The sequence below is a fragment of the Petaurus breviceps genome, unplaced genomic scaffold (assembly GCF_028583685.1).
Source record: "Petaurus breviceps papuanus isolate PSGF00001 unplaced genomic scaffold, PetGlider_PUasm1.0 178, whole genome shotgun sequence".
Classification (NCBI taxonomy): domain Eukaryota; kingdom Metazoa; phylum Chordata; class Mammalia; order Diprotodontia; family Petauridae; genus Petaurus; species Petaurus breviceps.
Genome location: NW_027185777.1, coordinates 658514 through 730602, shown reverse-complemented (window position 1 = coordinate 730602; position 72089 = coordinate 658514). Strand labels below are relative to the sequence as shown.

Genomic DNA, 72089 nt, shown 5'->3' with positions numbered 1-72089 from the left:
TCTCATAGCCTTGGTATAGGACCCATATTAAGCTTTATCTTTCATTTATACCTAAACTCCCTCCCTCCACCTGCTGAAAGTGATCTTTTTTTCCCACCCTGGATTTCCCTAGCGCACTTTGGCCCTCTCCCTTGCAAGTCCACTTGTAGTGTTACTGCTACTTGCAGGTGCTGTCAAGGTGTAAGACCAATAGCATCAGGAGGGCTGCTAGCACAGATTTTTTTATCTGCTTTTCCAAAGGAAAGACAACTTTAAAGGGGTCAACAATCTTACTTTAATTACAGATAAGTAGAAAGAAGTCTAGAAAATACAAACAGATAAATTAGCACAGAGATTCAACACACAGGGCTATCTGAACAAAATAATACAACCACCTACATATACCACTAGACTAGGAGAGCACCAGCTTTTGAGTAGTCAGGGGGCTCCTAACAAATGGCTACTCAGAGTCCTATCCAGGGAATCAAAAGGTCCTTCTCATGAGTGAACCCCCAAAGCAAAATACCAACCTCAGAATATATATACACTTCCGGCTACTAGGCTCCAGCCAGAAGGCACCACAACCCTCCTGACTCAGTGCCTAATTAGCTTAGTACCAAAAGGTGTGAAAGCCTTCCTACATGCAAGCCTCCCCATTAGGCAAGTTCCTCCCGAGATGGGCTCTTTGTGACTCAGGATGCATCACAGCTGTGATTGAAATATCTGTGTACCTTTAGACCTGGGAACATGGCTCCTGTTCCAAGGGGAAAGTGGACACATGTGGTCCCATAGGTCTATTAATGGACAGGAAAGATTTTCCTATTCCATTAGCATTACACCACTTTGCTCATTTATTTGTGAACATTTCATAGGATCATAGATTTTAAACCATAAGGTCCTTAAAGGTTATCTAGTAATTTTACAGCTAAGGAAACAGAGACCCAAGAAGGTAAAAAACACTGTGACCTGGGTCCATGCACTGCCTCTAAGACATGCCGTCTCTGTGATTCTGGACAAGTCATGTAAGCTCTGAGGATCCAAGACTAAGTTTCTGAGAAGATGCTGACATACATTGGTAAGAGAAAGTTTCCTCATCTGTGAGTTCTCTCTCAAGATGCAATGACAGGGTCAATCCCTATCTCCAGTCAGTAGTCTTGGCAGTATTCATTCTTCATCCATTTCTTTTGTGAGTGTTTGGGTCCGTCTCTCTGGCCCACCTCTCAGCAGCAAAAACCAAACCCCAAAATAATCAGCCCGAGTTTATGTGCTGCATTCCATCCAGTGAAAACCCTGACTTCCTCCCTAGGTACCTTTCCAGTCTTGTTTTGCATTAAATCCCTCTATGCACTGTATGATCCAACCAGACTGAACACTCCTGGAATTTGGCACTTCATCCCCACCTCCATCACATTCGCACAAGCTGTTCCTCATGCTTAGAGTGCATCCCCTCCCCATTTCTACATCTCAGAATCCTTGTGTTGCTTTGAGACTAAGCTCAGATGTCAATTCCATGAAAACTTGTTCCCTTCTGGAATCACATATATTTGCTTCTCCATGTTTTATATTGGCAACAGAACGTAAGCTCATAGAAGGCAGGGACTCATCTCATGTTTTTAGCCCTAGTACTCAGCACAGTGCCTTCCTTACACGTAGCAGGCCACATTTGTTGGAGAAATGAATCAATAAATGTTTCTCAGGAATAATCTAGATATGTGTATAAAAATTTGCCATAGAGATTTAATAAAGATGAATCTCCCCAGTACCTGACAGATAGACATTATGTTGTTTTTCAGTCATCTCCCACTCTTTGAGACCCCATTGGAGGTTTTCTTGGCAAAGATACTGGAGTGGTTTGCCATTTCCTTCTCCAGTTCATTTTACAGATGGGGAAACTGGAGCAAACAGGGTTGAGTGACTTACTCAGGGTTGCACAGTTGCTAAGTGTCTGGAGCTGGATTTGAACTCAGGTCATCTTGTCTCCAGGCCTGGTGCTCTATCCAATGGACCACCTAGCTCCCCCTCCTTACACATAGCAGGTAATGAATGAATAAATAAATGAAGCAACAAACGTTTCTCCAGGAATAGTCTTGACACGTGTTGTAAATATTTTATAAAAATGAATATCCCTGGTGCCTGGTATAGGAGTAGCTGGTGCAGAATAGGCACTTGATGTGAATGCTGATAAGAAAGTAGTCACTATATATGGGTTGACTGTACAGATGGGCCCCATGAGTTACTATAGCCCATCAATTGACATGACTATGAGAGGCATTACAGACAGAAAATGAACTGGGACCAAAATGAAACAAACAAACCACACCTGAATTTGGGAAAGGACACAGTGTCCTCAACAATCCCCACCTGCTCCCTGACAGAAAAGTTCATATTTTAACACCAACTTTTCTTGGGGACACTGGAAATGTCTTATTATGGACCTTGAGTGACTCGTTATTAACCTTGAAGAACCAAAATTGTAGGTGTCCCAAGGGGATAGGAGACCTGCATGATGGGTGTGAGGAGAGTATATTATATTAGCAACAAGAAAGGGTTGAAAAAAGACATTATCAAGGAAACATGACTGGGGAAGGAGGTAAGCTAGTCATGTATGAAGTACAAAGGAAGATAAATGGTGGTGGAATAACTGGTGATACTAGAACCAGGGCAAACTCATATGTGGGAGACCAAGGGAAAGACCTTGACCTTGGGACACAAGGCTTTGTGATAGGAGAGACTCCAGCTCCTGACCCGTGCAGGGAATCCATTGGATATCATGAAGTTCTCTCTGGGGGAGAATGAGCCAGGTAGGAGCTCACCTGGGATATGGCTTTCAGTGCTAATCATTTTTGCTCACTAGATGCTAAGCTCAATTATTTCTACCTGATGAAGTATAAGTAGTATCTGTGCCCTGTGAATTTTAGCCCCTTAGGACAAAGTCCTGACCACCCACCCTAGTTAAAGCTCTGAAAACCGGCAGCTTTTGCACCCATGAAATGTTATAAGGTTGCAGTGAGTTTGGTGGATTCTTTTTGCAAAATACAAGCAGATAAGAATCACACAGGTATATAGATGGGTGGTGCTTGGTACTATTGCATGAATGAACCATGTTGCTGGGGTCATAGATACTTTGAAATACTGAAGTATTGGGAAATCTACAGAACTAAGGAATATACAAATGTTGGAGGACTTTAACAAAATCCCTTTGACTGACAATGAAATTAGTAAAGAAATGGAGTTATTAAATTTTTTACATTGGGTCAATTAACAAGTCAATTAACAGTACTATGATTCAACTAGTACAAATTTTAGGCATTTTAATAAGTGTAGAATTTTACAAAAAAAATCCCTCTGTCATCTTTATTCTGGCAATAAACTGTAATCATATGTGTTTCTGGTTAAGAATCTGAGAATTTTTTTATAATTTATAGTCAAATTTAGATTGAGAGAAAAATCCCCTAATAAGGTATACCTGATACCCTGCTCATGGAGTAGAGGCAGGAGTGTGCTGAGGCCAGCCTGTACTGGTTTGTGAAAGCTTATTGTTAAATTTTCAGTGTTAGCATTTACACCTTGGAAATCAACAAACACTGTGAATCAGAGTTTGATTTATTTTATTGCTTGTCTAGGTTTAAGTAACAGACGAAATGTTAATAATGGAGATTAAATGTAAAATTGTGTCTGGCATAAATTTATTATTTTTTTTTTAGAGAGCCAATTATTAAGCATTTAGCAGCACACCCAATGTGCAGTCTCTAGGTCTTTCCATGGAGTGGATGCTCTGACAGGATCTTCCAGACTGGAAAGATTTTGAAAGCAGACCTCTCAAAGGAAGTCTGTTTTCCAAACCTGGTCTGGCTAAATTTGGAAGTCTTTATCTCCAGGTTGGTTGTAGAATAATTTGACTATGGTAACTCTTGAATGCTAGCTAATAAGTCTTAGAGTGATGGCAATCTGTGTCAGTGGAGGGAGCTTGTAAATGAAGGAAATCACCTGAGCCCTAACTTTCAAAGACTGGTAATAATAAAGTTGTTGTTGTGGTGACCAGGATTAAATGAGTTGTCCAGGATCACACAGCTAGTAAGTGTCTGAGATCGGATTTGATCTCAGGTCCTCCTGATTCCAGGGCTGGTACTCCATCCACTGCACCATCTAGCTGCCCCCAACTAGGAAATATTTTTAAACCATATTCTTCCAGTGCTTGAATGCCCCCCCCCAGCTTCTTCAGGATGTCACATAGTAATCTGAAACAAATACTACTCTGAAAGAATTAATGCCATTTCAAAAAGAGTTTAATCTATTTCCAGGTAGTGTATTGGCAACTGTGAGAAATCTACTTCATTGTGAATAATGAAAACTGTCTTTCTTTTATGAAATGGAGGAGGACGTTCAATTCCCATGTTTGGCAAGCTCAACTATGTATTGTGGGCTACGTTATGTTTAGGTCAACAGCAAATTGAAAGGTTGGAATTGGGTTAGACCATTAGAGTAGAGCGCTATAATTCCAACTGGAAAATGGTCTCAGATTTAAAAGAGGCTACTAAATTTTTTTTGTGCGTGTCTCAGATCTATATAATTTTTGGCAGTTATATAATAACCCCCTTCCCTCAAAGTCCTACTCTAGTACTTCTTTATGGTGTGGAGGTGATCCTAGGTTTTTTGTTTGTTTCCGAGGCAATGAGGATTAAGTGACTTGCCAGGGTTGCACAGCTAGTAAATGTCTGAGGTCAAATTTGAACTTGGATCCCCCTGACTCCAAGGATAGTGTTCTATCCAATGTGCCACCTAGCTGCCCCTTTTAAGAGTTTTTTTTATTTTTTTGTTGACTCAAGGTTCCTGAGGGAGAGCATGAACTCCAACAGTGCTAAGTACAGTACCTGGCACATAGTAGGTGCTTCATAAATATTTATTGACTGATTGATTGACAGGTCTTTCCAAACAGGCAGTGTTTTGAGTTCAAGTTCAATGATAATCTGCTATCTGATGACCAGTCTAGCTAAGGTGGGAAAGGGTTTAGTTAGTAGAAGGCTGACCACAGAGTGATGGATTTTTTTTTCCCTGCTACATGAAGACTGTTTGCTAAGATGAAGAAATATTGTAACTTGCATCAGTGGTAAGTAAATATTCCAATAATTACTAGCATTTTGTATATAGCATTTAAGGATTGCAAAATACTTTACAAATATTGTCTCCTTTTATCCTAACAATAACCTGGGAAATAGGTACTATTATTATCTTCATTTTATACTTGAGGAAACTGAGGCAAACAGCAGTTAAGTGACTTGCCCAGGATCACATAGCTAGTAAGTGTCTTTGGTCAGATTTGAACTCGAGTCTTCCTTATCCCAGGTTCAGCACTTTAGCCACTGTACCACGTAATTGCCTTAACCTGGGGTATCTGAACTTTTTTTCTTTTAATATCTTATTAACAATATTTTGATATAATTAGTTCCCTTTGTAATTCCTTGTATTTTGTTTTATACGTTTAAGAACATTATCCAGAAAAGGGGTCCATAGGCTTCTCCAGACTGCCAGAGGGGTACATGATCCCAAAATGGTTTATAATCCCTGATCTATTCTGATGAAATCATGAGTCCTTGATGTCTTGGAAAATTCATAAGCCCTTGCATTTAGGACTTTCCCCCTATTCTTCTTTCTCCTCTTATTTTTTCTCCTCCCTCCCTCTCTCCCCTCCTTCCTTCCCTCCTTCCTTCCTCCTTTCCTTCCTCCCTCTCTTCTTCTCTCCCTCCCTCCCTCCCTTCCTTCTTCCTTCCTTCCTTTCTTTTTCTTTCTCTTTTTCTTGCTTTTTTCTTTCTCTCTTCCTCTTCTTCTCCTCTTCCTCCTTATTTTCCTTCTGCTTCTTTTTCTTCTTTTCTTCCTCTTCCTCTTCTTCTTTTGTTGTGCCTATGATTTCACAGTATCTACAGTCACAGATAAGAACTCTGAGATAAAAGAGAAAGGGAAGGGAATGGGGAGGGCAGGATAAGGGGCGATTATATTGTCATAGATTTAGAACCAGATGGTACCCTAGACATCATCTAAGTCAACTCCCATTTTTTTTTTACCAATGAGGAAAAGGAGGGTCAAAGGGAGAAAGGACTGTCCCAAGGTCACACAAGTAATTGGCAGAACTAGTATTTGAACCCAGGGCCGCTAACTCCAAATCCAGCATCCTTATATATGTCCCATGCCGCATCACCTGTATGGATGACTCCTGGTGTGAAAACTCTGTCCTCTCCTGCATATTAGCAATTCCTTCATAGCTTTCAGTATTAACTTGCTCCTGTGTTCAATGTTTTTATCAAAGACTCGGATAGAGTCTCATGATGTTTGCAGATGACATGAAGCTGAAAGGGATGATTGACAGACTCAGTATCCAAAGAGGATCTTGGCAGACTAAAATATTGGGCTGACTCTAATGAAATGAAACTCCATCATTGGGATAAATGTAAACTCTTATACTTGGGCATAAAAACTTCACACTTCTAAGATGAGGAGGCATAACTGGACAGCCTTGGCCCTGAAAAAGATCCAGGGGTTTAAGTGGGCTGCAAGCTCAATATGAGTTAGCAATGTGCTGTAGCAGGCAAAAATTCTAATGAGATCTTGGGCTGCATTAAGAGAGTCAGAGATTTCCAGGAAGAGGGTGGAAATAGTCCCAATGTACTCTGCCCACATGAGAACTCCCTCGGAGTACTGTGTTCACCTTCAGGCCCGGTAGTTTAAGAAGGATATTGACAAACTGACAAGTTTAGCCTGATAAAAGAAGCCTGGGGTGGGGGGACATCCTAGCTCTTCTCAAGGATCTGAAAGGCCATCACATAAAGGAGGAACCTGCTTGTTCTGGTGGTTCCAGAAGCAAAGGATACAAAATGTCAAGAGGCTAGATTTAGACTTAAATTTAGGCTAGATGTCGGGGAAAACTTCCTAATAATTAGAACTGTCCAAAAGTTGAGTGATCAGGCTCTAAAGGTGGTGGGTTACCCTTCCTGGGAGACTCATCATTCAAGTATGTTACAGTGGGGAGTCCTTTAGTGGATGAGCTGGACTTGATGGCTGCTCGGGTCTCGTCTAACCCTCACATTCTGTGTCCACAAAGCGTTCTTGTTTCTCTTTTGAAGGATGCACCATTATTTTCATTTTCTTGCTGTAATATTTTTAAAAAAAAGGAAAAGGGAATTGCTATGGCTGCTATAGTTTCACCCTCATAACTAGTGGTCACATCGGGACCATTTTCAATCCTTTTTTGATCTAAGGACTCGATCCCATGGATCAACTATTTAATTCATCTGAATTGACACCACAAACATCTCCTCTCCCATCCCCCATCAAAGTCAGCAGAATTCTTTGTATAAATCGTGCTACTTTAGATTAGATACCAGGAAACGAGGTGATGACTAATTTAAAAGAATTAAATATCTAACATGGGGAATCAGAGGAGTTCCCCTGATTTTCTAGACTGAGGCTACTTCAAAGGAGCTTGGCACTTGAGCACTTGATCCATGAGGAAAATCATGTTGTCAGGTTCTGCACTGAAGGAGTTAAAACTTTGGGATGACAGTTGTACCTTATTGGTGCCTTGGACTGTGGGATGGTGTCCTTGAAGTTGGAGACTAAGCCAGAAAGAACCACCCCCTCAGTAGGTGATAAGAACTGAGGAAAAGCAACTTCCTCTCTCTTAGAACACGTATTACTTGGGACTTAGGCAATCTACCCATTAAATATCCACAAAGGGAAAGAAAGGATTTCTCTCTTCCCCATCCTCTAGCAGGTATCGTAGTTACATGCACAAGGAAGGGAGATCGTGTACTGCCAAGATGAGCTTGAGACTGGACCTCAAATCCCTGGCCATCTCTGATTTTTTTGTTTTGCTTTACCCTAAGCATAGAGGTGTTCAAACAGCTATATAGGTAGGGTTGATGGATTTACTCAGTTAAGTCATTCCACCCTACCACCAGGTGGTACAGTGCATAGAACACTGGGTTTGGAATCAGGAAGACTAATTTTCCTGAGTTCAAATCTGACCTCAGACACTTTCTATCTATGTGATCCTGGGCAAGTCACTTAACCCTGTTTGCCTCAGTTTCCTCAATTGTAAAATGATCTGGAGACGGAAATGGCAAACCACTCCAGTATCTTTGCTAAGAAAATCCCAAATGGGGTCAGGAAGAGTCACACATGACTGAAATGATTGAACAATAACAAATCCTTTATGGATAGCCTCTTCAATGACTTAACCAGATGAAATAAATCAATCAAACAATATCAAGTTTAGTATTTAGTTTCAATTAATCACAGACTTTAGACTAAATGTAAAAAGCTCTTGAACTTAAAGGACACAGAAATCTTGTTCAACTAGACTGAGGAAATTTGGTCATGTCCTAGGGGTTATCTATAAATTATCAACCAGGTCATCTGTAAATTATCAACCAGTGTAATTTGAGAGGTTGTGTATCAAATGTATCATTCCTATAAATCCCTTCAGAGGGAACCATCATGGAGGGGGTGGTAGAGCAGAAGGAGAGCACTTGGTTTCAGCCTTGGTCTAGCTCTTCTCTCTTCACCCCTATCCTTGACCAGAGGAGGACCTTATAATCTTCAAAGAGTCCAAAAGATGTTGAATTTCCCATCTTTTCATCAGCATCCAGGCAGCAAGCAGTTCAGGTCACCTAATGGCAATATCTGCATTGGAAGCCTGAACATTGCCATCAGATGATCTAGATTGCTTTAACTATAGAGGTCAGGAATTTAGGAGTAGGAGCTTCCTACAACAATACCAATTGTCAGAAGAGAAAATGAACAGTCAAAAAGCCAAAGCCCAAGTCATGCCCTGGCTTTCCAGGAGATCTGGATTTATATGTTGTATAGGCAGTACATGTCAGAGGTGAAAGTTGTTTGTCAGTTTCACAAAATGTAAGTATTTGATAATATGTACTTTTTAGTCTTTTGTGTTTTGATCATTTCTTTTGTGTTAGAGGAAATAAATAGCTGTCCCATACCTGGTATCTACTGTTTTGTATAGTGAATAATTTTCTAGAAGAGTTTCTATCCATACCTTTTGGACAGAACCTAGACCTGAACTAAGCTATATTGTTTGAATGTAGAGCTAGAGTCCTTTATGGAAAAGGACTCTTATGGGCTGTAGATGACATCTCACAAGTAAATCACTACTTTATGCTAATAACATAAATAATAGATTTAAAGCTGGGAAAGATGAAAAAGCTCATTAAGTCCAACCACTTCGTTGTATTAGCCAGTGTTGTTACACAGTGTTATTACAAGGTTAGACTTGAGTCAGGAAGTTCCAAATTGCCATCCTACCTCAGACACTCACTGAGACAGATACATGACCCTGAAAGTCACCTCAATTTACTTGGCCTCGGCGTCTTCAACTGCAAAATGGAATGAATAGTAGCACCTATGTCATGGGATTATCGTGAGGCCCAGTGTAAAGCACTTTGTCACTGTCCTTGGCTTTACTGTTGTTATCATTATGGATGAGAAAAGGAAATTAACTTGTCCAGGATCACCAGTGAAAGAGAACCCAAGCCTCTTAACTCTCGGTCATATTACAAGGAAAAAACCATGAAGACTAAAGGAAGCCCAGCCCGTGGGGTCATCTGAAAGATCCACACCACGTCTCCAAGGACAGCTTGGGTTTTTTTCACTCCCCCTCAAGGACTGCTGACCACAGAATTACAGGGAAAGACGAGAAAAGGCAAAAACACGGAGCCCAACTTCAGATTCTTGTGTGGATGCAAATTCCCTCCATCTGCCACGCCTTCCTTAGGAATTAAAACCAAGAGAATGCCTGCCTGCCAGCTGGCTGACTCTAGGGTATTTCATCTAAGCTCACTGATTATGGCATCATGGGCAGGTATTTGCTAATGCAACTATGAAATTTCATATTATTTGCCTTTCAAAAGGGATCTGTTAGCCATTCTTTCCTCTTTCCCAGGACTACAAAAGTATAGATTCCATTTTAAAGACATAATGCATACACACGTACACACTTGTACACACAGTGCCATAATGCGTGGAATATTCTGTTATTCTGAATGTACCCAAGTCCTATGCATTCAACTCCTCACTAGGCAAATAGAAGTGGGGGGGGGTGCTCTGCTAGAGCTGGTCTACAAAGGGGCTCAGTGTCTGCATCCTATGAGGAGTCGGTGCAGGAAAACAGTTCCTGGAATGGTGAAATAATTCATCTGTAAACGGATCCCACATCACTTCCACAGCGGCCACAGCAGCAGAATCTGGAGCCAGACAAGAGGCCAGGGAAGAGACTTCCCTAGAAGCTAGCCAGGAAGCCCAGCCACAGGCAGAGACGTTGGGACAGAAGACACATTCCAGTGGTTGGCATCTGGGCCGAGCAGCTGCCAAGCACACCCAGTGTGTGGCCATGGGTGTTGGCTCCTCTGTGAGAACAGGCTGAGGAGGCAGCCAAGCAACCAACGACCGGAGGAGGAGCTGGCGCCGGGTCGATGCAGAAACGGTACTTATGTGCCAGTTGGCTTTACAGGCAAAGCCCTCTTTACAAAGGGGCAAAATTTTCATGGAGAAAGTCCTGCTTGGTGTGCACATGCTCACATGTGGCAGCTTGTAGGCATGGTACGGCATCTCTGGGGGTGTGGGGTGGCTTGGCATCTATGGGTGCCACTCCTGGGGTAATAAAAAAGAAGCATTTTGTGTTTATGGACCAGAGCCCTTCATGTTTGTGGGCCAGGTGAAAGGGAAACCCCAGCATCGCCACAAAGCTATTCCAAACCTGACATGGACTTGCCCTACAAGGAATTTTTTTTTCCTCTTGGAAAAAGCTTCAATTGAACATTTCAGTGTTCGGGAGTCTATGCTCCTCTGAAAAGGAATCCTTCTGGGGACTACCATCTTTGCGACGTGACAATGCCCATTAGAATTTCAAAGCCTGATTTTTCCCATGGGGAAGCTTCAGAAATCAGAAAACTTTGAAGTTTGCTGAGGACGAGTTCTGTCAGGCATTTACTATTGATTCAGCTTTAAATTTTGCTTCATTCGAAGGCTAGTCTGGTGAAGTTAACAAAAAAAAGTCCCTGATTCTTCTAGGCCTACTTGACATCATCATATGAGTCCCTGCTGGAAGCACCATTAGAGTGGCAGCTCCCACTGAGAAAGAGACAATAGCCCTGTTAACTGAATGGGGATGCAGAAACAGTGATAGACTCTCAGAACTGCCTTTTTTTTTTTTAATCCATTAAAAAAAAAACCTTACCTCTGTATCGACTGTGAGGGAATATTTATTTAGCTTTCTACACTGTGGGAAACAGGAGCTCTCCCATATAAGGAGACCTAGCCCGCCTTTCACAGAAGGGAGAAATGTGAAGCTGTAACACAGCCCAGCAAATTCATCCTTACAGCTAAGTGGAAGGAATGCCTCAGTCGTGAATATCTTAATTGGGATGTGGCTGAGATGGCTTCTTAAATCCCACCTCCTGCAGGAAGCTTTTCCAGACTGAGTGGGTGGGGTAAGAAGACGTAATTTTTGCTCAAAATTCTCTGTGGCAATCAACCTTGCCCACGATCCTGACTTCATGTTTATTAAACCCAAATACATAGAGAGAAATACACGCACATGCCAACACGACAGGAGTGTTTACTTTGATAACCAACTTTGCACTCTCTGGGGTGTGAGGATGTTTCACAGGGGTCTTGTCCATTTGTAGAGTTTCTCAGGTGACATTTCTCCATGTGGAGAGGTGGAGAACTCTCAATGCCATTGAAGGGAGGTGCCTCAGAGAGACAGCTGGGGGTGCACAGACATTCTGTAACTGGCTCTAGTTGGCTAACCCCGTGAATAAGAAGAGCCCGTTTTGATTGGCTTGGATGGCTTCTCTCCACTGGAGAAGGGCCTTCTGAGGTACCCTGAGTATTTGCCAGACCCCCATGATGCATATAGTTGGAGTGGGTTTCGCAAGTGTTCATATACGACATATGAGCTACACTGTGTCAGATTGCTGTAGAATATACATATATACTCTTAATTTCCCTTTTCAAAACATTCCATATAGTTTGTTAATGCTACTCTTGAACTGTTCTTGATCAATATAGTGGATGACTAGATGGTGCCATAGTGCATAAAACTCCAGTCCTGGAGTCAGGAGGACCTGAGTTCAAATATGACCTCAGACACTTCCTAGCTGTGTGACCCTGGGCAAGTCACTTAACCCTGTTTGCCTCTGTTTCCTCATCTGTAAAATGAGCTGGAGAAAGAAATGGCAAACCACTCCAGGATCTTTGCCAAGAAAACCCCAAATGGGGGTCACAAAGAGTGTGAAACGGCTGAACAACAACTAGATCTGGAAGGCATATTAGAGGCTATGTAGCTGAACTCTCTCATTTTACAGGTAAGGAAACTGAGATCTAGAGAAACAAAGTCACTTACCCAATAAACTTCAAAGGTAAGATTTGAACCCAGGTCCTCTAATCCCCAAGCCAATGTTTTATCCATTGTGCCAGTGTCTTCCATGGTCTAGTATCCAAAATCCTTTGGGTCTAGACATAATAGCCATAACAAAAAGCTAATTCTTACATAGTGCCTACTCTGTGCCAGGCCCTGTGCTAAGTGCATTACAAAATATTATCTCATTTGACCCTCACAAGAACCCTGTGAGATAAGTGCTATTACATTTCCCATTTTATAGTTGAGGAAACAGAGACAAAGAGGGTTAAGTGACTTGCCCAGGGTCACACAGCTAGTAAGTTTCTGAGGCTGGATTTGAACTCAGGTCTTCTGACACCAGGCCTAGTGTTCTATCCACTGAATCACCCAGCTACTACCAGCTATGAGTCTGCTTAACTGTATTAAAATCTGAACCTCATTTTCATAAAGCTTTTATAAAGACTTTTGAAAATGCTCTGTTGAAATTCAGATATAATGTGTCTTCAACCTTCCCCTGACCTATTCTCTAAGCAATTGTATCGAGAAAAGAAATGAGATTCCTTTGGCACCCTTTTTCTTTGGCTGATTTTTGAATGATTCCTCTTTCTCTTTCTTCATGTTCACAGATAGATATTAATGGAGGGAAATAGTGGAATGAATCAAACAAAGTACCTGATTGTTCCATAAGTCACTGGAATTCGACTTTGAAATGCAGCATATGGCTTTTTCCGCTCAGTGATTTGCCTTTGTAATTATGTTTAAATTAGCCTAGTTTCAAAAAAGTTTGGAGTCTTGGGCTCATCGATACAGAGGAAAATGTCTCTCAGGGGCCATAGAGACTAACCACTCATTTTACATTCGCAGAAGCTGAGTCCAAGGGAGGTCAAGTGATTTGCCCAAAGTCATACAGATAATAAGTATCAGAGATAGATTTGAATCTAGATACTCAGACTCTAGTTACTACTCAGTCGTTTTGTTGGATCTGACTCTGTGACCCCATTTGGGGCTTTCTTTGCAAAGGTACCAGAGTGGTTGGTCATTTCCTTCTCCAGCTCATTTTACAGATGAGGAAACTGAGACTAATACGGTTAAGTGACTTGCCCAAGGTCACATAGCTAGTAAATGTCTGAGACCAGATTTGAACTTATGAAGATGAATCTTCCTGATTCCAGGCCTAGTGCTCTATGCACTATGGCACCACCTACCTTCCCTAGAGTTAAGGGTTAGTGCCACTTCCATTCTCCCTCCTTGTTCTTAGGGAATAAATGGGGAAAACAACCTGTTGGGTACCAGTAAGAAGTCAACATGGGAATTGGCTATCTCTGTAGAGTGTAACTACGCCATCTCTATCTGCATCATGCATGGGTCAGGACAGGGAGTTGAGGAAGTCCTTGCTGACATTCCCAAGGCATGAGAATGAAATACTTTCCTGGCTTCCATTGGTGCTTCTCACCCTGACTCTTGAACCCTTCCAGAAGGGAGAGGGAAAGTTGCTACTGCTTAGATCTGGTGGATCCAGAATGAGCTGCATCATGTGGGACACTCCTGCTACCCATTCCCCTTACCATGAAGGTAGTGGGATGACAATCGCCAAGCTCATAGAGGCAGTTAGGTGGGGAAGTGGATGGAGGATTAGCCCTGGAGTTGGGAAGAGCTGAGCTTAAATCTGGCCTTAGACATTTACTAGCTGTATGACTCTGGGCAAGTCACAAGTATGACTGGGCAAGTCACAAACAATTAACCTGCTTACCCCACTTTCCTCAACTGTGAAATAGGGATAATGGCAGCATGAGGATCCAATAAGAGAATAATTATAGCTCCTGGTACACAGTAGACACTTAATAAATGCTTGTTTCTTTCCCTACCTTGAATTATGTGTTGCTATAGATATATGTGTATGCATTTTAGAGAGGCATGTGCAGAGTTATAAAGGAAGGGGAAATCCCTATCCCAATGAGACATCACAGAAGGCCCAAGCAGTTCCATTGAATCGACCAATTACCAATGTAAGCCAGGTGTGAAAAAGCCTTCAATTTAAGAGGAACAAAGTGCTCTGAGGGCAGCAAGGTGCAGCAACTAATGGAGCCCCAGGCCCGGAGTTAGGAAGATCTGAGTTCAAATTCAATCTCAGACACAAGCTGTGTGACCTTGAATGAGTCACTTAACCCTGTTTGCCTTAGTTTCCTCAGCTATAAAATGAGCTGGAAAAGGAAGTAGCAAACCACCTCAGTATATTTGTCAAGACCCTAAATGGGGTCATGGAAAATCAGACACGACTGAACAACAGCAAAAAGTGCTTTGATCATTGGATGAATTCAGATGATGCTGCACAGAAAAAAAATTTATGATGTAAAGCGGGGAAAAGGCTGGATTTGGGATCAGGAGGACATGGGTTCCAACCACAGCTCTTCTATGTACTATCTGTGTAACTTCAGGCAAAGTAGTTACCCTTTCTGGGCCTCAGTTTCCCCATCTGTAAGATGAGGTCAGACTAGTGTCCCTTCTAGCTCTTAAGTTTATCTATGAGCCTGCCAGGGGCTGTGAAGATGAATTCCAGCACCCATGTTGGGCAGGCAAGGGACCCAGCAGTAATTTGTTTATTATGAGTGAGGGGCAACATTCCAAGATGTCTAGCGTTGCCAGAAACCAGCCCATCAAAATCAGGCATCTGCTGGAAGCTGAAGAATGAGCCCCTTGGCCATCAAGGGAAATGATGATACCGGTGTCCTCTGTGCCTATTTCCTCTTCCATTGTCTGCCTCTCGGTCAGGCCGGTCAGTCAAAGGCCGTGAGTGGACACTTAGGTCGATGACCCAGCAGAAAGGGCAGACGTGGTCTGGTCCTTGCTGAGCATTACAGCGCTCCCTCGCCTTTGTTTGTTGGCCTCCTGGCCTTCTGGCAGAGTCAGAGAGGAGTTGTATCTCCCATGTGACCATGTCATTTCTAAACTGGAAACTTCTCAGCCCCAGGGACATTTGCAACCAGGAATCCCTAACTAGCAGCTTGTTAAAGAAACACAATCAGAGCCCTCGCTTATCAGATTCTTTTCTCAGACTTTCCTCTTCTCAAAGTGTACAAATAGGAAAGAATGTTGATTTGATTCATTTTGCTATTTGCCAGCTGAGATTGTGAGTCGTCATGGGAGAGTGCTCATGGAGCTATTCGTAAGGCTGGTAATAATAGCAATAGCTGGCATTCATACAGCTCTTTAAAGCTTGCAAATGCTTTACATACGCCATTTAACACTCACAACAACTTTGTGAAGTAGGTATTATTGTTCCCATTCTCCGGGTAAGGTAGCTGAGGCAGACAGAAGTGAAATGATTTGCCCATGGTCACGCAGCTAGTAAGCTTGAATGCAGTTTTTCTTAACTCTAGGCCCAGCACTCTGTCCACTGTATTACATAGCTCTTTTTTAGGTTCATAAACATTTCCCAGTTTTACCTGGAGGGAATTTCCCAACTTTTTAATTGTCCTCATTCCCTCACAAAAGGTGGACACATCCAAAAGGTGAAGAGCTCCTGGGCTGGGCTGTGGTGGAAATCCCTTCCAATTCTTTCAATCTTGTGATTCTGTGAAAGAATAACAGACAAATCTTAGGGGGTTACCTCTTTCCTTCCATTTCCCAGTTTCTAGCAAGACCATACTTTTAACCAGCCCAGACAGAAGAGATTATATCCTATTTTGAAAGATGGAGAAATACATTCCAAATTTCCCTCAGTAACTATTGTGATGTGTAATGACTCTCCCTGTTAGGAAATACTTCCTTCTAGCTAGGCTGAATACCTCATGCTGCAGCATAAACCCCTTAACCTCTTATTCAGTCCTCAGCTAAGATTTTTGATGGATGGATCAGAATTTTCCAAATCTAAATGAAATATTCCATGTGGTTGAAAGGGAACAGTGTTGTGGGTTGCTATTGGACCCCATGTGGGGTTTGCTTGGAAAAGATACTGGAGTGGTTTGCCATTTTCTTCTCCAACTCATTTTACAAATGAGGAAAGTGAAGCAACTAAGGTTAAGTGACTTGCCCAAGGTCACATAGCTAGGAAATATCTAAGGCCAGATTTGAACTCAGAAGAGGAGTCTTTCTGACTCCAGACCCAGCCCTCTATCCATTGTACCACCTCATTGACCCATTGTGGATAATCCAGCCCAATCCAAATCTCTTCCATTTGGCTTTGGAAGCATCAAATGTTGGAGCTGAAACAGGTCTTAGAAGTCACATCTAGTCTAATTCTCTCAGTTCCCCAGAATGCTTATGAAGCTAAGAGAATCCTTATTCTTCCAGAGGAGAAAACTCAGGCCCAAGAGAATATGAATTCCTTGAGGACAAGGACTGTTATGTTTTGTGACTGGATACCCTGTACCTGCCACCTACTTAATATGTGTTCCCTGAATGATATAGTCTGTTTAATATCCCCCAGGGAGTAAGGTGCAGGATCAGGATTTGAAACTTTGCCCTCTGACTTCAAATCCAGTATTCCTTGTACTGAACTAGGCTCCCGGAGGCCTCAAGACAATAGGTCCAAGATCCTCCCTAATAGTAGGAGACCTGGGTCTAGAACTTGGCTCTCTCGATTCCCCGTCCAAAGATATTTCCAACACATGAAGATTTATCTTGAAGTTACCTTCATGATTATGGGTTGTCTTTTTTTAAGGTTAGTATAAATTTACCAGTTTGACCTAGAGGGCATCTCCCAACTTTGCAACTGGACTACTCTCCCTCCTAGGACAGCTAGGTGGTGCCATCATGCATGGAGCCCTGGAGTCAGGAAGACTCATCTTCTTTAGTTCAAACCTGGCATTAGACACTTACTGGCTGTGGGACCGTGGGCAAGTCACTTAATTTTATTTGCCTCAGTTTCCTTATCTGTGAAAATGAGCTGGAGAAGGAAATGGCAAACGATTCCAGTATCTCTGCCAAGAAAACCCCAAATGCGGTCACGAAGAATTGGACATGACTGAAATGATTGAACATCAACATCAACAACACTCTCCCTCCATCGAGGAAGGGAACCTGTGATACAGCCTTCAAGAGAGTCTGTAAGACCCTGGAAAGATAGCATCCTTATAGTAGGGGGCACACCACAGAGTTTTTTAAGTAATAATGATTTTATATATGATGACTGCTGCTATGTGAAAGCTTAATCTTTGGGAAACAGTGAGAAGCTGCTATTCTTCCTCTCCAAAGAAGTCTGAACTGGGGGAAATGAGATTAAGCCGTACCAGGAAGGATTTTGGTTAGCTCTGAGGAAGGACTGCCTGGCTGGGTAGCCATGCAATAGTGAGGCAGACCACCCTAAGCAGGTTGTAGAATGTCCTTCCTTGGGGTCTTTAAAAGCAGGGTAGATCTCCACCTGTTTGCTTCTGTTATTATCTCCCTTCCAGGCAGGGAGATCGATTAGAGTCCTTTGAGTGAATCAAAACTTCACAGAACAAATTTTTTCTGTGAAGTTTGGATTCAGTCAAAGGGCTGCCCTTGAGGACCTAGAGGGCCACATGTGGCCTTGAGACTGCACGTTCCTCACCCCTGGATTAGATGATTTGCCAAGGCTCCTTCCAATCCCAGATTTCAATGATTTGATACAGAAACATGCAGTAGATTGGGGATGGGAATTGAAGATTTAGGGTGGGGGTGGGTAGCCCAGGCAATAGGAGACACCTCCTTTTCGCCTTCACAACAAACACAGCAACCACCACCACATCCACAAAAACAACAGCAACAATAACAGTGTTGTGTGTATACATTGGGGAGGGGAGGGGGGGTGCAGGTGTCTGCTCATGACTCATTGTCACATAAAATGTTCAGTGAACCTTCCTGGAGTTCGGTAGCAAAGATGGAACTGAGGGGTTAATGCATATGGAAGACTAAGATAAAAAACGTTGAGATACTGACACCTAGTGGAGAAGGATTGCTTCTTCATGTCAAGTTAACAAACATTTATTTGGACGAGGCCATCGTGCAGGGTAATCCCACGGCCCCTACCCTCAAGGGCTTTACGGTTTATTGGGATGATACACCATGTGTAATCTAAAACCATATAAGGTGTGATGAAAGGTAAGATTATGGCAAAATACTCTAGGAAAATTTAAATAGGGAGAGATTTTCAGCTGGGGTGTAAGGGATGGCCTCCCAGAGGAAGTAACCCTCAGTCTTCCTGTAAGAAGACAGGGATTCTGCAAGGAAGTGGTAAGAGATACTGAAAGTTAAGAGGCTGGGGCCCACAGGACATTGGATGTTCTCATCAAAATAATAGCAATAACAATGAAAGTCAGCATTTGTGTAGGTGGTTAACATTTGCAGGATGCTTTACAAATATCTCATTTAACATTTGGAGGATATACTCTATACCAGGAGTGGGGAACCTGCTGCCTCAAGGCCACATGTGACCTCGAGGTCCTCAAGGGCAGCTCTTAGACGGAATCCAAATTTCACAGAACAAATCCCCTTAATAAAAGGATTTTTTTCCATAAAACTTGGACTCAGGGGGCAGCTAGGTGGCACAGTGAATAGAGCACTGGCCCTGGAGTCAGAATTACCTGAGTTCAAATCTGGCCTCAGACACTTAAAACAAAACTATCCATGTGACCTTGGGCAAGTCACTTAACTCCAATTGCCCTGCCTTCCCCCCTTCAAAAAGAAGAAAACAAAAACAAAAAACTTGGACTCAGTCTTTTGACTGCACTTAAGGACCTAAAGGGCCACATGTGGCTTCAAGGTCGCAGTTCCCCACTCTGTCTATACTGTATTTGGAGGATATATTTAATCAAGTGTCACGCAGAACATGAGATTGAAGATTCAGTGAAATGTCGAAATCTCACTTAATCACTTCTAGCTCCCAAGCCAGTGTGAATGATGTTGTACATAGGACCACTATTTGTCTTCCCATCACCTTTTGGGCCACCTGCAATTTTGATTCTTTAGCAACTATTTATTATCTGTTCTGTGATTTATATAGTGTTATTGGTGATGAAAAGATGAGTTTTTGGTGTCAGAAAGAGCTTGGGGTTGTTGAAAGTGTGACATGGTTTCCCAAGTACAATTCAGTCTGCCCTCTTCCTCCTTTTCAGTTCTGGTTTTCATTTGTCAGCAATTTTTTTTTTTTAATTTCTGCCCAAGATGCATTCATTGGTGTTCTAACTCCATAAAGTGCCCATCCAGATGCATATCATAGTATAGCAGTCTAGAGGACAGAGTGAAGTGTGCAGAAAATCGGAATTTGTCATTTATTTAGTTTCCTGTATAACTTATTAGACCAATTGTGATTGAGTGTTAGTGGATCTCATCAAGAATGCCCTGAAGTCTCCTGCAATAATCACATTGCCATCCACAAACCAGAGAGGATGTGGAAGACCTTATCATCTATTGGGTGTCTCTCTTCCATTTAGACTCCACAAGAACAGTGAATACCTTTGGTGAGTGTGTGCATACATACATGTGTATATGTATGTATACATGTGTGTATAAGTATGTGTAAGTATATATGTGTGTTTTATATCTTCCTTGATAGAAAATTATAATCCACTGATTATCACTGACAAAGTTATCTCTGAGATTACACCAATTGAGGAATTTTGTGGGATCTTGACAAATGCATAGGATACATCATATTAGAGGAAAACCTGTAAGCCTGTATATTGCTCTATCAAGTCAAATGCCTTCCTTAAACAATACAGTGGGACCTCATATTTTCCTGTACCTTTCTCCCAATTGTCTAAAGATGTTTCTTGTAAGAAAAAAATCTGTGATAACCTGGATTTCTCCCCTCTCCCCTTTTCACCAATATAGTTTCTCTTCTCCAAAGGATTTTATGGAGATAGTTAAGCAGGCATATGGGTTAGTGGTTATTTATGTCCTCTGGATTTCCTTTTTTGGATTTCAGTCATTTGGTGTCTTCTATCCTTTGAGATATCTTGAAAACAGATCTGTTGGTGGTTTCAAAATTGTATTACCCTCAGCACAGATTTCTTCCATGTGTCTTCAATTTTCCCCAGTTGGTTTTCCTGACATCATTTTATTAAACGTCATTTCCACTTCCTTGCATGTGTAACCTGGGCTGTTGCCCTGTCACTCCTGAGCTTGGGGTGAAGTGATAAGAAAGAGACAGAGACAGAGAAAGACACATAGAGAGATACAGATAGAGACAAAAATATAGAAAGAGACACAGACACCGAGAAAGACAGAGACAGAGACAGACTTGTGGAGCAATTTCTCACGATCTTGGCAACTGAGAGGATAATTGTCCCTCTCCTCCTCATAGAGAGGAATGAATCTACTTTGTAATGGGGAAGAAGTCACCTGATAGGAGAAATAAGGATATGAATCTGGTACCATTCATCCTGGGTTGGCTTCCTCTCTTCCTTACAGCCCTTGACATTGTACTTACTCCCTGATTGCTGTGAAAATGATGGGAGTAAGCTATAGGTGCCAGGACTGCATGAAAAAAAACTCTGAGACCATGACTAGTGTTTCTGTGAAGGCAGGCACCTAGAAAATGAAATCACCATCTATTTTGAGTTGTGCTAGATTGGTGAGCTGGCGGTAACTGATTTTCTTCACTGTCTTCCTTCCTTTCCTTTGTTTCTAGTCCATGATCCTGAAAGGAGGTGTAGACAATTCCTCTGTTTTCTCATGAGCACAAGCATGAGAACATGGGAATAGTCTTTTCTATGTTAGCATGTGGTTAGGATGCCTTCTCTCGCCACACTCCTGAAAATCTGGGAGGGTAGCCCAGGACTGGCAAAGAAATGGGTCCAATCTATTTCCTTTCCATTTTATTGTCTATATAATAGACTATGTGATTATAGTCCATAAGTCAACCAACATTTATTAAGTGCTCACTATATGCCAAGAGCTGTGCAAAATGCTAGGGTTAGAAAAAAAGCAAAAGATTGTTCCTGCTCTCAAGGAGCTCACAGTCTAATGGGGGAAAGTACATGCCAACAACTATGTACTAGCAAGATACAGACAGGATAAATTTTTGGTAATGTCAGAAAAGAATATTAAGATTAAGAAGAACTGGGAAGGAAATCTTGCAAAAGATGAAACTAGCTGAGAATTTATTTTTTTTAATTAAGTTGATTTATTTACTTTTAGTCTACAATATTCAGTTCCACAGTCCCTTGAGTTTCAAATTTTCTCTCCATTCCTTCTCCTCCCCACTCCCCCATCATGGTGGCATGCACTCAAATATAGGATCTACAAATATCTTCACATTAATCATTAGCCAGGTTGTAAAGAAGGATTATAACTGATGGAATGATCAGTGGGAAAGAGGAAACAATACAAAATGAGAAAAAGAAACGACAGAAAGTAGTTTGTTTCAATCTGCATTCAGACTCCTCAGCTCTTTCTCTGGATGTGGTATCTCTTTTGATCATGAGTCTTTTGGAGTTGTCTTATAACCTTAAGTTGCTGAGAGAAGCCCAGTCTGTTGGGGTAAGTTGTCACACATACATTGTGTCTGTGATTGTGTACAGATTTCTCCTGGTTCTGCTCTTCTCACTCAGTATCAGTTTATATAAGTCTCTCCATGTTATTATGAAGTCCATCTGCTCCTCATTTCTTATAGCATAATAGTATTCCATCACATTCATATACCACAACTTTTTCAGTCATTCCCTAATTTATGGCCATCCCCTGGATTTCCAATTCTTTGCCACCACAAAAAGAGCCGCTATAAATATTTTTGTACATATGGCTCCTCCTACTTCTCTGATCTCTTTGGGATATAACCCTAGAAGTGGTATTGCTGGGTCAAAGGGTATGCACTTATTTACAGCCTTTTGGGCATAGTTCCAGATTGCTCTCCAGAATGGCTGGATCAGTTCACAACTCCACCAACAATGCATCAGTGTTCCAATTTTTCCACATCCTCTCCAGCATTTATCATTTTCCTGTTTTGTCATTCTTAGCCAATCTGGCCAGTGAGATGTAGTACCTCAGAGTTGTTTTGATTTGCATTTCTCTAGTCACTAGCAATTTAGAACATTTTTTCATATGCTTATAGATATCTTTAATTTCATCTGAGAATTGCCTCTTTATATCTTTTGACCATTTATCGATTGGGGAGTGGCTTGTATTCTTATAGATTTGACTCAATTCTCTGTATATTTTAGAAATGAGGCCTTTATCAGAGACATTGGCTGTAAAAATTCTTTCCCAATTTTCTACTTCCCTCTTAATCTTGGTAACATTGGCTTTATTTGTACAGAAGATTTTCAATTTAATGTAATCAAAATTATCCATTTTGCATTTTATAATGCTCTCTAACTCTTGTTTCATCATGAAGTCTTTCCCTCTACATAGATCTGACAGTTAAACTATTCCTTGTTCTCCCAGATTGCTTTACAATATCAGCCTTTATACCTAGATCATGTATCCATTTCAACTTTATTTTGGTCTATGGTGTTAGATATTGGTCCATGCCCAATTTCTGCCATACTATGTTCCAGTTTTCCCAGCAGTTTTTGTCAAATAGTGCATTCTTATCCCCAAAACTGGGGTCTTTGGATTTATCAAACAGTAGGTTACTATAGTCATTGACTGCTGAGTCTCCTGTACCCAGTCTATTCCATTGTTCCACTACTCTATTCCTCAGCCAGTACCAAGTCGTTTTGATGACTGCTGCTTTATAATACAGATTAAAATCTAGTATGGCTAGGCCACCTTCCCTAGCATTTCTTTTCATTAATTGCCTTGATATTCTGGACCTTTTGTTCTTTCAAATGAATTTTGCTACTATTTTTTCTAGCTCTACAAAGTAATTTTTTGGTAGATTGATTGGTATGGCACTAAATATGTAATTTAATTTAGGTAAAATTGTCATTTTTATTATATTATCTCAACCCAGCCACGAGCAATTGATGTTTTTCCAATTAGTTAGATCTGACTTTATTTGTGTGAAAAGTGTTTTGTAATTGTGCTCATATAAGTCCTAGGTTTGTTTTGGCAGGTAGATTTTAAAATATGTGGAATGTCTATAGTAACTTTAAATAGGATTTCTCTTTCTATCTCTTGCTGTTGAATTTCATTAGAAATATACAGGAATGCCGAGGATTTATGTGGGTTTATTTTATATCCTGCAACTTTGCCAAATTTGTTTATTATCTCAAGTAGATTTTTACTTGATTTTCTAGGATTCTCTAAGTATATCATCATATCATCTGCAAAGAGTGGCAGCTTAATTTCTTCTTTGCCTAATTTTATTCCTTCAATTTCTTTTTCTTCTCTTATTGCTATGACTAACATTTCTAGTACCAAATTGAATAAGAGGGGTAATAGTGGACATCCATGTTTCACCCCTGATCTTATTGGAAATGCTTCTAGCTTCTCCCCATTACATATACTACTTGCTGATGGTTTTGGATAGATGCTACTTATTATTTTAAGGAAGACTACATTTATTCCTATACTTTCTAGTGTTTTTAATAAGAATGGGTGTTGTATTTTGTCAAAAGCCTTTTCTGCATCTGTTGAGATAATCATACGGTTTCTGCTAGTTTTGTTGTTGATGTGATCAATTATACTGATAGTTTTCCTTATATTGAACCACCCTTGCATTCCTGGAATAAATCTTACCTGATCAAAGTGTATTATTCTTGTGCTGAGTCGCTGTAATCTTTTTGTTAATATTTTATTTAGAATTTTTGCATCTATATTAATAAGGGAAATTGGTCTGTAATTTTCTTTCTCTGTTTTGTCTCTTCCTGATTCAGGTATCAGTACTATATTTGTGTCATAAAAAGAATTTGGTAGGACTTCTCCAATTTTCCTGAATAGTTTATAAAGTATTGGAGTCAATTGATCTTTAAATGTTTGGTAGAATTTACTAGTAAAGCCATCTGGCCCTGGAGATTTTTTTCCTAGGGAGTTCATTGATGGCTTGTTCAATTTCTTTTTCTGAGATGGGATTATTTAAGTTTACTTCCTCTTCAGTTAGTCTGAGCAACTTATATTTTTGTAGTATGTTATTTCTTCCTCAAACCAAGATTGATGAGAATAGATCTCATGCAATGCTCCTCTCCCTCCCCTCTTTCCCTCTATTGTGATAAGTTTTATGTCTCTTCTCAGTAGAGTCCTATACTTAACTGATTATGTTATTCCCTCCTTGCCCCAGAATCAATGAGGGAAAAGCTCATATAATGCTCATCTCCTCCCTTATTTCCCTCTACTATAATGTTGTTATACCTCTTTGTGTGGTATAATTTACCCTTTTCTGCTTCATTCTTTCCTCTTCTTCCATTGCAGTCCCTTTGCAGCCCTTAATAAGGTTATCATCATTTTGTGTAATTTATACCCACACCTTCTGTTTATCTATATCACTTTTAGATGTAACCATAGGTATAGAATTCTCAGTATTAACAGGTATCAGCTTCCCATATAGGCATGTAAACAGTTTGCTCTTATTAAATAACAAGTTGTGTGTATGTGTGTGTGTGTGTGTGTGTGTGTGTTTTGCCTATTTACCTTTCTATGTCTCTCTTGAGTCTTATAATTGGAGGTTGAATTTTCCATTGAGCTCTGGCTTTTTCATCAGGAAGGTCTGTAAGTCCATTGTATCATTGAAAGACCATGTCCTTGTCTGGAAGATTATGCTCAGTTTTGCTGGATAGGTGATCTTTGGTTGTAACCCAAGCTCTTTTGTCTTTTGAAAAATCATGTTCCTCGGGGTGGCCAGGTAGCACAGCGAGTAAGAACACCGGCTCCAGTGTTGAGAACACCTGGAGATCGAATCCCGGGCTCAGACACTTAGCACCCACCCAGAAACACCTGGCCGTGTAACCTTGAGCAAGTTACTTAACCCCAATTGCTTAAGGGCGGCCAGGTGGCTCAGCGAGTAAGAGCATCGGCTCCAGTGTCGGGATGACCTGGATCAAATCCGGGCTCAGATACTCAGCACCACACCCAGAAATAATAACTGGCCATGTAACCTTGAGCAAGTTACTTAACCCTAATTGCTTTAAAAAAAAAACAGAAAAGAAAAGTCATGTTCCAGTTCCTCCGATCTTTCAATGTAGAAACTGCCAGATCCTGTGAGATCCTCCCTGTGGTTCTGTGATATTTTAATAGTTTCTTTCTGGCTGCTTGTAGTATTTTCTTCTTTACCAGATAGTTCTGAAATTTGGTCACAAGATTTCACAGACTTTTCAATTTGGGATCTCTTTCAGGAGGTGTCCTGTGGATTCTCTCGATTTCTATTTTGCCCTCTGGTTCTAGGATCTCAGGGCAGTTTTCCTTGATGAACTCTTGGAAGATGTTGTCCAGGATCATTTTTTCATCATGATTTTCTGGTATACCAATAATTTTCTGATCATCTCTCCTGGATCTGTTTTCCAGGTCAGTTATTTTTCCATTGAGATATTTTACCTCTTTTTCTAATTTTTCATTCTTGATGTTTTGTTTGACTGATCCTTGGTGCCTCATAGAATCATTAGCTTCAATTTGGTTGTTTCTAACTTTTAGTGAATTATTTTCCTTGGTTAGTTTTTGAAGCTCCTTTTCCATATGTTCAGATTTCATTTTTAGTTCACACATTTTTCTTTTTAAGGAGTTGTTTTCTTCATAGTAATGATTTCTAATTTCACAATTTTGATTTTAAAAGAATTATTTGTTTTATCTTCTACCTCTCTAATTTGGCTTTCAAAGTTCTTTTTGAGCTCATCTAGGAATGCTTTCTGTGCTTGAGACCAGTTCATATTCCCTGTTGAGGCTTCAGCTGTGGGTATGGAGTCAATACTGTCTTCTGAATTTGGTTCCTCCTTCTCACAGTAATAGGATTGTAGAGTCTTTGTCTTTGCAGTCTGTTTTTTATCCATTTTGAGGCAGGGCCTTAGCCACGCTCTTCCTCTAGGGTTCCCAAGCCTTTACTGTTTAAAATTTTGCTCTGGGGCAATAATTACTGTGTTTTCAGGTGGGGGGGGGCGGGGATTGGAGCAGTCAGAGTTCACTCTGCCATCCTGATCTCTGGATGTTCAGGTAGGGGCTTTTTAAATTTTTAGGCTGTGAGTTGGTAGTCCCAGGAATAGCTACTGCCACTGCCGTGGGCCCTGCATTTGTCTCTTACCCAGCTCCATCAGATCCCAGGCCTGCAGTGATAGGCCTGGGAATAGCTTTTGTGGTTGATGGATCAACTTGCTGCCACATTGACCAGGTCTTGTCCAGGCCTCTGCACACCATGTCATCCAGGCTTCACTAGCTGAGAATTTAAAGAAGCCAGGACATGGTGATGAGAGAAAGAATTCCATGTATAAAGGAGACAAAATGTTCAGACTAAGGATATGGAGTGTCTTGTGTATGGGTCAGCAAAGAGACCAGTACTGGATCATAGAGTATGAAGAGGGGAATAATATTTAAGAAGACTGAAAATATAGGATGGGTCCCAGTTACAAAGGACATTAAAAGCCAAGCAAAAGTTCTTGGGGACCACTGTATTAGCTAGCACTTAGCATAGTATCTGGTATAGTGGGAACTTAATAAATGCTTATTGACTGACTGAACACTGGAGTCCTGAGTTTTAGGAAGATCGACTTGACAGCTGAGTGGAGGATGGATTGGAGTGGGAGAGATTTTAGGTAGCATATTAAGTAGGCTTGATCACAGCATGTTAAGTAGATCAGTCCTGTGGGTTCAGAAAGTTTGGAATATAGAGGCTGCCCTATCTGGGCTTGGGTCTCCTAAGCTAAATATAGACAGTAGATATCATATTTTAATATGTTAAGCAATATTCCATTTTATCACTTAGATTGACTTTAGATCCAGTTTGTGGTGGGGGAAGCCTATAGATGTTGGCAGGTTACGTGCCATATATGGTAGCTAGGAGCTTCCTCTTGGGAAAGTCATCCTATTCATAATTAGAGAGATGTGACAAGGACATGAAGTTGGTGAATCAGTAATAGAGTCACCTGGTGGACAACTTAGGTATTGCGCACCTCACTGGATAATGAGTACAGTAATATATATTGTCTTTCTGTAGACATAAGGAAATCAGCATTGATATCTTGCAGTCTAAAGGCCTCCAGCTGAAAATCAGGGAATCACAAAACTAATAAACTGGACACTAAGGTGTTAGAGTCCAAAAGTTATGGTTTGAATAGATCAGTATAGAAATATGTACAAATGTGTTACATTTTCCTATTTGTCATTGTCCTTCTGGTTTCTTTTATTGTGAGACCTGAGAGGCACTGGCACAGGACCACTCTGCATGGTGTGCCTGCATCAAAGAAGGTTCTATGCCCTATGAGCAAAGCAAAATTGCAGTAGATCAAAAGAAACATGAGATGTACAAATTTAGAAACATCTCTACTCCAAATGTTCATATGGACTATTTGTGCCCAACCTGTGGTAGAATCTTCTGAGCTCATATTAGTCTGATCAGCTACAGTTGGACACACTGTTCCTTGACCCTGACATAGTGATGTCATTTTGGTCTTCTTTAAGCATGAAGGAAGACAACAACCAGATGAACCTGTCTTTCAGAAGTGTTTCGATAGCTATATTTCGACATAATTGGTTTCTGTTGTCATTTGATGTATTTTATTTTATGCATTTCACAACATTATTCTCAGAAGGGGTCTGTAGACTTCACCAGAGGGAACCATGTCCAGAAAGAAGTGGTTAAGAGACCCTATTCTGAAGCATTATTGCTTGTGGCTCCTGGAACTTAGCAAGGAAATACAGTTTTTATTGGTCGAGGTTGCTTCTGGGTCCTTTGTTTCTCTGTTGTGCTAATCACTTACATCAGTTAAACTTCAATAAGAAATGTTGGCATATGACTGTAATCCCCAATACTGGGGAAGTCTGAGGATGGTGGATTACTTGAGCCCAGGATTACTGAACTGCTGTGGGGCTAAAGCACTAAATCCAACACCCAGGATGGTGATTCATCAGGAGTAGGGAGACCATCCAGTTTTCTAAGGAAGGGCAAACTGGCCCAGGTTGGGAACAGAGTAGGTCATAGCTCCTGGACCAATCAGTGGCGTGATAGGGGCCCATAAATTATCACTACACTTCTTGTCTGAGCAAAATAAGGAGACCCAGCTTCAAAAAGGGAAGAAAAGGGGAAGACAGGGGAAGGGAGATGAAGGAAGAAATTGTGATAATGCTTTTACCTTTTATCATTTTTCCTTTTTTTTTTAATTTTTTGGGGGGAAGGTAGGGCAATTGGGGTAAAGTGACTTACCCAAGGTCACATGACTAGTAAGTGTCAAGTGTCTGAGGTCAGATTTTAACTCAGGTCCTCCTGAATCAGGGCCGGTGCTCTATTCACTGTGCCACCTAGCTGTTCCCTCTCCAGCTCTTTTTACAGAGGAGGAAACTGAGGCAAACAGGGTTAAGTGACTTGCCCAGGGTCACACAACTAATAAGTATCAGAAAGAAGAATCTTCTTTATTCTAAGGCTGGTGCCATGTGCCACCCAACTGCCCCTTTTGGGAGTAGGACTATTTAGTTATTGTCTTCATATCTCCAGTACCCAGCACAGTGTGGCTACAGCAGCACTTAACAAATCATTATTCATTGATTGTATTCTCAGTGCCCAGTACAGTTTCTGGCATGCAATAGACACTTGATAAATGCTTATTGATTGATTGATTTGTAAATATACCTGCAATAGTTTAAAGTAGTTTATAGAAGATCCAAATTCTCTGCTGTAGTTGACAAAGATTGATTAAGGGCTTACTGTGTGCTAGTGAGAAACAGCTAGATGGCTCAGCTGATAGAGTACTGGGCCCAGAGTTAAGAAGACCAAATACTCACTAGTGGTGTGACCTTGGATGAATCACTTAACCACTGTTTGTCTAATCCACTGGTGAAGGAATGGCAAACCACTCCAGTATCTTTGACAAGAGAACCCCATATGGGGTAACAGAGTCAGACACAACTGAAGAACAAAAGTGCCCAGGACTGTGCAGTGTTCATGGAGGCTAATCCCAGAAGGAAGAGGGGCAGCCAGGTGGCTCAGCGAGTAAGAGCACTGGCCCCAGTGTTGGGATGACCTGGGGATCGAATCCGGGCTCAGATACTTAGCACCACACCCAGAAATACCTGGCCATGTAACCTTGAGCAAGTTACTTAACCCCATTTGCTTAAAAAAAAATCCCAGAAGGAAGAAACTTAGTAGTGTGGAGTAGTAGGAGGCCCAAAAAGGCCTCCTGCAGAAGGAGGGATTTGAGCTCAATCTAAACTGTCAGTCAGCTGGTACTGATTAAGACATATTGTGTGCTAGGCACCAGGAATACAGAGAAAGGCAAAAAAAAAAAAAAGTCCCTGCTCTCAGGGATGCCACATATACTCAGAGGAGGCTTCCACACTCATTCTGACTTGAGTACATGGTACTGGGTATCTCCTGCCTGAAAGGACTTTGTTCTGATGGGAGCAGCCAACTAGCCCTTGGGCCCCTTGGGTCCACGTTTCACCACCAGGTGGCGCTGGTGGGGAGTGGCACCCTGCCCTTACAATGCATAGTGTACACAGTAGATATCCATCCAATAAATGCTTGTTGATATGGATGGGTGGTGGTGGTAGCAGGGCCTAGAAGGGAGCAGAAGGGGCTGCTAGCATTCTAGACAAACATGGCCAAAGACGAAACAAACCTACTTGGACATTTAGCTGGTTCTTGACAAACATGAAATTTCTCCCAGCCCCCTCCCACACTGCCGGCAATTCATCTTTTAACTTTACTGTTGTCTTGGTGCTGCCATTAGGGCCTTGACTCATGGAATGCCACCATCTCAGAAGGATTGGGATTCCTTGAGTGTGAGTCTGCATGTGACTCTCTATCTCCCAACTTTTCACTGGCTGTCCCTCATACCTAAAATGCTCTCTACCTGGTGACTTCTCAGTTCAGGAACACCACCCCTTCCTCCTCCCCCCTCCACTCCCCCCCATCCGCAGGAAGCCTCTCCCAACCCCCCTCAATTCTAGTGTCTTCCTACTGAGTTAATTTTCCACTTATATATACTATATGTCTCTTGTATAGACATAACCATTTAGGTCAATTCCCTTATTAGAATGTGAGGTCCTTAATGGCAGGGATTATTTGTGCCTTTCTCTGTTTCCCCATTGCTTAGCTCTGTGCCCCGCACACAGCAAGAGCTCAATACTTGCTTGTTGACTTACTGTTTGGTTAGCATACATTGACATTCCTTCTGGTGTTGAGAAAAGACAACAATACCAACTAGCCACTAGGAGGCAATGTAGGACCTCTCAATGAAATGAGTTAACAACTATACCTCACATGCTACTTGCAAGGCAATCAATCAACAAGCATTTATTAAACACCTACTATGCATCAGATACTGTGCTTAGTACTCTGCATAAAAATACAAAGGTGAGAATCTCAACCCTCAAAGAATTTACATTATAATAGGGAGATACCAGCCAGCCTTCAGAAAGTGGGAAAAGGAGATTAAGTCTAGGCAGGCACAGGAATTATGAGTGGAACCACAAGGTAGTAGATTGACTTTCAGTAGCAATTTCATTTTCATTTCCAGAGCAAGAATGGGAAGTAAGTTGAAAGAGGAGGTGAGAAGTCAGGACATGGCCAAGAATAAGGCAGGCATCCTTCAGCAGCTTTGAGAATGGCAGGTTGCCCATTGATGCCCTTTCTAAGAATGGTGGATGGCAGGATGGAATATAAAGTATGGTCTGGGGCTGCCTAATATAATGAGGTAGGTGAAATTTCATGATAGCCTGGGCACTGTGATGGAGAAAATGGGTAATACAAAGAGGCATAAGACTAATTCCCTGCCCTTGTGGAATTTCCAATGTAGTTAGAGACATGGGACACAGGACATAGAGGCATTGAAATCTGTAGCTAGAAGAGATCTTATCTTGTGTTATTAGTGACTTCTGTGTACTTATAGTAGCTGCTATAATATAGTAAATGACAGCCCAGCATCCCAAAGGGGCTAAGGTTCCTCCTAATGAACTATTGCCGTGACTACTTCCCAATTTCATATGCCAATGAAATGATTTTTTTTGTCTCATAAATACAGAATGTGTAAAAAAGATAGTTTCATAGAATTACTACTTACAATTTGGTTCATTGTCCTAAAGACATGAAGGCATTGAGATTGTAATAGAGCGACAATGTTATTCTAGCTTCTTTCCCTATTGCAGTTTCACAACCAGACCAAACCCACCCATCTACACATAACACAACACAACCCTCAAATTAGGCAGTCTGTACTTCTCAAGGGTTCATATCAAACAAATGTGATGGCTTATATAACCTTGAAGAGTATGGCAATTTTCAAAAATGGAATGCATTTCGTTGTTTTAGAACTGAAAGAGACCTCAGAGATTTTCTAATGGGGGGGGGGGGAGGTCAAATATGCCACAATAGTCTCCTGGGTGTGGGCCAAACCGGTGTAAAATGTAGTTAAGAAGTATTTAACAAAATAAATAAAAATACAATGAAACCTAGATAATGTTAATTTCCAAGTCAACATGCTGAATACAGGTATCCCTGTGTACAGGTTTTTGTTGTTGTTTGGCGTTTTTTAGTCGTGTTTGACTCGCTGTGACCCCATTTGGGATTTTCTTGTCAAGGATATTGGAATGCTTTGCTGTTTTCTTCTCCGGCTCATTTTACAGATGAGGAAACTGAAGCAAACAGGGTTAAGTGACTTGCCTAGAGTCACACAGCCAGTATGTGAGGCCAGATTTGAACTAAGAAAGATGAGTCTTCCTGCCCGCTAGGCCCGATGCTGTATGCACGAAGGCACCAACGGGCTGCCCTAATATATGGTTTAGTATCCCCCATTTCTATCTGCATTTGACATCACCATTCTCCACCAACCTGTTCATTTGACAAGTAAAATAGCTGAAACCAGAGAACTTAATTAACTTGCCTAAGGCCACATTGGTAGGAAGTAGAAAAGTCACAATTTGATCTCGTTTCCTCCACCATGGAACCTAGAGTTATTTTCCAGGGTGGATAAGTAAATCAAGCATTTATGAAACACTGGACATATATAAAGCATTGTGCTAAGTGCTGAACTCTTGGAGAACCAGGAAGAGTTTTGTGGAAGGTTTTAGCTGCATGGTCCATGGTCCTTAGGGCATAGCAGCAAAGCAGATGGTGATGTCTCTTCTTCAGGGTCATTTCCCCTGATGAAAAGCATAACCATTTCTGATGTTGAGCCATTTGTCAATGCCAAAGACTTGGCATCAATGACAAGAACTTTCCCTCATGGGTCTTTAATAAATGTGACTGTGGCACCTACAAAAGAAGTGACCAGGCTATGCCTCCATAGGGGTTGTTTCCCATGATGATGGCTAAGGGCAGTCGACTGAAAACATTGCTATTCCCCAAACTCTTGGGTTCAAAGTTGTAGGCTATCTCCATCAAAAGGAGATGGTGGTCAAGGTGGTAGTAATGGTTTGACTAAGGACACCTAGGTTATGCAGTATTGAGGGGAAGAGAGAACCCAGTGATCAACAGTGTTAGAGAAGTCAAGAAGGATGAAGGTTGAGAATAGCGTACCTTGGAGAGTCTCTGTCTCCTTGACCATCACTAACACCCACTGTCATGCTGTGGCCACCCTCTTATTCCTCTCTATATCTGGATTAAACTTCATGCTCAATCGCTTTGGTTCAGTGTCCTCCTCCCTTGGGCTTAAGATCCTTCCCAGGAGAGATGGGAACAGGGAAGAACTCATAATGTTGGTAGGACCATTTCCAGATTTCCATGACCCCAAGTCCCACAATTTCCCTTGCCCATAAAGGCAACATGACTATCTGGTTAGCTTGAGACTTTTTCTGTTATGTCAGAGACCATCCCTTCTAAACCAAAAAAATGAGACTTGTAAGCTACAAGTTTTTTCTAGTTACAAATTTATTTCTAGAAAAGTCTTATGAAAGTACTAAAGAGATATATTGCTATGATGATCTGGAGTGGATGCTGTCCTTTAAGTTACTATGTACATCATCTCTTTGCCAATATTTTTCACCGAATTCCACTCGCTCATTTTTGGCCTGTTTCATGAATATACCATGAACTCCCACATGGGGAATCCTAAAAAGGAACAGAAAGAACCAATTATGTATAGAGCAAATATCACATGAGGTTTGGGGTTACAGAGAAATTGGGCTACAAACTGAAGAAATAGTACTTGTACTGAAGTTGTCTGCAGTCTAGGGAGCAAGCTAGGGGAGGCGACATGGTGTACAGTAAGATGGGCTTGGATTCAAATACTGACTTTGCTACTTACTACCTACGGAACCTTAGACAAATCATGCCCGCTCACTGAACTTTATTTGCCTCCTCTGTAAAGCGAGAGGGTTGGCCTAGAATGTTTCTGTGGTTGCCTTCAGCTCTAAATCCTATGAAAATATAGAAGTAACTTAAGAAAACTTCAAAGCAACAGATCCGTGGTCTTAGCTAAATAGGCTACCTCCCTGGCTGCAAGAAGTAGGAGCTTTCACAGGCTCGGTTTAACTAATTTTTATATCATAAGCTAGTGGACCTCCAGTGGAAAATCCCAGGTAGAAAGAAACTCTTTCCATGCTTCGGCCACATCTTAGCTGACCCAAGAAAGCAGGCTGCACTGGGATTTCCAAGTTTCCTTTAGTTCCATGGTCTACATAGACAAAATCATTTTCAATCCTGCCATTGAGACGGAGCAAGAGGTCTTTGACTTTCTCTTCTCTCCATACATCTCCACGTTGCCAAAGGACCCTTAAGTCTGACTCATTCTGGAAGCACTGCTCAATTCTTTCTCTGTGAACGAATTGATTGAGGCCTCTGCCCTTTCCAAGGTAGAAATGTGTGAATGGCTGCTTGGCCCGACACATCTGACTGTACTGCTCCTTGAAGGCCCTTTTTAGGGATGTGATGTACTTTCCTATTTGTCTGGAATTCTGATCCAGTTGCAGGTTTTCTGGCCAGAACAGGAGGGTGGCCAAGAAGTAAGGGTCTGGATAGGAGTGATGCATCCCCACCTGCTGCAAGACTCCTTGAAGCATTTCTTTCAATTTATCCAGGGGCTGTATGAGCTTTGAATTAGGTTTCAAACAATTAAGAATTATGTTGCTCAAGATAAAATTCTGTTTTTCCCTCATCTGTGGCAATTTTGTATTTTCTACTATGAATTTGTACTTATGTACTATGTTTTCCATTTTGGTTGAGTTTTTCTGATTTTCAGTCAGATACTTCAGCAGTCCAGAAAACCTGACTGCATTAGAGGCCTCCAACTCGCTCCAGCATATCACCTCTGGGAATGATTTGCCAAAAGATATCACCCTTGATTGCATAGTATCTAAGTTGAAGAATATATTTATATACTGTCTGAGAAACCCTTTCATTCTAGCCTGGTTTTTTTCTTCCAAAATTTCCCTTTCATTGTCTCTTACTTTCAGAAGAGAAAAGTAGTCTTGAAGAGTATCAAAATTATTTTGCAAACTGCGCTGCAGAGCATTAACATACAGCGTATGCTTTTTGATTACTGGGTAATATTCACTCTGCTGAACTGAAGGATCCAATAGAAGATCAATCTTTCCACACAAAAGTTGGATGATGATCCCTCTAGATGACTGATTCCTTTCATCAAAAAGGGGAACTTTCTCTAGAAGCTGAGCTATCAGCATACAAACTTCTATTTCTCCCAAGTAACACGATGTATTATACATCCCACCCCTCCTTTTCAATCTATGATACTGCCCAGTTTGGTGGTCTCTGTATTCATTGTGCTGCTGAGATTCTCTGAAGGCATCTGAAGCTTTCACTGCTATGCTTAGGAGGTCTTCCAGTTCCTGAGGAGATACAATTCTCCCTTGCTGAATCTTGTCCTTGTAGAAGATAAGCTGGCTTTTATAGACTTGACCAAGTGTATCAGAGACAAAGGAGTTCCCTGGACTCCTCTTTTTTGCTTCCTCTGCCCAGTGAATGGCATCTTCAAAATTATTTTCATTAATATAACAATGTCTTGCTAAGGCTTGATAGATGAAGGCATAATGTTCAAATCTGACAGTTCCTTCACCTAAGACTTTCTGAACCTTATCATTCCCTTCCTCTTTCTGGATGTCTACAATAAAAGGAGAAAATAAAGTATTTATGTCCTTCCTTGGGTTCAGTGTTTCTTTACTGTATTCCTTCTGTCTTTTTAGCAGCAGCATCTGCACAGTTCGTACAAATTTGTCTCTTCTTATTCCAGGTTGATAAAATTCATCTTCTTTTAATAGCATCAGTGCAATATCACTCTTTGCTATTTCAGAGGTGAGTCTCAATTCTTCTAAACAGCGACTGGCAATTAAGGGGTGAATGATACGGACGCCTTCATACTTCCCACAATCTACCCCTTTGGTACGGATAAGAATTGTAGAGTAACTCCCCATTTTGTCTTCTAAGTACCTTCTGCTCCAATCTTCCCTTTGGTTGGTTAATCCTAAGAATTTCTCACACTGCACCACAGAGATGTCAGAATCAGAAATGTAAGAATTAAGCAGAGACAGGAAAGAAATTAATCGTCCTTCTTTGCTGTCCACATTCAAGCCTTTCAGGATGTGTTTGACAACATTTTCAATGTATTTCCTATCAAAATTTTCTTTCATGATCATAAAGGAATAAAAGTCTCTGCAATTTTGGTGCTTCTTTTCAATTTCCTCAAATTTGGAATCAAAAGCTCTTTGCTCTTTGCTGGAGAGCTTATTTATCACTGCAACACTGTCAGGGTTTTTAGCATCCTTTTCTGGCCTCTGGGATCTCATGCAATTTAGAATAATAACTAAAGGTGTCTCATACTGAATATAAGCTTCTTCAATGGCTGAGTTAATGTGATTGCACAAATCAGACACAGTTTCTTGTTCTTCAACATCATCAACCAGCAGGAGCACAGGCAAATGGTGTCGTTGGTTCTCCGAACAATAAGTGAGTAAAGTCTTCACCTGTATTCCAACATCTCCAAAGTCAGATGTTTTATTTTTCAACACCGCACATCGGAATTTCTTCTTCAGTTCCCAGAGAACATGCATTGCTAATGTGGTCCCTCCACAGCCTGGATGATGGTACAAATTGATCACTTCTGCACAAGTTTCCCTGGGGGAATTTGCTAAAGATTGTATCATCTCTTCAAGTTTTTGATAACTATCCCTTTTGATAAAAGGTGAAGAATAGTTTTCAGAGGAAAAATAGAAGTTCCACCATGAAACTTTTCCTCCCAGATAAAAATGTTCCTCTTGGGATTTCTGGAATTCAGCGAATTTGGTTTTATCTTTCTCTTTCTCTGTGTCTTTGCATTCATTTTCACAGAGGATTTCCAGTGCTGTCATAGAGTCTTCATCTTTCTTCTGAAGAACAACAAAAGAGCCATTTGATGGCAAAAATCTTAAAGGAGATTCAGTCTGAGGTTTTAGTGTAAGAATAGTGCCATTCAACTGTTCAAGGCTTAAAGTAGCTATACATCTGTTTGTGAGGTCAGTAGCTGAGAATCTGACTTGCAAAAGATCTTTCCATTGTGAACCTGTTTGTGGATCTACTGAGATAGAGAGTATGTCATCCATTCCCCCCAGTTCTTGGTAGAAAGTAGAAAATGTCTCAATCAAAGGATCTTTAGGATCCTCTACTGGGGACAGTAGTAGAAACACTACTAAAAATTTTTCAGGTTGCATGATGTCTTCACATGTAAGAAATGAAATTAATTTCCGGATTTTAGTGGCTCTCTTTTTAAACCATAAACTAAGTTCTAAAGGTTGATTTTCTTCCACATTAATGTCTGATCTGCCATTACAGAAGATCCAACTGGGTTGCTTAAAAAGACTCAGGTTTTCAATTTTTTCAGCAATTGAGGTTGTATTGTCTTGATATTGATTTGGAAAGTGAAGATTAGCTGCTCGGGTCTTTCTGTAGGCATTGGCAACCCCATTGCTCACAGATTCAGGATCAAACTCTAACACAGCAAACCATCTAATTTCCTTTAAGAAGTCCAGGTGCTCAATTTGATTTGGATGACACTTATTTACCACCAGTATGTACCAATTATAGTAAGAATTTTCTAAGTCTTGGTCTCTTGTGAGAAGATGAACAAGCTTTCTTCCCTCACTTTCTGTTTTTGTTTCTTTTGGTTGATTGTCTTCTGCTGCTTTTCTGAGCTCATCCTGTGACTCTAAACCTGATAAAAATGCATTCAGATTTCCATCTTTTTGCTTTGGATTAGCATAGATGTCTTTAGAACTAGCACCATCCCTCACAAACAGAGAGAATTCGGTATTTTTCTCCCATCTGTTCTCTTTACAAGTTTGCATTTTAATTGGGAAATATTTTTTTTCACAAATGGAGTGTTTTGGAACGATGTCTACTTCAATGACAAATCTATCAGATGTGATATCATTCTTTAGTAAAACTTCCACAAACCTTGGGGGCCTAATGCACTGCTTTGCTTCCCCAACACGCTCCTTACCAAAATAGTCCTCTATCTTCTTATAGAAGTGCTCAACAAATGTACTTTTATCTTCCTTAGTGAGTTTCACCCCAACAATTTCTCCATGGGGTTTGTCCTTTACTCCAAAATGGATAGTACCATTGGTGCGACAATTCATGCAGGCCGAAGCAAATCGAAAGACTTCATTGCTAAATTTCATCTTAATGTCTTTGTCTGTGGCTCCCTCTGTGGCAGTCAGAGCTTTAAACTCATGGACTGGATCGATGAGATTGAGTAACCCTGTTTCAGGTTGGATAATAACATCATGCTCTTTGTAACGAAAGCTTTTATGGAACTTGTCAAAAGGATATGTTGAACATGGCCGCCCTGGGTGTGGCAGATCATCCTTTGCTTCCTCAGGGAGGTTTTTCATTTCTTTAGCAACTCTGGCCTCTGATGACTCACAGGCTTCCTTGGGTATGGTGCTGGTGTCTGTCTTTGGTTCTATTTGATTCCTTTTGCTTTTTCTATTTTTTTCCTGGGTCTCATACTGATCTTCAGGGTTTTGACCATCTTTTTCTCCCAATGTCTGCTTAGGACATTCAGAATTCAATTCCTTAAACATATTTATTATTTGGAGGGCAGGTCCATGTTTTATGCCCATTTCAATGAGATCTTGTTTAACAGATCGTTTTAAACTCATTCCATTCACTTCTTCCTTTTTCAAGATCTCTCCATATTCCAAATTAAGCTTAAGTTTTCCTGTTACCCACTGATAAACATCTTCACTTGTCCAGTCATCTGTGTTTTCAGGCAGATTCAATTGTTCAGCCATTTTGATATATGTATTTTTATTTCTTTAAAGAAAAAAAAGGAGGCATTTTTAAATTAAAATTTTAATGAAAAATTTTGCTCTTTTCAACTACATTACAAAATGCATTGTTTTGTTCCACCCCTGACTCCCACCCTCACCTCATGATTTGCAGGTCTTTATTTTGTTATACTTTCAAATATTTGCAATATGTTTAAAAATAGAATGAAATGATGGTAGTTTGGGATTTTCAGTGATATTTGTTACTCCTTATGCTTAATATTCTTCTTTTTTTTTTTTTTTTGCTTTTTTGGAGGAGGGAAGGCGGGGCATTTGGGGTTAAGTGACTTGCCCAAGGTCACACAGCTAGTAAGGGTTAAGTGTCTGAGGCCAGATTTGAACTCAGGTCCTCCTGACTCCAGGGCCAGTGCTCTATTTACTGTGTCACCTAGCCACCCCACTCTTACTATTCTTACATATTAAGAATTTAAACTAAAAAAGAATTGTAGGACTATAACATAGGTAATTAACAAATTAAATATAATAATAAAAGTGAATTTAAAAATAGGCCACTGTCTTGGATTGAATGAGTTTGTAAGCTCAAATCAAATCTTACCCAAATACTTGAATCTTTTCCCAATGAAAGAGAAGGCACACCTTCCCTTAAGGCCAGCTAAGAGCAGATATCATGGTAAACTGCCACAGATAAAACTCTTAATGGAGATTTACTCTTTACTCTCCCCAGCTTTTTAATGGAGGCCCTTAATCTTGTATTGACCCTTAACCTTTTGGCAAGCTGGCAAAGCCTATGGGTCCCTTCTCAGAATAATGTTTTTAGTGTATAAAATAAAATACATAGGATTGCAAAGAAAACCAATGATATTTAAATGCAGTTTATACACACATATAATATATATATATATACACACACTCTGTGTGTGTGTGTGTGTGTGGTGTGTATGTATACATTTGTGAGTCTTAGGAAGTTGTCTGAGACATAGAGGTCAGAAGTCTCATAGCTAGAAAGTATCAGAGACAGGATTTGAACTGAGGTCTTCCTGGCTTCCAGCAAAGCACTCTATTGACTATGCCAAGCTACTACTATTTTGAAAAATAATTTTATTCTTATTAAAAGATAATTTTAGATGAATTGTTGAACACTCACCATGTGAAAAACACTCGACTAAATGCTTCAGGAAGATACTCCCAAAATGAAAAAAAAAATCTACTACTTTCAAGGAATTTACATTGTTTTAGAGAGAGAGGGAGGGAAAGACTGAGAGAGAGAGAGAGAGAGAGAGAGAGAGAGAGAGAGAGAGAGAGAGAAAGAGAGAGAGAGAGAGAGAGAGAGAGAGAGAGAATCTCTAAATAAGTTGACAAACTACAAATACCTAGTTGCAAAGCTTTGGGCCTCATTGATGTAGGTATGCACATTTTATACACCATCATCAGTATTTTTACTTACCCTATATCCCACTTGATGTTTACAACACCTACTAGAAGGTAATATCCAGTGGTGCTCAGGGCAGCCCAAGATAATGTTCAGTAGTCTCCTGATCCTACTAGGACCCTATTCAAAATTGCAAAATAAGCCATAATTAATTTTAGGTGTTCTCTCAACTTTCCATACCTCTCTGACTCTTCCATCTTCTTCCTTCACTGAGTCCTTGGGTCCCAGTTCCAAACTCACCAACTAAATCACTCTGTCCAGGTCTGTCTTCCACCAGAGGACCCTCTAGCCTAAATGGTCTTTGCCCCTTTCTCTCTTCCATTAAAACTCTCATTCTCAGAAATATTAACTAGGTTGTTCCCCTATGCATGCAATCTTCTCTTCCTTTACTTCTGTCTCTTTAACACTCAGCCTTTCTCAAAAGAACCTTCCTAATTTCCCCATTTGTTAGTGTTTCTCCAAAATTGCTTTGAATTTATTTTCTCTATAATATATATTTACTTATAGCTGAACACTTTCTATTTTCCCCACTAGAATGTAAGCTTCTATAAGGCGAAGATTGTCTTGTCTAGATGCCCAGAACCTAACGTGGTGCCTGTCACATGAGAGATGTCTCTCAATCCAATGTTTGTGGATTGATGGATTACTAGTGGAGGCACAATTTAGGGAGAGACACTAACAAAGATCCCAGCCCTCTGAGACTTAGAAGATGATTGTCCAGACTTTCTATAGCTAAAACATTTGATTGCCCTGCAGTTCAGTCCTGGGGTTTAAGCTAGGCTGATTTTCCAAAGTTGCATATATACTCTGTTATTGAGAATGTGAGCCACTAGATGGTGCAGAGGATAGAGAGCCAGGCCTAGAGTCAGAAAGTCTTATCTTTGGGAGTTCAAATCTGGCCTCAGACACTTACTAACTGTGTGACCCTGGGCAAGTCACCTAAGCCTGTTTGCCTCAATTTCCTCATCTATAAAATGAGCTGGAGAAGGAAATTGCAAAAAATTCTAATATCTCTACCAAGAAAATCCCAAATGGGGTCACGAGGAGTTGGACACAACTGAAATGACAACGATAATAACAAATTGAAAATATAGTTTTGTACATCTGCAGAAAATAGAAGGGAAGAGTTCTGCAGAAAATAGAAAGTGCAGATCTGGCGAGGACTAGAGAGGGTGGAGATTTGGGAATTATCCATGTGGGAAATCATATGTGAAGCCATGAAAGGGGACGAGGTGCCTCCAGAAAGAATACAGAAGGGATATCTAGGAAACTGCCATGGGAGGCCACTGACAGCTCCGGGTCTTGGGGTTAATTAATACAGTTCCAAGTCACAGATGCTCAGGCTAATTCTGCACTCAGTCATTTCTCTAGAGTACTGCCCTGGTGTCTCGTGGTGGCACAGAAGTGACCCTGGCATCATGGAGGCTGTCAGAACAGAGCAGAAAAGATTTAGCAGACCCAACCAAACAGGGAAGATGTCACCTACAGTCCTGACGATTGGATGGATTGTGTGTGAAAATGACAAAATCAGAGCCCCTGGAAGTATTGAAATGTCATTCACTTCTGGGAGCAGGAGGAGAGTAGGAGGGTCTCTTGGGAACCTGCCATTTACTAAATTCTGTGAAACCACAGTGGGGTACATGTATTTTTGCACAATGTCACCTGTGAAGCAATTGGCATAGTATAGTGGAGAAAGAGTGGTGAGAGGAGTTAATACACAGCTGGACTGTGGGACTTCACCATCACTTAGCCACACTCTGGGTCCTAATATCTTCATCTGCAAAACAAGAGTTGTCCTAGCATCCTGGGGATCAAAGATCAGATCTTGCTGACATATTTGTCATTTGTTCAGATTTTTTCTTTGATAGATTGGTTTTAAGACTTGACATCAGGTTAAGGATCTGTGATTTTGTGAGTGTGAGAATTCTCTTCCCCAGCGTAGGCTGAAACCCATCTATGACTTAGTGAATGAGTTGTGGAGAAGGTGCCTTCATTTTAAAGACGTGAGATCATTTGCTCATGATCACAAAGGCAGTAAAATCAAAGATGGGATTTGAGCCTGGGTGTAGTGGTGGCTACTTCCTGATAGGCTAGGGAGCAGAGTAGATAGAGCACTGGCCCTGGAATCAGGAAGATCTTAGTTAAAATCCAGCTTCAGACACTAGCTGTGTGACTTTGGGTAAGTCATTTAACCTCTGCCTCCCTCAGTTCCCTCAACTGTAAAATGGGGATGATAACAGTACCTGCTTCCCAGGGGGTTTTGTAAGAATCAAATGAGAAAATCTCTGTAAAGTGCTTAGTAAGGTATTTGGCACATAGTAGGTACTCTATAACTGCTATTGTTGATTATTATTATTATTGTTATTATTTACCTAAATTCTACCTTCCCTGTTGGTGAAGTAGAGAGAGCACTGAACCTGGAGTCAGGTACACAAATTCAAATCTAATCTCAGACACTTACTAGCTGTGTGACCTTGGGCAAGTTACTTAACCACTGCCTGCCTTAGTTTCCTCATCTGTAAAATAGTAATAATTATAGTACCTTTATCTCAAAGTTGTTATGAGGACCAAATAACAATTGTATGGCACTTAGCAGAGTTGAGGGGGGAAAGGAAATGAATAATCATTTATATAGCACTTACTATGTGCTATACCTGTTCTGTGCTAAGCGCTCCTTTTCCCCCCACAAAGGCAGAATAGAGACATGTGTATTAGGTAGAAAACACATATATTCACATATAACTTAATAATATGGATATTGTAAAAACTTTATATAAAAGATTCAAACTCAGGTCTTCTGACACCAAATCCAATTCTCTTTCTGCTGTACTAAACTGTCTGTTGTGGGGTTTTTCTTGGCGGGGGGGGGTGGATTGTCAAGTCATTTTTCCTTATTTTCCTTTAAGCTGGACCTACATGTTATATGTGTGGATGATGGGTCACCAAATGGCATAAGAACACTTCTAGAGGGAGAAACTGAGAGAATCAGTGGCCATGTTCTCAAGTTCACTATTGTGGGTGATGTGGGCATAACAAGGCCCCCCAAATATCAAACTTGTTTGGGGATTCATTAAATTTGCCAACAAGGGAGCCCTATTCACACAGTCAGAGATTCCCAAAATGATTTTACACTCATTTAGAAAGCATCTGCTGCTGAATGCTGGGGGAAATAGATGGTGAAGGCTGATTGCCTCCATTACTATATTGGAGTCCCTAAAACTCCTAAAAAATGACTAGGAGACAAGAATGTACTTGGTATGTAGCATATCAAGTTCTGGAAAGGCAGGTCAGTTTGGCTAAAAGTAAGTGAGCTTGAAGGAGGATAATAGAAAATTAATCTGGAAAAGTAAGTAGGAACCATGTTGTAAAATGGCATTAGTTATACAAGAGGGTGTCCCTAAAGTCTGGACACATAGGAAATCTCATTAACTATGCATATTTTCAAGAAATGAAATGAATGAAAATTTCAACATTTTATTTAACTACATTAATGATATTTCATAGGAAGACATAGGAGACACATAGGAAATCTCATTAATTAATTAAACTAAATTAATCTCATTAATATGAAAAATAGTCCCCAATAGCTAATGAAAACTTTTATTCCATATGAAATTATCATGGCTAAAATGTATGCTAATTAAATAAAGTGTTGAAAATTTCATTCATTTCATTTCTTGAAAATATGCATAGTTAATGAGATTTCCTATGTATCCAGACTTTAGGGACACCCTCTATTACACTACATTACTGTCTTTTTGTAATGTTTCATTTTATTTTTTTTACTTTATTTTTATAAAGTGAATTTATTTATCTTAGTTTTCAACATTCACTTCCATAAGTTTTAAATTTTCTCCTCCTCCCTCTCCTCCCCCCTCTCCAAGATGGCATATAATCTGACACAGGCTCCACATATACATTCTTATTAAACATATTTTCATGTTAGTCATGTTGTATAGAAGAATTAGAACAAATGGGAGGAACTATGAGAATGAAAACCAAACAATACAAGAAAATATCCTGCTTCACTCTGCATTCTGACTCCATAGTTCTTTCTCTGGATGTAGATGGCATTTTCCATCACGAGTCCTTTGGAACTGTTTTAGGTCTGTGCATTGCTGAGAAGGGCTAAGTCTATCTAAGTCAGTCATTGTATACTGTGGCTGTTGCTATGTACAATGTTCTCCTGGTTCTGCTCACTTCAGAACCCTCAGAGGAAATAACCCTTTAATAAGTTTGGATTCTGAGAATAATCTCGAACAATGAGTCTGAATAATGATTTCAATGAGATGAACAATGTTCAATACAAAGTTTAATTGTATGCAGTAAGGAGGAGGGAGGAGAAAGGGGAAAAGGGGACCCAGCACACAACTCACTAACAGAGTATACTTGATAAGGGCAGCACTGTGTTGGGGAGCACAGGGGCATGGGTCCATTCAGCATGAAAGGCATGCTCCAAGGTACCCATCTGAGAATGGGGTTCTTATACTCTGATTTTGAATGGCCTCTGTGGAAATGTATGTCAGAGGTCTGGACCAAATATTGTTTGGGGGGTTTTGTTATCAGGGAGAAAAAAACAAGCTGTCAGTAGACAAAATATTATGGGGGGGGGGAGCGGACACAACTGTACTAACTTTTGACAAGTATTATTGTCACTATTTTTTCATGAGTATATTCTATAAACTTACAGCCTCCCTTAAAGGGAGACTGTCATGGTGGTCTCAAAACTGTCAGACCTAATCTTATAACAAGGGTTTCCATACATGGATTCTATAAGCTGCAGCCTCCCTTAAGGGGAGATTGTTATGATGGTCCCAAGACCACAAGACCCAATCTTATAACAATGTCTTTGTTAATTACATCAAAGACCCTCTTGCTCCTGTTTCTGGCTTCTGGACTTCAAAACCACGTCTTTGTAACTGCCTCGGCTTTGTAACCATGCCTTTGTAACAATGACTGAATTTGATAATTTCCCTTAGCACTTGGAATCTCCTTGCCTTGGAATGGCTAATCAATTATCCCTGTGTCCTTCTCAACCTTGACTATCCCTCTATAAGGTCTGCTCTCTGGGGTAGCTAGGTGGCACAGAGGATCAAGCACCATGTCTGTAGTCAGAAAGAACTAAGTTTAAATCCTATCTCAGACACTTACTAGCTGTGTGACCCCGGACAAGTCATTTAACCTACCTGCCTCAGTTTCCTGAACTGTAAAATTATCTGGAGAAGGAAATGGCAAACCACTCCAATATCTTTGTCAAGAAAGCTTCAAAGACGGCTAGGTGGCACAGTAAATAGAGCACCGGCCCTGGAGTCAGGAGGACCTGAATTCAAATCTGGCCTCAGACACTTGAAACAATTACTAGCAGTGTGACTTTGGGCAAGTCACTTAACCCCAATTGCCCTCCAAAAAGAAAAAAAGATAAAACTTCAAATGGGGTCACAAAGAGTCATTCATGACTGAAAAATGACAGAACCACAAAACTGTCCATCCCCTTGGTTACAAGGATAATAAGAGTTCTGAGAAGGCTGGGATGAACTATTTTCTGTTATCACAAAGAACTGAAGAAAGCAAAAGGGGCCAGAGGTTGGCCAAACTGCAAAGATTAACCCGTATATCCTTAGTCCCATTGCTCAGAGGGACTGGAAAACCTGGGTTTCTTCAGACTAGACTCACAGACACTATTTGTAGGATCCCTGGTTGACCAGGCTAGGAAGGGTTTTTAGGAAAATGTCTGCTTGGCAAATAAGCACTTCCTCATTGCTTTATGGTTTTAAAGCATTTTTACATTTTCTCATTTGATCTTTACAGCCACCCCACCAGGTAACCAGTTACTCTTGTACCCATTTTATAGGTGAGAAAACAGTCTCAAAAGTTGAATGACTGTCTAAGGTCACAAAAAGTTACTACAAGTTGTGGCCAGAGCTAGAACCTAAGTCCCCTGACGCCAATTCCAATTCCTTAAGATGGGAAGTTCTTTTTTTTCCCTTTTACATTTCGTTTTTATTTTATTTTTCTCAGTTATATGTAAAAAAACATTTTAACTTTTATTAAATTTTGAATTCTCTTCCTCCCTTCCCTACCCTCTCCTTGGAAGTCAAGAAATTTGATAGAGATTATACATGTGCAGTCATGCAGAACACTTCCTTATTAGGCATGCTGCAAAAAGAAAATGCAGAACCAAAAAAAGAATACTAAAGTAAAAAGCGTATGCTTCAGTCTGCATTCAGACACCATCAGTTCTTTTTCTGAAAGCGGATAGCATTTTTTTTTTATCATAGGTCCTTCAGAGCTGTCTTGGATCTAAGATGGGAAATTCTGAACAAGACTAAGTTCAACATGAAAATGAATTTCCACGGAAGGACATGAGATCCTGGACTGAGGACTGGAAATGTCTATATCTGGAGGCCAGACCTCCTTGGGGCAGGGCACTTTAAAGAGGTCTGCTCAGTGCTGGCCTCCTATTCTTCAGATTATGGAGGACTCCTTCCCAAAAGGCAGCCCACCCCCTGCGGCTGGTCCCCTCCCCCACCAGTGACAGGGAGTTCATTGGCCGCATCCCCTCTGCTTTCCGGCTGTCTTTGACATTGAACCCCCGAACCTGACTCTAGGAGCGAGAAATAGGAGAAAGATGCTCTCAGATTCCTAATGGAGAGCCTGGGAAAGCTGGAGGTCTAGCGCATCCCGCGGCAGACACCCAAGCGTGACAGGTGCTCCCCCCACCTCGACGCTAGTGTATTCCACAACAAGGGCGGGGGCCGGCGGAAGGGCTGCCGGTCCAATGGGAGACCCTTGAGTTTTCTGCCGGCTAAAGTCCGCAGCTCTTCCAGTCCGGCCGCTGCTGCCCACAGACCCTGGGTCTGCCTGGTCCCTGGCCCTGCAGCGGTGTGGCCGCGGGCAACCCTGGTAGCCTGGCCAGCCCCTGCGCTCCCCCGGGAGGAATGGGGGCTCCCGAGAAGGCCGGCTTCTCTGTCTGCCCGCGGGCGGCCTCCTTCACCTCCGCTGCTGCAGCCCGCTCCCCCAGCCTCCCCTGGGGCGCTGCCGTGGGCATTGGGGAGAGAAAGGCATCATCTTTCTGACTTCCATCTCCCGAGGAGCGGCGACCCTTAAGATCGGTCTCCCAGGCTGATCCCTAAGAACCATGGAGATCAGCTAACGATACAGAGCTCCTTTCAGAGTTAAAAACAGCATTACAAAAGGATTCAGGTTTACAAGACGAGTTTTTACAGATTACCGGGGGGTGGGGGGGGGGCGGGGGGGATGGTTTCATAAGGACCCAAAGACAGATTTTATTTTCCAGGAAAATAGTTTTAGACTTTCTCCTAATAACAGTCAAAAGAAAGAATGGACTTACCCTTTCCTGGTACTTTCTGTCTCACAAACTTAAAAAAAATCCAAAAAAAAAACAACAAAAAAAGCCATTTTGTTCAATTACAGAGAGTTCAGAATGACTGTGGTGGCTTTTCTCCCAGACTCTTAAAGAAAAAGATGTCATGTTTTCTAGTTCTTAAAAAATTTTTTTTAAATTGTCCTCGGCTTAAACAGATAAACAACTGGACTTTAAGATAAAGAAGTCGGTCTTAAAAGGGACGGAACACTTCCTGGATTTTTACAGAAATGTTTCAGTTTCGTTTCACCAATCTGAAGTGCACAGAATTGAAGTACATCCCCCCCTGGAATGTTCTCGAATTCTTGTCTAATTGACAACTAGCTACCCTCTCTAAAACCTTGCCTTTATTTCTCCTCTCCCTCACTTATTCTCTTTTTCTCTCACCTCAGTCTTTCTCTTCCCCTTTATCTCTGTCTCTCTTCCTCTCTGTTACTGTCTCTACATCTCTCCCTTTTCTCCCTGTGTCTTTCTTTCCTTTCCCTCCTCTCTTCTACTCCCTCCTCTCCCCTCCCAGAGTCGTTTTCCTGTTGTTTTTGGTTTGGGCTTTGGACTAGGTAATAGAGGCCATTCTTTGCCTCATCTCTTACCTAGCCTTAATCACTGAATGGGCTTTGTCTCAGTCAAACTGAGACCTGGGAAAGACCTTAGATTAAAAAGGTCAAAGTCTCCCACTGTACCTGGGGCCATCTCCAGTCAAACTGATCCATATCTTGCCACTGGGCCCAGATGGCTCTGGAGGAGAAAGTGAGGCTGGTGACTTTGCACAGCCCTGCCTCCCTCCCTCCTTCCCCTTCTCCCTTCTTCCTTCATTCCTCCTTCCTCCTCTCCTCTTCTGTCTTCTCCTTTCTCTCTGTCCACATAGGGTATAATGCCCTTAACTTTTGGTGCTCTGCCCAAAGAAATGTAAACTTTGATCCCAGAAACCTAGCCATATGTCTAGGGGTTTACAAACTAGATTTCTGTTTGGCTCATAATGTTAATGTAATGGCTCAGAGTGAATGTAAATAGCAACTGTTTCTGTTTTGGCCATAAACCCTGAGGCAGCTAGGTGGTGCAGTGAATAGAGCACAGGCCCTGGAGTCTGGAGGACCTGAGTTCAAATCCAGAGTCAGACACTTAACACTTACTAGCTGTGTGACCTTGGGCAAGTCACAATCCCAATTGCCCTGCCTTTCCCCCTCCAAAAAGCAAAACAAACAAACAAAAAAAGAACTCACTTTTCTGCTGATGACTCTGCCCACTGCCACCCCTGGGGCTCTGGTTCTCTGGAAGGAATTCATGGATCCCCAGGAATCTAAAAAAGTGTCCTTTTCTCTGCATCTTTCTTACCTGTGATTCTCTCCATCTCTCTGTATGACCAGGTATTTTGAATGATCCCATCCATTTAGCCCCAGAGAACCTCATTGGAACCAAAAGAATAATTAAATGGAGGTAGGAGAGGAAAACAGTGCCTTTAGACCTGGATTCATGCTGCCCAGGCACTGGGTTATCAGTCTCTGGAATCAATTGACTCATTCTTATATTGGGAATTTAGGCCTGCTAAATAGTATGAGGGGCAAGGTGTGTTTCTGAATGTTGGACATGTGTGGCAGAAGTCTGGGACAAGGGAGAAATTCAATCAATCAGTATTTCTTTTGCTTACTATGTTCCAGGCACCCTGCTAAGTGCTAGGGATACAAAAAGAGGCAAAGAATAGCCCTTGCCCTCAAGGAACTTACAGTCTAATGGGGGAGATAACATGTAAACAAATACATACAAAGCAAGCTATATAAGGATATGTATGCATATTTGCATGTGCGTATATACACACACATATACATAAATTCATATAATCACAGAGAGGTAAGGCACTAGAATTAGTAAGAATTGGGGAAAGCTTCCAGTAAAAGATGGGATTTTAGCTGGAACTTAAAGGAAGCCAGAGCAAGGTTCCTCGTGTGGCACTGTATTAGATCTGAATTCGGAGAAATCAAGTGATCAAATGACCTTGGTCAATATGTGGCCATAGCTCTAAGATTGGACTTTGCCTGGGACCCCACCAACAGAGAGCTACAGGAGAAATGACACCATCTATTGAAGAATTATAAACAGAAGAACACTTCCTAGGATGAAGAAGGAATCCTAATAGGGAGTGTTATTGGAAAGCGATGACCTGACTATCGGCTGTGAACCAGAGACCTTTAGGCTGAGTAAGGAGTGATGCCATGTGGACAAACAAATGCTCCGTGGAGGGAAATAGGTTCAAATACAACCATTATAACCTCAAAAGAAGAAAATATTAGGAAGACCCACTTGAGCAGGGGTTCTTAACTTTGGGGGTCTGTGAATTGGATTTTTAAAAATAGCATCTAAATACAATTGATTTCCTTTGTGATTTTGTGTATTGTGTGCATGTAAATACAATCCCCTGAGAAGGGGTCCATAAGCTTCACCATGCTGCCCAAGTGATCCATGACGCATTAAAAACTTGTGAAAATCTATACTAGTCATACTTGCTAGAGGTATTTCCAGGTCATGATGGGAAGTGATAGGGGTTATGCAGACCTGTGTGTGTGTGTGTGTGTGCTCATAAGGGGGTAATGATCTTTCTTTGAGCCTAATTGTTGACCTGTAAATAATAAATTACTTCATCATTTGAGAGGTCAAAATCATGTCTATACAAAGGTAGTTACTAACAATACCTTGAGTGGTATCAGATAGTTAAATTCCAAGACTCTGGGTAGGAACAATGAACCAGGCAAGTGAGTAATATTTCCAAAGTGTACCTGGTCCCCTTTGACAGGTAAGAGTCTCTGACAAATCAGTCAGTCAATAAGCATGTGTTAAGGGCCTACAGTGTGCCAGAGACAAAAATAAGCTAAAAAGTGGGGTATAGGTGGTAGGAAAGGAAGGGAGAAAAGTACTTTGTTTATGGGCATGATACAGAAATGCAAAGAAGTCCAAAAGGAGTGTAGCTGATGGGAGATGGGGAGAGAGTTAGTCAGCAAGCATTTTTTAAGCACCTACTATGTGTTACAAACTGTGCTAGACCCTGGACACTAGTTAACTGTAATAAGTTACTTGAACTCCCTGGTCCTCTGTTTCCTCATCTGTGTAATGAAAAGATTGAACTAGGAGGCATCTAAGGTCCCTTATTGACTATGAATTCAGTGATCCTGTGATAGAATTATTATATCCATTTTACAAAGGAGGCAGCAGAAGTGTGATCAGGCTAAATAACTCATCAGAAATTATAGAGGACGTTAGGAAGGCAGAGCCAGGGAACTGGTGAGTTTTTCTCATTTCTTGGATCAAGTCAAAGCATGGTGAAGTCCTTACTCTCCATGGAAATTAAAAGTTCCCCAACCAGCCATGACTCAAAGAATACTGGGGGGAAAATGGAAATAGACACTGTGACAAAGCTTCCATTTTCTGCAATAACCGTCTAGAATCGTGACTATTGGAGTATTTTGTGATGAATGGATCAGATATAAAGGTAAAAGGGACCTTAGTCCAACCCTCTTATTTTATAAATGGAAAAACTTGGGTCCAGAGAGATTGTGACTTACTTTATATCACAAAAATAGTGAACCCTAGATTTAACTTTGGTTCCAATGTCTGGAAACAATTCATAAAGTCTCATTAATAATAGAGGTTTTTTTTTTTTTAAAAAAGGCTATTAAATTCCACTTAAAGCAGGTGAATAATTCCTCCAAATTATAAATAGAAAAAAATTATTAATTTAGTTCAAGTCCACAAGGTCCTTCCTGATCTCCTAAATGTGAGCATCCAACCCTTCTCCAACTTACTTTGTATTTATCTCTTTTTTAAAAAACATACTTTGCATATACTCACATATGGACATAAAGTCTCTCCTAATAGAATGTAAACTCCTTGAGGTCAGGTCCTGTTAGTCAATAAACATTTATTAAGCCTTGACTATGTGCCAGGCACTATGATAAGCTCTTCAGATATGAAAAGAAAAAAGGACAAAAACATGGTTTTTGCTCACATTCTTAATGGAGGGGACAACTTGCAAAATGCAAACAATTGTGTACATGCAAGATGTACAATATAAAAGGGAGGTAATTTCAAAAGGCAAAGGATGGGGTGATCATGAAAAAGGCCTTTTGCAGAAGGTGGAATTTGAACTGAATCTTGAAGGAAGCTAAGAGGCAGAAGTTAGGAGGAAGAATATTTTAGATTCCAGGGGACAAACAAAAGTTACAGGATTGGAGTCAGATGTCAACAAGATAAAAAATATCACAAGTGGAAACCTTAAGTGCCTTTAAGGGTGTTTTGTTGATTTTTTGGGTTTGTTTTTGTGTGTGAATGTTTAAAGAAAGCCATGATTTGTATAACGTGAAGTGAATCCCTGAAAAAAACAAAAACAAATCAAGAAAGTAGAAGGGTAGGGAAATGAAAACTGCATTTTATATAATCACCAGAAGATGGCGATATTTGTTCACTAAAGTAAAGCCTTTCAAATTAAATGATTTTTCTCCTCTTTTAACTGTAATTTGGAAAGTAACTTGTTTGGATGTGCCTATTTACTGTTGGCTTGCAAGGAAAATAACCTGGAAAAAAATATAGTTTGCTTTCATCTACCCAGTTTCCTAGTTGAGGGTGAGATGGGGGCGGGGAGGGGACAGGGGGAAGGAGGAAGAATGGAACAGAAGGGGTTTAGATTCCATGGCTAGATGGCCAGGTAAGCTTTTTGAAATTTCTGTGCCTAGGTTTGAATATGGGAGAGCTAGAAAGTTCTTCTATCCAGAATGTTCTTCCACCATCCTTCTGGTCTTGGAGTAAGAAACTAAACGATTCTTTTAAATATTTTGACTTAAAAATAGCTCTGATCCTCAGATATATGGAGGAATCATCTCTGGTCTGGGCCTTCCCATCCCTAGATATGTCCTCATTCCATTGTTTGACTGGGAAGTCATAGACTCCAATCCACTTTTAATCTTGTGTTCTTGGACAGGGCTAACTTTAATTGGAGGTAGTGGATATATACTTGGGAAGTTCAACGTGTCCTCCTATAAGCCTTTCATCTACTTATACATACTCAGTGTTCTTGTCATAATCATGTTACTTGCGAGTTACAAGGGAAGCTACCCCTCTAAATTGTCCAAGCCTTGTGCTTTTATCTCTCTCTGTGGATAGGACTTCTTGCACACAGGTGCAATGACCCTATGAGGTAGGTAGGATAATTATTACTCTTATTTTTTAAAATTGTTTTATTTTCAATTTGTGGAACAAAACAAACATTTCCATAACACAGTACAATTTAAAAAAAAAGGTGATTGCACAAGAAACTGTAAATCTGCCATGTATAATTTACTATTCTCTCCAAATATTTTTTTTCTTTTCTCCTCTCCCTGCCCTAGAGATGGCTACCAATAGACACAAATACACACACACACACACAAACACACACCCCTATACATGTGAAATTATTCTGCACATACTTCTATTTATCTGTTCTTTCTCTGGATGCAGATAGGATCTTTCTTCATATGTCCTTTATTGTTAATTTGGGTATTTATAATAGTCAAAATTACTTATTCACTCAAAGGCGTTCTTAAAATAATATTGTAGTTACTGTATACAATGTTCTCCTGGCTCTGTTCACTCCACTCTTCATCATTTCATACAATTCTTTCCAAGTTTTCTAAGATCAATGAGCTCATCATTTCTTATATCACAGTAGTATCCCATCACAACCATACACCACAACTTGTTCAGCCATTCTCCAATTGATGGTGATCACTGTAATTACCCCATTTTTCAATCTAGGAATCTAAAGCACAAAGCAGGTTCAGTGACTTGTTACAGATCACAGATTTAGCCAATTGGAGGATCAGGAGTCTAGAATCTATCAAGTACTAGAATTTTTTTATTAAATTTAAATTGATTTCATAATACCGTGAAGTACACCCTAAGGAAATGGATAGGGTCCTTTATACATAACCACATTGGCAGGGGTGAGGAGCAGGTGGAGATATTAAGAGGAACAAAGATCCCCTTTTCTTTAAGGGCCCTCCAGATTTTATAAATTGTAGACATTTGGAAACAATTCATAAAGTCTTAATGGCAGCAGAGGAGTAAAATAATTTTTGGATAGTGTCTTGTGTAATTCTTGGAATTAAGACAACAGAAGAAGGTAAAGTAGGAGGAAAATGAACTCCACAAAATTCTGATTTCAGACTGAAAGCTAATAATACTGAGACAAGAAGCCTCAGAAAACAAGAAGAAAATAGTTTAGTTTCTTAAATTATCTCTATGCCATATGCAAGTGGACCTCCAACAGAAAATCCCAGGTAGAAGGATACTTTTTCTATACTTCTACCACTCCGCAGACCACCTAAGAAAACAGGTCTTACTGGGATCTTGATTTTTTCTTCATCTCTTCCATACTCTACATAGATGAGTTCACCCTCAGCCCGGCCCTTTAATCGTAGCAAAAGTTCTTGGACTTCTTTTTCCTCCCACACAGCCCCACTCTGCCACAGGGTATTTGTGTCTGAGACATTTTGAAAACACTGCTCGATTTTGGCTTTGTGCACAAGCCTGTTGAAACCACTGCCTTTTCCAAGATAAAAATGTGCAATTGGCTGTTTGAAGTGACACATATACCTGTACTGTGACCTGAAGGTCATATTTAGAGATGAAACACACTTTTCTATTTGTCCAAGATCCGAATCAAGCTGTTGCTTCTCCGGCCAGAACAATAATGAGGCAAGGAAGTAAGGTTCTAAGAATTTGTGATCGAAACCCACTTGCTTCAGGATTTCTTGGAGCTGTTTCTTTAGCTTAGGAAGGGGTTGCACCAGTTTGGAAGCTGGTCTTAAACAACTCAGAATGATGTTGGCCAGAATGAAATTCTGTTTTTCTCTCAAATGGATTTTGTTGGTCAACTGTCCAAGGAGATAAGTATACTGATTTATGATCTCTTCCATTTTGTTGGCAGCATTTCTTTGATTAGTGAGATATTCCAATAATCCAGAAAACTTGTCTGCTTTTAAAATCTCCAGGCTTCTCCTACAGTTCTCTACTTGAATTGGCAAAACTAGTTTTGATTTAGGTTTCTTGTCCTGAGATTGCTGCAGATCTAAGGGACTGAATATGTCTGCATACTTATTGAAACATTCAATCACCTTTCTTCGAAGTTTTATCTCTTCTTTTTCTTTAATGCTGTTCTTGGGTTTCAGAAGGACAAAGTAGTCATCGAAAAAATCAAAGGCTTGTTTCAAAACTAACTGCAAGTTGCTTAGGTAAGGAATGAACTCCTTAAGCACTAAGTGATAATTATCATTTGGATCCCCAGGAATATCACCCCTTCCAGATAAAAACTGTACCATGTGTTCTTTACACACTTGACCTTTTCCAAAGAAAGGAATAAGCTTTAGAACCTGGATTGTGTAAAGACACACTTCAATCTCTCCTTGGTAACCTGCTGTATTGTATGAATCATACCTCCTTTTCGACCTTTGATTGTCCAAATCCTCCCTGACATTTTCATTCATTTTAGTTTGCTCCTGAGACAATTTGAAGGCTTTGGAGGCTATTTCAGCAGTTTCTAGGAGACTTCTCAGATCATGAATTGTAATGCTCCCACCTCTTGCATTTTCTTCCAACCACCATTTTATCTTACTTTTGTAGACTTGACCAACTGTATCTGAGATATAGGAATTGCAGGGTGCCAATGTTTTTGCTTTCTCTGCCCATTTCAGAGCCTGGGGGAAGTTCTTCTCCTTAAGGTAGAAATGTCTCGCTAAGGCTTGACAAATGAATGCATTCTGGGGGAACCGAATAGTTCCTTCCTTCAAGACCATTACAACTTTATCATTACCTTCTTCCTGCTGTACTGCCTCAATCAATGGAGAAAACAAAGTGTCTGTCTCACCCCCATGCTCCCTGCGCTGCCTTGTAAGCAACAAGGTTTCCACATCTTGGGAAAGTTTATCTCTTCCTATTCCAATATCATAAAATAAACTCTCTTGTAACAGTTTCAATGTGATTTCACTTTTAGTCAAATGATAAGAGGTTTTCAGTTCTACTAGACAATGGTTGGCGATCAGAGGGTGAATGATCCTTACGCCTTTATACTTCCCTTTTTCCTCCACTTCCATTTGAATCAAAATAGTAGAATAGTTTCCCATCTTGTCTTCAAGGCATTCAGTTCCCCAGAAAGCCCTCTTGTTTGCAATTCCCAAGAATTCCTCACACTGGGATACTGAGATTATGGAATTAGTAACATAAGAGTTCAGTAAAGCTAGAAAGGAAATGAGTTTTGCTTCCTTGCTGTCTATTTTGAGCCCTTTCAGTATGTTCCTGACAACATTTTCTATGTATTTTTCATCAAAATTACTTTTCATGATCATGAAAGAATAAAAGTCTTTAAAGTTCTTGTGTTGCTTTTCAATTTCTTTCAGTTTGTCCTCAAAAGCTCTTCGCTCTGTCTCAGAAAGTTTATTTTCCAGAGCAATGCTGTCTGGATGGCTTGCACTTTTAAGAGGATTCTGGGATCTCATACAGTTTAAAATGATCACTAGAGGTTTTTCATACTGAATACCCTTTTCTGCTACAGCTGCAAGAATATAATGCTGTAGCAGAGAGACATTTTCTTGTTCCTCAAAATCATCCACAAGGAGCAGTACAGGTAAATAATCTTGCTGGCCATTTGACCCATATGCGATTAAATTGATTACCTGTTCTCCAATTTCTGGAAATTCAGTTGCTTTGTTTTTCAACACAGCACATCTGAATTTTTTCTTTAGTTTCCAGAGAACATGCATGGCCATTGTCGTCCCCCCACAGCCTGGATGGTGATAAAGATTAATAATTTTGGCACACGTTTGTTTGGGAGAATCTGCCCAGTCTTGAATCATCCCTTTAAGTTTTTTATAGCTGTCCCTTTTGACAAAAGATGAATAGTTTTTAGAGGAAAAGTAAAAGTTCCACCAGGAAACTTTGCCCCCTCGATAAAAATGCTCCTCTTGCGATTTCATGAATTCAAGGAACTTAGTCTCATCCTCTTCTAACTCTGTGCCTTCACATTCGTTTTCACAGAGTATTTCTAGAGCACTCATGAATTCTTCTTCCTTTTTCAGAAGAACAGTAGATGAACCCGTTGACGGCAAAAACCTTTGTGAAGAACGAATCCTCGATTTTAATTTAAGAATGGTACCGTTTATCTTTTCAAGACTTAAGGTAGAAATACATCTGTCTGAGAGCTCCTCAACCATTGTCAGTCTGGCTTGTAGAAGACTTTTCCATCGCTGGTATATCTGTGAATTGAGGCAGATGCACAATATGTTTTGTATTCCCTTCAGGTCTTGGTAGAAAGCACAGAATGTTTCAATCAGGGGGTCTCTTGGATCTTCCACTGGAGAGAGTAACAGAAACACCACCAAAAACTTCCCTCTTGGCATTATGTTTTCATGTGTAAGAAATGAAATGAGTTTTCTGACTTCAGAAGCTCTTTCTCGTTGCCATAAACTTGACTCTAAAGGTTTGTCTTCCTGACTTCCCAGGTCTGTTCTACCATTACAAAAGATCCAGCTGGGCTGTTGATAAAGATTCAACTTATTGGGATTTTGGATAATTTTGTCATCATATTGACGTGGAAAGTGAAGATTTGCTGCACGAGTCTCTCGGTAGGCCTTCACCAACCCATTGGTCCCAGATTCAGGATCAAACTCCAACACAGCAAACCATTTAATTTCCTTTAGAAAATCCAAGTGCTTTGTTTGATTTGGATGGCACTTACTGGCCACCAGAATGTACCAGTCATAGTAGGAATTGTCCAACAAGTCTCGATTTCCTGTGAGCAGTTTCACTAGTTTTGGCCCCTCATTTCCCTTCATCTTCCTTTTTGCTCCATATTCTTCCTCTGCAGATTTTCTGGAATTTGCCAGTGAATCCAAATTAAGTAAAAAAATTTTGTAATTTGCATCATTTTGTTTGATGTTAGCAAGGATATCTTTAGAACTGGCTCCCTCTCTCACAAAAACTGAGTATTCTTTATTTTTTTTCCAACCTTTTTCTGTACAGTTATGCATCCTGGTGCGGAAAAGAGTGTTTTTACATATGGAATACTGAGGAATGACATCTACTTCAATGACAAATCTATCAGATAGAGTATTATTCTGCAGTAAGACTTCCACAAACCTGGGTTCCCTAATACATTTACGGGCCATGTTGACCTGCTCATCAAAATCAAAGTAATGTTTGATCATCAGATTGAAATGGTCAATAAAAGCATTTTTACTGATAATTTTCAACCCAATGATTTCTCCATGGGGTTTGTCTGCAACACCAAAATGGATAGTGCCATTGGTACGGGAATTCATGCAGGCTGAAGCAAATTTAAAGGTTTCATTGCTGAATTTCATCTTGATGTCCTCCTCAGTTGCTGTGTTAGTATTAGTCAATGCCTTGTACTCATGGATTGGATCAATGAGATTTCGTGGTCCTGTTTCTGGTTGCAGAGTATGATGCTGTATATAACGGCAGCTTTCATGGAAGTTGTCAAAAGGATATGACATACACTGTAATCTTTTTGGTTCTACTTCTGCATTATCTAATACATTTTCCCGAGTGAGCTTTGATTCCTGCATACATTCAGAATTTGTAGTATCTTGAGAGTTGGTGGTTGAAATTGTCTCTTCTGTATTTTCTGTTTTGACTTTTGTTTTGACTTTTTTGTCCTTCTTTCTAGGAGTTTTCAAGTCATCTTGTTTTTCCAACAAGTTCTGAAGTGAACTTTCTGGTGGAATGTTCTTCAATGTTTTATAAGTGCGCATTATCAAAAGAGCCGGGCCATATGGTATACCCATTTTCACAAGATCCTCCTCTTCTAAGACACTTAATACTAAGCCCGTCACTCTTTCAGAAAGTAGGATTTGTCCATATTTTTCCTCAATCTTGAGTTCTTCTGTCACCCATTGTTTCACACGTTCTTTGGTCCAGTCATCAATTTTTGTTGTTGGGTCAGTCATTTCAAAGGCGTATCTTCACTCTTTTGAAAGAAAAACGAAATTAATGTAATAAATGTTTGAGATGTTGTATGATATACTTAATGTAGAATCGCAATGACTTACAACTTCTATTCCCCGAATCACAGAGTCACAGTTGGAAAAGACCTGAGAGATCATCCTGTCCATACTAGACCTAAACATCTATCTCCTTTGCAATATCCCTGAGTAGACATCAGCTGGCCTTCCCTTGAAGATTCCCCAGTAACAAACAGTAAACTCATTACCCAATTCTACTCTTGGATGACTCTGACTTTTAGGAAATTTCCCCATATATTCAGGCTAAATTTTCCTTTCTACCTCTTCCACACATTAGTTCTTGTTCAGCCTTGTAGATAGGGCCAAGAAGAAAATGACATTTTTGCTGTCCTTAATTTTCATCATCATCCTTGGCTCATTCTGACATTTAAAGTTGCAGATACTATTCTTGTAAGATCATGCCACTCTCTTTCATACTCCACTCTCTGACCCTGCTTCCCTGTGTATACTTTAAAAATCTATCTTGGCCAATGAGTTCTTTGTGCATCCATGGGCTTGAGGTATAGTTGGGGGATTAATCTGGTTAAATGTAATTAAGCCTATCATGGCAATAGGCCATGAAAGAAAAGTATTAATGTTGAAATAGAAAAGGATTATTTTTCAACCATTTCATAAGTGTCTCTATCACTCAACTATGGTTAGCAAAAATCAAAACCCTTATTCCATATTCAAATATAGCTCTAAAATTAAACTGAAAACATTTTACAGTACATCACCTGTCTCTTGTCTACAAGGCTTGGCTCCACTGACTTTTACATGTGAGACCTTTCTTGATGCCCCATGTCTTAGAAGTTTAATCTTCATCCCCCGAAAGTACTTTTATTCTCATTCTCTCTCTGTCTCTCTGTCTCTCTCTCTCTCTCTCCACATATATATATACATATATATATATATACATATATATATATATACATACATATTTTTTTTTCTTCCCCAAAAAGATAGTAAGCTTCTTGAGTTCAGTGATGGCTTTATACATATGCACAAAAATCTAGTGTCTGGTACATGGTAGGATTTGTCCATATTTTGTTGCTTTATAAATGCATGTTGCAATTTGGAATTATGCAAATAAAATGACAAAAATGCCCATGCCTCTTGACTCAGAGATTCCACTATGAGGCTTTGAGCTCAAGGAGGTCATTGACAAGAAGAAAGTTCTTCCGTACTCCAAAATATTTGTAGCAACCATTTTTATGCTAGCAAAGAAATAGAAACAAAGTAGATGCCACCAATTAGGAAATGCCACCAGTTTAGATGCCACCAGGAAACAAATCATGGTACACGGATGTAATGAAATCTTACTGTAATGTAAGCAAATAAAACAAATGTAGCCAAGATCAGAAGGAAAGCAGAAAATGGGGGGCATTTTAAAGATAGTTTCTCAGATAAAGGAGAGCAATCTGGAATTATGCCCAAAGAGTTACTAAATTGCCTATACCCTTTGATCCAGCAATGCCATTACTACATCTGTTTCCAAAGATGACTAGGGGAAAAAATAAAACAACCTATATGTTCTAAAATATGTATAGATGTATAGAAGCTCTGTGTGTGGAAATTTTAGAGATGCCCATCAATTAGGGAATGGCTGAACAAGTTGTGGTATATGATTGTGATGGAATAATACTGTGTTATAAGAAATGATGAGCTCAATGATTTTAGAAAAAACATGGATAGACTTTCTTGAAAAAATGAAGAGCAGAATAAACAGAACCAAGAAAATATTGTATCATATAGAGTAACAGTAATATTGTTTTAAGAACAACTTTGCACAAATAAGTCACTTTGGCTATTATAAATACCCAAATTAACTACAAAGGACATGTACGCTATCCGTACCCAGAGAAAGAACTGATAAGTAGAAGTATGTATCGAATGATTTTACACACACACGTAAGTATATATGTATGTGTGTATATGTTTGTGTACATATGTGTATATATGTGTGTATATGTGTGTGTACTTTTGTGTGTATATGTATGTGTATATATGTGTGTGTATGTGTGTGTATGTATACTGGGACTGAGATTAGGATCTATTTTTCACAAAGGCAAGTTTGTTTCTTTTTTTCCTGCTGCTTCCCATTTTATATTACACTTCCTTTCTTTATTCCTATTAACCTTTCACACCTCACCCCTAGCCCCTCTTACTTAACTAGGTTACTACATCATAAACACAGGCCCTTTCATCACTGTGTTACTCTAACCAGAATGAAACACCGAGAACATGGCAAATGGCACTTTCACTGAAATCCAAATCTATAAACAACAAGCTTAGCACTGTTCCTCAGCTCACTGGTTGGGGCACTGATGCACCAGTATAGCTTCTGAAGTACTGAAAGGTTTGCTTACAATAAGGGCACAGATAAAAAGTGGGCTTATCCACCATTGTGGTAACTTTGATACCAGAATGTATTTTCAGGTGGGCAATGACTAGGTTTCTGAACAACAGGGAAAGTGGAAAGGGCCCTTTAAGTCATTGGATTTGTACACTGAAGTTTCTACTTATTGCTGTTGTTCTGGCACTGCCCATTTGAACTTGTACTCAGTCCTAGGGGATTAGTCAAAGAGGAGGATTTCATCTGAGCTTGGATTCCAGCAAAGGTAACCCCTTTCCTCTGGTCATGGATACCAGGATGGCTCTGGAAGTTTCTGTTCAAATGGTCTTGGAATAGCATGGTATCAAAGTGTCTTCTCCAAGATCTTTAGATCCTTGTAAAGAAGCATAAGTGGCCTTAAAATCCTTCCACAGTAAAGTCAAGTTTTTGGTGTCATCCTCTGATGATTGACAATGACTCAGGGCTCTCTAGCTGTATGGTAGAGAGACCTTCCTCTCCCCCAGATCACTGGTGCTGGTGGAGCCTTAAGTAAAGTAGAAGACTCTTGCCTCTGGTATTGGCTGACAATTGGGTGCGCTCTTTTCTAGGTTTGTATGGTGAGGAGGTTCCTCAATTTCCTGGGAAGGGGCAGCTGGATTCAAATAGAAGAGGCTGCCCATGGATCATCTTACAGAAGACTCTGAAGTACATTCAAGTTTGTCACCTTCTGGAGCAGGTTCTTGAAGTGAAGCCGCTGGAACCACTGGTTTGACTTCCTGAGAGGCTGGTACATCTGCCTTTTGAGACCCTGGCTCATGGGGCACCTGGGAGGTGAAAGCTTGGTTTTTGAGACTGTTGAGGAGTCTTCCTTGGCCTTTTGGTGTTCCTGATCATTTGGCTTTTGGTCTCCTTTTGGAGAAGTAGTTATGATAGACTAGTTCTTTTGAGGACTCTCCCAAGTCTTCTTCTTTCTTGGTTTTTTGATGCTCCTGGTCACTTGTGTTTTGATTTCCTTTTTAGAGAGGTAGCCATCTTGGAAATTTATTCTAACTGCCCAGAGCCTAGCTTTTTTTCCCTTTTAGTCCTGACAACTTTCTGACTTCCCTTTCCCATCAGCTCCTGCACTCCATGCCACCTACCTACCCTTAAACTAAAGGTCAGTAATCCCCATGGGGAACTGGTATGTAGTTATTGACTTGACCAATTCCAATTCTCCTCCATGAGGAAAACCAGGAATAATTTGCTTTTACCTGGCAGGACCTCTAATACAGCATGACTATTCTGCATCAAAGATACCTGAACATTCCTGCAATTTGCCATCAAGCCTTACTGGTCTGGTGACATTCTTGCATTATATCGGTGACTCAATCATTATCAACCCAGATTAAGAGGCTGCTAAAAATTCTTTAGAAGTGATACTATAGACTCTTAAGGCAGATGAGTGAGCTACCAACCCTGATAAAGATCATGGACCCACACAGCAAGTGAAATTCCTGGGGGCTCCATTGGTTGGGGTGCAGATGTCTCTTTTTTTTTGTCCCTTTTTTTTCCTTTTTGCTTTTTGGAGGTTAAGTGTCTTGCCCAAGGTCACACGGCTAGTTTTTGTGTTAACTATCTGGGGCCGTATTTGAACTCAGGTCCTCCTGACTCCAAGGCTGGTGCTCTATTCACTGCACCACCTAGTGGCCCCAAAAGAGACATTTCTAACCTGGTTAAGGACAAACTCTTTTGCTTGTGGGCCCCTAAGAATAAAGAGGATTCACTATTGGGCTTCTGCAGTACTGGAGAGAGCACATTTGCCTTCTGAATATCTTACTGAAGCCCTGTTTAGAATAACATATCAGTCATCAGTCTTTGAATGCGGTTCAGAGCAACAACCAGCACTGGAAGGGTGTCATTGGCCACCGACTAAGCCCTTCTGTCTCCCAGAACTACATAGAGTTTCAGGTATCAGTTTCTAGGTTTTTTAGCCGATTCAGTCCTAATGCTCATAGAAGCAAGGTATGGTCCTTGGGAGTGACTTTTATTGATTTATTGATTGATTTTTTTTTTTATTAAGCAATCGGGGTTAAGTAACTTGCTCAAGGTTACACGGCCAGTTATTTCTGGGTGTGGTGCTGAGTATCTGAGCCCGGATTTGATCCAGGTCATCCTGACACTGGAGCCTGTGCTCTTACTTATTGAGCCACCTGGCCGCCCTTTGGAAGTGACTCTTGGGACCTAGCCCAGTAGAAGCTGAGATGAGGATTTTTTTTTGATAGATAACACACATTTGGGTATAAACTTGGTAAACCCAATGCTATATAGTGACTTTACTAGGAGTCAACCCGATCTCCCTAGAGACCAAGATGGAATAAGAGGAAGTATCCCCCCAAGGTATTAGAAGGAAATGCTTTTACTTTGTTCTTGCTTATATCTTTGGAATAAATATCCAAACTAGAAAAATAACAACAATAACAACCAGTCGATGTTAAATGGAACTGGTTAATGGTTAAATGGTTCATCGGAATTGGTGTGCTCCCCACTAAGCCTGTAAACTCAAGCCAAAACCATTAAATATGAAAAACCCCAAATCCCTCAGGACACCCTTAAATCCCTGAGAGAAGATGTAGCCTTCTTGGATCTTTGAGAGTGAGGCTACATAAGCAAGAACAAAAGAAGTTCCCCAGATATCTCAGAGCACACTCTTTCCTAATCCACCTTGGAGGAGTGGCCTCAAATTTAGCTCACTTTCCACATAACATTGGTCCCACCAAGTTTAGTCTTCCTCTCAGTTACCATTGGGATGGATCCCAAAGACCTTCCTTTCCTTGTTCCTGTCACCAACATTGAGCTGGCAATAAAAACTAGATGTTAGGGTGCTAAAATGCTGCCCCCCCCAAGTCCTGATGCTTACTCTCTTGACCTTTCAAACCCCAGATTTTTTCACCTAGAAGGAAGCACAAATATGGAGGCCAAGGACCTGTTGCCTACTTCTCTAGGCTCTGTAGCTTCTCCAGAAAGAAGTCCCCAAGTCTTCTCCCTATAGCATTGTCTCTCTACAGATATCATCAGCAAAATAATCAAGCCACCATAGCATAGTCAAAAAGAAGGAGACAAGAGACATAGCTAGCTTGGGTCTCTTTGACTTGACCTATACTTCCAGCTGATAGGGTTCAGGCTCTGGGAAACCCCTTGAATCTTCCCACTTGATGAGGCATTTGCCTGAGGCCATAAGCCTTTCATTATAGCTAGGCCCAAAGCTCTGCTACTCCTAACCCAGCCTAGCCCTCCATGGTCCAGCTACTTCCCACCCTTGATCCTATCAAAATATCTATACCCAAACCTGTTACCCTTAAACTGGCCTAGCCCTTCATTGTCTGTCATCTCCAGGTAGCCTTCAGCTATTTCCCACCCTGGAGTCTGACTTCAGACAGATCCTGACATCAAAGATCCTCCTTAGACTCTTCCTCAAGACCCTCCCCAAACCTTTCCTCTAGACCACCCCTAGATCCCTCCCACAATCTTTCTGTATATCAGATCCATCTTGCCTCCATGAGGGGTCCAGATTCAGTCTAGCTCAGACTCAGTCTGTGTCAGATTGTTTTGGCTCCTTTTGTCAATACAAGCATCACAAATACTTGGGCTCCTTAAGAGTCTACTCACTATGGCAAATCTTTAATCAACTTTGCTTTACTTTGGCTGAGAGAAGGTTTGAGTCAAACTCATTTGGCAGGACCCAGTATGTTGGTATTTTAGAGTCTTGAGCACCCCTAAACCTCAAACTTCAACACAACTATACAGCCAGTTGGGGTGCAGGGGGAAGGCTTCTTTTAACACATGGATATCACCCACCCTGAAGTCAGGAGGACCTGAATTCAAATCTGGATTCAGATACTTAACACTTACTAGCCCTGTGACCTTGGGCAAGTCACTTAACTCCAATTGCCCTCCAAAAAGCAAAATAAACAAACAAACCCCACATGGATAGAAAATTGTAATCAGTTGGGTAACATCTGGACAGCTAGGTGACACAGTGGATAGAGTCCTGGGCCTGGAGTTAGGAAGAGAATTTCTGGAACATTGAATCAGCCCACCCAGTAATTCTTTCAACTGTCCTTTCATTGTGCCCCTACCCACCGCCTCAACTCTCCTCAACCCAGCCCTTCATCTGTTACCTCCCTTAATCTCATTTAGATCCCAGATTACCCTCTTCTATTGACATCACAATAAACCTGTCTCTGACTGAAAAAAGGTAATGAATTCTTTCCAGACAGACCTGCCCTTTACCCTGTCATTTTGCGGTTAGCACCCCTAGACTGCAACACCCCCATTTGCAGACTATCTACACATGTAACACATTCTATGTCATCAGGACTGTCCCAGAAGCAGGCAGAAGTATTCTGCATCTGCACAAGACTGCCATCAGACTATCAGTATTAATTTTTTAAGTTAGCAAATGTGATAAAGTTGTTGACTCACAGAAATTCAAAACCAAGATTTGTGTCTCAGTTAATATTTACAGATAAAGAGTTGGAGGAATAGAGAGCATTTTTCTTATTTTAGAAAGATAAAATGTTTGGTTTAGACTTACTCGGGAACACAGAGCCACTTTTGAATGGTTGGACAGGGAGTTAGATGTTGGACTCTTAGAAGACTGGTGATAGATTTTAAATCTATGTACCCCAAAGAAATAGCTGTGAGCTCCTAAGAATGATAGGCTTGGGAAGGAGCTGACACAATCATTTTTTTTCATTCTCCTTTTTACTTGCAGGGGCCACTTGACTCACCAACCTTTGAAAAACAACCCATGCCTTCCAAAAGGAGAATGAGAAAATGATGTGAATGGAAGTGAACGCCTAAGACTTCTGCCCACATGAAGGTAGGGAAAGAAAGTAGTACTAGATTGTTCTTTGCCTCAGGGGATGACTGACAGCTCAGCCTGTCTAATTCTCTAGTGCTTCCTCCTGCTTACATAGAAGAATAAGGAAATTAAGGTTCAGAGAGAGTCATTTGTCCAAGGTCCAGAATTCAAATCTTCTCTATACTAGTCCAGAAATCTTCACTTTCTGACTCATCCATGGTGTCAGGCAGATACCAAAAAAATTTCTTTTCAGAAAAGGAGCTAAAATAAAATAAAAATGGAGAGAAACTCCCACATTCATTGAATACAAATTTTATCTCAATGAACTTGCTGAATTAGCAATTTTCTGAGCAGTTTCTATTTTAATCCTCTGAAAATGACAGTGATCCTTAGGGGTGGACATGTTGTCTTAGATTAGATTTAGCTGATCTCTTAGAATTAGGACTACCCTGCTAGCTCTCTGGTGCAGGAATTATAATTATCTTGTAGCACATGTGTATATGTATGTGTGTATATCTTATATAAATCTATCTAAATATCTATAATATGTGTATATATACATACATATATCTATAGATAGGTATGTATAAACATGCATATATCTATAGGTATGTGTATATGCATAATTTTTTTTTCCAATAGGTATTTTTCTCCAATTACATGTTAAAACAATTTTTAGTATTTGGGTTTTGTTTTTAAAGTTTTGAGTTCTGAATTCTATCCTCTCTCCCTTGTAAGCAGATATAGGTTATATATGTGCAATCATATAAAACATTTCCATATTAATCATTTGATACACATATATTATACATTTAAAAACTTCCAGTGAAATAGCTTTTAGAAATCCTTTTGGAGAGCTAAGGCCTGGGTTACAACATATGAATGATCACTTTTTTTTTAACACTGCTTTAAAAATTCACAATCCATTTCCCAATAAAATAATAAAAGCCCTAGGATTAAAAAAAACAAACAAACAGGAAAATGAAAACCAGGCAGCTCCTCCCATCCCCATTTTTCCGCATCTTCAACATCTCCTCTGTTGCTTTTAACCTTCCTTTGGCACGTCTGCTTCTCAGTATATTCATTTGCAGTGTTTGGAAGATTTCTGGCAAATATTTAGAGAATTTCTGTCAAGTGAGGGTGGGGTGGGAGAAATCCCGGTCTAGAATGTTAGTTTCATTTCTCTGGGCTGCACAGACAGGCGGCAGGCAGAGCGTTGCAGGTGATTGGTTGGTTGGTTGGTTTGTTCCCCCGCCCCACTGCCAGCCACCCTCCACCCTCCTCCCTCTCACAGTTGTGATGGGAAAATAAAGGAGGATTGGGAGTCTGTTGTCAATAAAAATCACAAATTGTCAGCCTGTTTGGCCTCTGAATTGTTTCATTTTAATGTCACCAGCCAGTCTATCATTTTACTGTCTCAGACACCATGTAAGGCTTTCTCTTTTACTCCACTCCTCTCCCCCCCCCCCCACATATAGAATTAGAGCCCTGTGTGAAACTTCCCATTTCAAAATTCTGATCTAAAGTTTACAAAGGAGATCCCCTGCGATACACCTCCCCTTCAACACACATACACACTCACACACTCACACAACAGTGCCCTATGGGAAACTCTTTTCCAAAGACCTTCTTTGACTGCTGAAACAAGCTGCACTCAGCAGTTAACCATCTGCTTCTATATTTAGAGACACTGATACTGATCACATATATGCTTGTGTATATATATGACTAAAAATACAGGTTATCTCTAAAGTCTTAATGATGAAGTACAGGCTCTGGGACCCCCTAGAACTCTGAATCTTCCTATTCCATGCGGCATTTGCCTGAGGCCATAAGCATTTTATTATAGCTCCATCCAAATCCGTTACTAGCCTAGCCCTCCATTGTCCAGCTAGCCCCACCCTTGATTCTCTCAAAATATCTATACCCAAATCTTGTTACTTTTAGGCTAGCCTAGCCCTCCAGCGTCCCTCATCTCCAGGTAGCCTCCAGCTACTTCCCACCTTCAATCTCATTATTGGAATCTGACCTTGATCTGACTCCTCCTGAAGACCCTCCCCAAACTCCTCCTTTAGACCAGCCCTAGATTCCTCCCACAACCTTTCTGTATATAAGACCCCATCTTGCCTCCGGGAGAAAAGAAAAGCTGGAGAATTTTCTAGCACAGACTGACTCTGTGTGCCACATTATTCTGGCCCACTTGTCCAGTACAAGTATCACAGATACTGAGGCTCCTAAAGAGTCTACCCATTATGGTGAAGAATCTCTAATAAACTTTGTTTTTCTTTAGCTGAGAGAAGACTTGAGTCAAATTCATTCTGCAGGACCTGGTGTGTTGGTATTTTGGGGTCTTGAGTACCCCTGACCTCAACATTAGTGTAGTTTTAAGTCCGAATAAGCTTAAAACTACTAAGACCTTCGGGATACCCTGTTTTGGCTTATGTATATGTATGTGTGTGTGTGTGTGTGTACACACACACATATGCATACATAGGTCTACTTTTATTTGTTTAAAGACCATCACAATGACAACAACAACAGCAATAAACCTAGACCTCTCCACTGTTATTAAGTCTAATAAAGGAAATGAAGCCATTGATGGATTCAGGAACTTACCAGAGCCGTCCAGAGAATTCCTTCTTAGGAAGTAGAATCCTTGAATGTATAATAATATTTTATTTCTTCTTGTAACAGCATAGACTCCCAATGAAATAAATTTGCTAATTCACACTTAAAGTAATCGGCAAATTGCAATGCTTTTTCTCCAGAGGTTCTGGAGGAGTAGGAGTAGGCTGAAGAAGGCAGGAAATGTTATAAAGGATACTTCCTGTAAGGTTAACAATACCAGCAAATAGCTTTTTCATTTAAGCTTCCTTCCCCGCCCACCCCCACCCCGCCCTTCTCTTCTTTCCTCTTCTCCCTCAGTACACGTAGGAAATCATACCCTTACCCATTGGTGCTCTGCCCAAAGAAATATGAATTTTGATCACTGAAACCTTGCAAGATATTTGGGGTTTATAGGCTTGATTTCTTTCTTAAGGACCATGCCTTAAACCCAAGTCATTCTGGTTCTGATGGACAAATAAAAGGTCCTTGACCAAGTCTCCTTTGGTCATTGTTTGGGCTCCTTAGCTCAGATTGAATGTAAATAGCAATTGTTTTTGTTTTGCCCAGAAACTGGGGGTGGGGGGGTGGGCAGGGTGGAGGTCTTCCCTTCCCAGACGGATTTTTTGTAAACTAGGTAAAAGAGGCCATTCTTTGCCTCATTTCTTACCTAGGCTTAATCTCTGAATGGTTGTTGCCTCAGTCAAATTGAAACCTGTGAAAGACCTTAACTTAAAAAGGTCAAGGGTCTCCCACTGTATCTTGGGCCATCTCCAGTCTTCCTGATTTGAGAAACAGGTTTGTGGGGTAACAGGGCTTCCCAGGCAGGGTAAGGGACATAGCCTGGACAAGCTTCCACAGCCCACTGCTTCCCTGGGGGCCCTTAGGAAGATTCTCACAATATACCCCTTAAAACAGCAAACCCCTTCTCACAAAAAGAACTCAGAAACAGAGTATGAAGAGGAAGGTGTTTATTACACTTCCAGCAAGGGAGTGCCTGTGGTCCTCACTAGAAACACACCTACACTGATGCAGAAGCAGAAGTGAGGGCCTACACAGTTCTGTCCTTCCTGGTGAACTTAGGGTTAGTCCAATTCCTCAGATTCCTCACTTTATTTCCCTACATTCCCTCTATATATGCAGATTACATACTGACCGAGCGGGACCTCTAAGACTTCAGCCTTAGTCACACCCCCACCTTTCTAGTTCCCTCTGGCCATTGTCATAGTTCCAGGAAGGTCATATATGGTCTTAGTAAAGTAAGATAATTGAGTTTCCCCACAGTTACTGATTATCTTTTGTGGGATTTAACTTTTGTGGGAGCAAAACAAGAAACCATTCTATCCCCTCTTACACTGATCTGTATCTTGCCCTGTCTGCAGATGGAGGAGAGAATGAGGCTATTGACTTTGCACAGCCCTGCCTCACAAATTAAATTCACTTGCAAGTCATGGCATCACCTTCCTGATGTCATGGTCCTCTTTAAGAATGAAGGACAGGGGTGGCCAGGTGGCTCAGTGAGTAAGAGCACTGGCCCCAGAGTGGGGATGACCTGGAATCAAATCCGGCTCAGATACTTAGTACCCACCCAGAAACACCTGGCCATGTAATCTTGAGCAAGTTACTTAACCCCAATTGCTTAAAAAAAAAAAAGAATGCAGAACAATAAAAATAGTATTTATGTCACAGGTTGGGAGATTATTAAATAGTTTGACTGAACTACTCCCAGTGAGCAAATTGGTCATTCCTACTGAGGAATTAGTAAAGGATAGAATTCCTCTGGAGAGACTCCAGAAAACACTAAAATTTAACTCTTAAGATGTATTAACTTATGAATACAGTGGCTTGAGCTCTTGTAGGATCTGGGAGGTAAAGCATTACTTCCTAAAATAATATGTTGCCTTTTCAGAATGACATCAACTGATCTGAACTTCCAATTATTTCTTGAGCTAATAGGGTAAGGATCTAGATATATTTTACCCTAAAAAGGTAAAAATTCCAGTCATTAACAGCCTTTCCAGAAAGATAACTAAGGATGAGATAAAGAAAGTGCTTGTTCTTGAGGTGAGGGAATCATTTTAAAGATTGAGGTTGTGGAATTATGATTTTTATAAAAATCAATATGCTGCATATAACTAACAGATTTGATTTTTCACAATTGTCTCACTTGTGAGAGCTCACGATGCAGCTTGAACTAATCAATCAAACATTGGCAGTGCTCACAATCACTGACAACCTTTTGCCTGCATACCTGAAGTGAAGTGAATCAAAGATTGTAGAACCTGTTCCTGTAACAGAACTCTGGTCTGTGAGTTCCTCAAGTAACAGTCCCCAAGGACTCAAGCTATATTATTCCCGAAGGACTCCAGAATTGTCTTATTGTCTTCCATATGTGGGTTTGTTGTGAGAAACCACTCAGGCCCTGGGAGCAATTTTTTCTAATTCACCTTCCCCCCTCCTTTCCCTCTTGTATAATCTTTCCCTCTACATAATCTTTGTCTTCACTTCAGCAAGGTGGAATTCTGATCAGGAATGTGTTCAGGAAAATTCCCAATTTGCAGATCTGTTCCTTGTAATGAAAATAATTAATGAAATGTTTACCTGATTGTTGGCACTTTCTCTCTGGTCTGTTGACTATTCTCAGCTTACAGCAGATCCACACCCCTTGGGAGTAGGTAGAGGCCAAAGTTAAAATAGGCTAAACTTCTTTGGGCCACGGATAGGTTTTTAGTGACTCACTTGCCAAATAACTGTATAAAGATGGTTGGTTGCCATGAGTCACATGACAAACAGGAAAGAGTGTGCAGTGGCAACCCACCCACCAAGTTACATGATGGGGACAATGGTGACTAGTGGAAGGCGGGTTAAGTGAGGTATGGACAAAGGATTCATTACACCTTTGCTTTCTTTTACATCTCTTTACATTTTTCAAGGGGCTGCCTGAAATCCTTTGGCGGGTTGCAAGTGACCTGTGGCCCATGTTTTGCAGGCTTGAGTTAGAGACTGGCCCAGTAAAATTTTGCTAGCATTAATTGATGTCAGAAGTTTCTAAGGAGTATATATAGAAGTGAAGCTTTGAGGTCTCCCACACAGGGGAGAAAGGACAGGTGCCAGTGGATCTTTTTCTAGAGTACTAACTCACACTTGGACGCTCAGAGCTCTCACTCCCACTCCATTATGGATTCAGCCTTTGATCAAGATCACTTTTCATTAAGAAGAATGTTCTTGGGAACTTTTCTTGGCCTGGATTACTCTGGTAAGGCCTATTTGCACATAGATTTGGCTTTGTGAGTGTCTTTTCTCTTATGATGTAGAGTCAGCTATGGTCTGAGAGTTTTTCTTTTCTCTCTTTTATAAATAGGGTCTGAGTTACGGACTGGGGTGGCAGTGGGGGGATATTTCTGCGGTGGTAAAATTATTTTGTGTAAGAGTTGCTTTCTATTGATTGGCTTTCTATGTGATTAGGCCAGTTGAAATTAACATCTTAATTGTGTACTTGGTTAGAGCTGTGGAATGTTTATATCTACAATTCAAGTGAATTGCTACCATAGTGTGGATTACTTGTATTTGTGTATTTATGTTGTTATATCCCCTTATAGAGTATTTGTGTATTGTCTACTTGTTAGTTGAGTGGTGATATTATCTTTGAGTGTACACCTTTAAAATGGGACAGATGTGTGGTAAAGGCATAAGGGAAGATATAGCAGTTCCTATTAGCAACCCCCCAGAGCAAATGTGTGCCTTTCAAATGTATAAGAAATATGGTCCTGACTGTCCTTCATCTTGTCAGGATTGGGTTGATTTGACTAGGGATGACCTTAAACTTTGCATGCCTCGTTGGGGCAGCTTTGGTAAGGCTGGATTAGAGTAT

The 72089-nt window shown here is 40.6% G+C and overlaps 2 protein-coding genes across 3 annotated transcripts; both read right to left on the bottom strand.

Moving 5' to 3' along the window:
* Positions 1-33137: 33137 nt before the first annotated feature.
* Positions 33138-47824, bottom strand: LOC138159862 (sterile alpha motif domain-containing protein 9-like). Of its 2 annotated transcripts, XM_069086143.1 has the most exons (3): positions 47365-47823; positions 40029-40133; positions 33138-38609 (listed from the first exon to the last, which is right to left on the bottom strand). In XM_069086143.1, the coding sequence occupies exon 3, from the start codon at positions 38585-38587 to the stop codon at positions 33833-33835; it is 4755 nt and encodes a 1584-aa protein (XP_068942244.1). In that variant the 5' UTR covers positions 38588-38609; positions 40029-40133; positions 47365-47823; the 3' UTR covers positions 33138-33832. The 2 variants fall into 2 exon arrangements, with proteins under 2 accessions (XP_068942244.1, XP_068942245.1); XM_069086144.1 differs by lacking the exon at positions 40029-40133 and having other exon boundaries at positions 47365-47824.
* A 5438-nt stretch (positions 47825-53262) lies between these two features.
* Positions 53263-68444, bottom strand: SAMD9L (sterile alpha motif domain containing 9 like). The gene is made up of 2 exons (XM_069086145.1): positions 68231-68444; positions 53263-58402 (listed from the first exon to the last, which is right to left on the bottom strand). The coding sequence occupies exon 2, from the start codon at positions 58380-58382 to the stop codon at positions 53649-53651; it is 4734 nt and encodes a 1577-aa protein (XP_068942246.1). The 5' UTR covers positions 58383-58402; positions 68231-68444; the 3' UTR covers positions 53263-53648.
* Between the last annotated feature and the right edge of the window lie 3645 nt (positions 68445-72089).

Coding starts and splice junctions, on each gene's coding strand:
- LOC138159862 (XM_069086144.1), bottom strand. CDS start 38,587: ATGGCTGAACAATTGAATCTGCCTGAAAACACAGATGACTGGACAAGT.
- SAMD9L (XM_069086145.1), bottom strand. CDS start 58,382: ATGACTGACCCAACAACAAAAATTGATGACTGGACCAAAGAACGTGTG.